Source organism: Lactuca sativa, chromosome 5, assembly GCF_002870075.4.
Source record: "Lactuca sativa cultivar Salinas chromosome 5, Lsat_Salinas_v11, whole genome shotgun sequence".
NCBI classification, from domain to species: Eukaryota; Viridiplantae; Streptophyta; class Magnoliopsida; order Asterales; family Asteraceae; genus Lactuca; species Lactuca sativa.
The window spans coordinates 98,804,231-98,876,319 of record NC_056627.2 but is presented as its reverse complement, the minus strand read 5'-3'; the positions used below and the strand labels follow the sequence as shown (position 1 = coordinate 98,876,319).

The window sequence follows — 72,089 nt, the reverse complement described above, 5'->3', positions numbered from 1 at the left end:
GTGTGTGGCTATATCAACTGCTGAGGCTGAATACATTGATGTTGCTGCTTACACTTCGCAAATTATTTGGATTCAGAGTCAACTCCGTGACTATGCAATTAACATGAAAAAGATTCCCTTGTATTGTGATTCGCAAAGTGCAATTCGCATTTGTCATAATCTAGTACAACATTCAAAGACAAAACACATTGCTCTTCGACATCATTTTATCAAAGATCATGTGGAAGATGGGAATATTGAAATTCATTTTGTTAAAACAACTGAACAACTTGTTGATATTTTTACAAAACCTCTTGATGAAAAATCATTTGTTAGAATTTTAGCAGGTTTGGGGATGATTGATGCGAATTCAATTCCAAAAACTCAAGCATGAAAGTTTCGTTCAGCAGTTATGAGTCAAAATTGTTCAGATGTTACTGTTCATCCAGAGGCTTCGCATGGCTTCGCATTCACATCTTTTCGCATTTGCGATCATAACAACTAAGGTTAGGCTTGCGATTCATTTTGTAGTTGTTAATTTTTAAAAATTCAAAATTTCAAAAAGATTTTATTTCGTTATTTTTTTAATTTTGAAAAATTAAAAATCCAAAAAGATTTTATTTCATTTTTTTTGAAAAATTCAAAAATCACAAAAATAGTTTTGTTTTCTTTGTTTTTTAAACATTGTGTGCTGTGAGTTAAGTACAGGGCTTAATGTGAAGAGGTCATGCTTATATGGTTCTACGGGAAGGTATTAATTTTTTTTAAAACTAGTTAGGATGTCCCTAGAAGCATGCTGCTGTATGTAGACTAAAAGCCTCAACAAGACTCGATGTGTGAATACTGAAAGCCTTAATAAATCTTTCATACAGAGGGTTTTTCCCAATCAGACTTAAATTCACATCAGTTAACTGAGCTACCTTACTCTTTTCATTGATGTTAAGAGTTTTCTGTTTTGTCCATTATAACAGAGATACACTTCGATTCTTAACCAATCTTTTTATACCAAACAATTCTTTCAATCTAAATTTTCGAAGAGATTTTTCCTTGAGGTCTTTGATCAAACCAATCAAAACCTAGACAAATCACAAGTCTGTGTTTATGATCTAACATCATGAGACCGTGATGGAAGTGAAACCCAAATATCATAAACCTTAAGGAATTGACGGGGAACATCGTTCTAGATTTTAACGAAACTTTTGTTTCGGTACCAAAATTTCGAAACTCCAAATCATATTCAATTCGCATGTGTGGTCTTGATCAAATATTCGCAACCCACGATGTTTGTTACCCAAAAAGATCCAGAACGAATTTTTTTTATGAATATGATTTCTGTGTGAGTTTTATTCGCAAATCCTAGTCATGATAAATATTTTCAAAAGCCAACTTGTCACTGACTAAACTGGTCAAACAAGTAATTTCATTTATAATTTCTCACCTTATGTTAAGGCTGATATGTAATGAAATTTGAAACCAATCCAAAATATCTTTTAAAAGCAGCCCTTCGATACTTATCTAAAAGTATTCGATTGTAATTCACGGGAAACTACACAAGCTGTTGATTATCTCTCTTGATGATTAACGAAGCAACCTTTGCCTGGGGTTTAACTGCCTTCATGTCAATTTGAATTTTTGACATCACATACTTCCAAAAAAAAAAATTGTTTCTCATCTTATTCTGTTGACACAATGCACAAACGAAATCCTTGAGGTTTTGAGTAAAACCAACTCAAGCTGATGATTTCGCAAATCTGGCATATGACTTCACTTTACATCCCAAAAGTGAAAGAGCCTTGCCTCCATGCGAAGGGTTTTAACGGTTCAAATTCTATAACGGGAAACTTGACAGGCTGTGTACTCAAGATGGTTGGTATTCTATCCGATTTTCAAGGAGATGTGACAGTTACTTTTTGAAGCGTGGTTATCTTTTGCAGTCATGATCCGATTTTCAAGGTGCCACATCGGATAACATTAATTGTATCCCGCTTTAATTTCAAATCAATTTGGGTAAACTATAAAAGGGGGATCAAGATCACTGTATATGGTTACGCGAACAGAACTCTCTCAAACCTCAAAAGATTCAAACTTGTTCAAACTTCATCTCTTTCAAACCCTAACAATGGCTGCCACTCAATCCAACACTGATGAAGCTCTTTCTCAATCAATGATGAAAATCCAAAGCACCAATTATCAAGTTGATCTGAATGTCTCTTCTTATCCTGAAGGATTGAAGATGCTCATCGTTGCCCTGAAACGATCATCCCTTTCCACCGCCATGTTTAGTTCCTTATCTGTTCTGATGACATGGTTATCTTTGGCAGCTTCAACGGCATCATACAACCATACTACTGATGTGATAACCTTCAACTTGATGAACAACAAACGGGTTAAACTTTCCAAGAAGATGTTTGTTGAATTCTTGCAGATTCCAAACAATCCTCCATTTTTCAAACCCGTTAATTCCCAAGTCGTCCACATGTTCAATGAAATGGGCCATCAACCCACTCTAGAGAAGATCGGTGACTTCAGAAAGTCAGGGTTACCGTGTATATGGAATTTTTTGTTTGGCGTTTTTCTCAGATGCTTAACATGACGCACAGTTGGTCTAGATAGGGGGCGTATGGAGGTTTATGCCATGGTAATGGGATTGTATTATGACATCAGTGTAGACTATGCAACTCAGTTATGGAAGGAATTTGTTAAGAGTCTGGAAAACACAAATTCGGAAAAAGGAATATCTTGTGCAAGGTATTGGAGCTTGATTCTTGAAAAGGTATATGAAAAGGAGGGAATTTCAGTACCAGAGGATACGGAGGTTGCAGAATTCTCTCTATATCAATTTCCAAAGGTGGTTGAAGATGATGAGGAAATATTTACCCATGTTGCTCGCATTCCAGATGTGATGCTTAACAAGGTTTCTCCAACTCACAAGGTGTTGGTGCGCTACATGAAGACTTTCAATCCAAATGTGGAGACTGGCATTTTGTTAAGCGTTGCAACCAAACCCTCAAAGAAGAAAAAGGCTATCAAGAATGATGCAACTGCTCAATCTTCCAAACAGGGTCAAGATGAGGAGATTCAGATAGTGGAAACCTTACCAAAATCAAAGAAGGATATAATACCCTCAAAATTAGGGGTATTGAAAAAGATTCGCAAGACTGAGGTGAGCAGTAAAGGGGTTACCGTTCGCAATATTCCAGCTGTTGTCTCTCCAGGATCTAGAGACAACGTGCTCAAGATGTTGCGAAAAAAATGCAACAAACATTGTTGAAAAACCGAAAGCTTATTATTCGCAATGAGTCCTCAGATGAAGAAGTGGTTCCTGACACCCAACTAATCTCTACACCGGTAACTATTTCTGATCCACCTATATCAAATTTTCAAGTTTCGCAAGTTTCCTCACAACCACTCGAAATAGTCACTACCAAATCAGTTTCTGAGGAGGTACCTATTTCAGATACGGTTGTCAACGTATCTGATACGGGGGCACCTATCACGAGTGTTGAAACCACTTTACCAATCACCTTACCCATTTCTTTACCACTTGTATCATTTCCATCTACAACACTATCCACAACCTCATCTATTTTTGATCATCCACTTCAAAAGCCATTTACAACCCTTTTTCCCTCACAATCACCAGAAACTCCTCAACCTTCGCAACCTTTATCTGATAATGAAACTGACGGAGGAGCCTTTGGAGGAGTACTTGAAGACATTCACTTTGATTCAGAGGAGGAGGATATACCTGATCATATGCTTATGACAGGAAAGCAATTTAAAATCCTGGATCATAAAGTGAATGCCATTATTCAGTCGCAAGTTGATTCTGGCAGGATGTCTTCTATCTCAGCAATGGAGGTTGATATTATGCTTAAGGGTGCTGAGAAGCGAATAATGGAGAAGGTGGATCAGCCTGATAAAAATAAAAAGCTTCGCATTCAAGCTCAAGGGAGGAATTTTTCTTCGGTGGTTTAGGACTTAAAAATTGTTGCAAAAGAACGCCATGTTCTCTTTGTACAGGATGTAAAGAAAGTTCGGGAGGATGTCAACTTTAAGCTTGAAGAGTTGAAAACCGAACTTACGAAGGAGCTCAGGGATATTACTTCTCAACATGTCGAAGTTCAAAAGAAGATTGATGTGGTTGCTACAGAAGTGCACAAGGTTGTTGCTGCCCCTATCCTTGAAGCTAATCATAAAGAAACCCAGGATAAGTTTGATCAGTTGATCAAGTTGGTGACTGAGCTGAAAACCGTGGTTTCGCAATCTTCATCTCATCAAATTCTCACTCCTGAGTTCTTGTCTCTAAAGGTTAATACTTTGGAACAAGCAATTCAGAAAGCTCTTGCACCAATCGCAAATTTTACCTCTTTACTACCGAAGAGTGTCCCACCTGCTTTCACAGGGGTGCAAGGGGGAGAGAAAAATCTAAGTAAAGAGGAAGATGCGAAGACAGTGGGAAAAGTTATATCTACCCAGCTTAAATCTACTCTTCCAATACTTACAATGCCAATTTTCTCAACTACAATAACCACAAGACCGATTGCCAAAGGAATTTCGATTGGGGCAAAAGAAGGAAGTTCGCGTTCAAAACCTCAAACAGATGGTGTGGGAAAAGGAAAAGGAATATTGTACGAAAAATCGATGGAGGAGAAGAAAGCTGAGGCTGAGGCATAGTTAGAAAGGATGAGGCAAGTGCAAAGCATTATGAGACAAAGGGCAAGTGATCCTCCCACGATGAACAAAGGAGATCCTGCGAAGCTGTACTCTTATGAAACCATAGAGTCAAAAGTTGTGGGGAGGGAAATGTATGAATTCGAGAAGAAGCCAAAAAGAAGTTATGATATTGCGAATTCAGACAATTGTCAGCTAGATTTTCCGATCAACGAAATGCTCTTCATTACTGCTCAATACAAGATTAGTGAGAAGTTTGATAATCCTGATGATTACATACACATGAAAATCAGATTTCATGCTGTATTGGGGAAGAATACAGATGAAGTGTGGTCTTTAATGAAGATCAAAAAGGTGTTAATAATCAAGAAAGATACGATGTTTGAAGACATGCTTCAAAATTTCCGTTACTTTGTTATTCGAGCTGACAACAAGCACTATGATTTCACTATAGCTGACTTTCCTCTGATGAACTGCAACAATTTGATTCAAGTGGCTCTCATTTTGAAGCATATGGAAGAGAATAAGCTCAAAGGATCTGAGACTGAAGTGTTCAAGATCGCACATATCAAGACATATATTGACAATTACTTTGATTGCTTAGCTCTAACTGATGAAGAATTGGCGACTACGTTGGGAAGAGAAGTGAACGTTCCTTGGGAAGAAACCCTATCCTAGTCAGCATTATCAAAATATGTTGTTGGGGAAATATGCCTGAAACCTTTTGGCATGGTGTTTTCAGGAAGAGATACGAAGGGGAAGCCCAAGAAATTCTTGTTTAAAGTCTCAGAGGTGGAAAGATATACTTCTTCGCAATATACGCACTTTATTGTTCGTATGAACAATTGCAAGAAGAATAATGAAGGAGACAAGAAGGATCTCAAGAAGGTGATTTCCTGGTATGGAGAAGTGCGAAAGACAATTCACTCTGTTGTTCAAAAGCTTAAGGACTGAATAGCTTCGACTGTTTACAAAGGGGGAGATTGTAGAAGCAAAATTGTAAAAGTCGAATAGTGTGTTTGTTTAGTTTCGCATCTTTATGTTATTTTACTAAGTCAATTTTGAGCGAAGTGTATTGTTTAGACTTAGTATATTTTTTGTACACTCAGGTTCCCTATAAATTGGGACTGAGGATAGAAGTAGAGGATAACTTTCAAAAACGCAAATATCCTTTCTGCTTATTCTGTAATCAGTCTTCATCAATATAAGATCTGATTAATATTTACTCTTCGTGTTCTTATTTTTCAATCACTCAAATCATATTTGCTTTCGTAAATCTCGATAACAATTCTCTTCAAAAGGATGATCAAAGATTGATGATGTGGTTATATTTGTATTCGGGAGAATGAATGGTGGTAATGAAGTAGATAAGTTCTCAGATGAGATGGGTAATGAAGTAGATAAAATTATTGGCATTGTAGTTTCGACACTCGTGATAGGTGCCCCCGTATTAGATACGTTAACAAACATATCAGAAGTAGGTACCTCCTCATGAACTGATTTGGTAGTGACTACTTCGAGTGGAATGGTTGTTGTAGTGGAAATTTGCGAAGTAATAGGAAGATAGATGTTTACCATTGGTGAAGTTGAAACAAGTGGAGTCTTAGGAACCACTTCATCTTCTGATGACTCATTGGGAATAATCATCTTCCTTTTCTTGTACAGCTTCTTAGTGATGTGCTTCGCAACATCTTGAGCTCTTCTTTTCTTTGACATAGGAGAAACAGGAGCCTAAATTTCTATAAACATAGCCCCCTTACTACTCACTTCAGTTTTGCGAATAGTAGGAGAGGCAGTCTTCTTATGTGACAACTTGCGAAGCTTCTTTAAGACCCCTGACTTAGTCGGTATGATCTCCTTCGCAGGTTTGGTAGAAGGCTTAACTTTCTCAACCTCTTCAGCCTTTGATACTTTTGGAGATTCGCGTTTTTCCTCCTTTTTAGTCTTCTTCTTCTTCTTGGATGACTCACCACTGACTTCAAGTAGCACTCCAGTTCGCACATTAGGATCAAATTTTTTCATGTATCGAACTAACACCTTGTGAGTAGAGGACACTTTGCGAAGCATTGCATCAGGAATTCTTAAAACACTTGTGAAGATATTCGCATCATCTTCAACAGCTTTGGTAAATTGGTACAAAGAGAACTCTGCGACATCTCCTCCTTCAGGAACTTGAATTCCTTCTTTCGCATATACTTTTTCCAAAATCAAACTCCAGTACCTTGCACAAGAAATCCCCTTATCAACACTGGTGTTTTCTAAGCTTTTGATGAACTCCTTCCAAAGCTGAGTTCCATAATTGACACTTAGATCGTAGTATACGCCCATAACCATTGCATAAACCTCCAGTCTTCCCTTGTCTAGACCAACACTCCTTCCAGTCAAGCATCGTAGAAAGATTCCAAACAAGAAGTTCCAAATGCAGGGTAAGCTTGATTTCCTGAAATCACTTATCTTTTCAAGAGTGGGTTGATGTCCCATCTCATTGAACATGAAGATAATCTGTGAGTTGGTTGGCTTAAAGAACGGTGGGTTATGAGGAATGTTCAAGAAGTCGATGAACATGTTCTCGGTAAGACGAACCCTCTTGTTATTCACCAGGTTAAAGGTTATCACATCTGTTGCATAGTTGAATGATGCAGTTGATGCCGCCATTGACAACCAAGTCATAGGAATTGGGAATGAACTGAACATAGCGGTTGACAATGCTAATTTTTTCAGTGCAACGACCAACATCTTCAATTCTTATGGGTAAGATGAGACATTGGGATCAACTTGGAAATTTGTGCTTTGAATCTTCATGAGGGACTTTGAAATAACTTCTTCTGAGTTTGATTGAGTAGCAGCCATTGTTAATCTGAGAAATTTCTTGAAAGAAAGATTAGGGCTTTTTGTTCGTCTGAGAATTTTGAATCGCGTAATGATTCTCAGAAAAGATTATCCCTTTTATATGTTAATCCCAAAGATGAACCATTTCCAAAAATAGAGTAGGCTACTTGTTCCTAGAAACGTGCAATCAATAGCCGTTGTAATGATCATGCCCCATAAAGTGCCTTGTAACTAGGGCCAACGGTTACTTGAAACTGTTCGTGAGTACAGCTGTGTGAAAGAAGAACCTTCGGTATCGAGGTTGGGCTCTTTCGTTTATGGGATTTTAAACGAAGTCATTTGACCAGTCTTGCGAAATCTTCAGCCTAAGTTGGTATTACTTAGAACCTCAAGGATTTCGTGAGTGCATGTGATTCAAAGAAATGAGATAAGAAGCAAGTTAAAAAATTTTTTTGGCATTCTGTGATGTCAAAATTTATTGACACAAAGCAGTAAAACCTCGGGAAAAGGTTACTTCATTAATTACCAAGAGAGGTAATCAACTACTTTCGCATTTTCCCGTGACATACAATCGAATACTTATAGAGACGTATCGAAGGGCTTCTTTTATAGGCTTAATATGGTGGTTTGCGAATTTCGTTACATATCATCCTAAACATAAGGTGAGTAATTGTAACCAAAATTACTTGTTTGAACATTGTGTTCAGGGACAAGATTGCTTTGGATTATTTTTGAAAAGTGACAAGGATTTCAGATATATACTCACACGGAAATTATATTCAAAAAAAAATTTAAGTGCTGGACCCTGTTGGGAAACAAACTTCGTGGGCTTCGAAAATTTGATCAGGATCACTCATAAGAATGAATAAAATTTGGAGTATATGAAATATTAGGTACAGAAACAAGTTTTTCGTTAAAAATTTGGAACATAGTTCCCCGTCAATTCCTTAATTTGCGAAGTTTGTGGGTTTCACTTATTTCACGGACTCATGAAACAAGATCATTAACACAGAATGATGACATGTCTAAATCATGATTGGTTTGATCAAGTGACCTCATGGACATGTGTCTTTGTGTGTGTATCATGTTAAGAAATTTTGTGATGAAAAAGATTGGTTATAAGATCGAATGTACCTCTGTTATTTGTGGACCAAACAGAAAACTCTTTACTCATTTGAGAAGAGTAAGGCAGCTCTTTTGACTAATGCGAATATACCTGATTGGGAAGAAATTTTCATAAGATAATTTCATTAAGGCTTTCGTTTCTCACACATAGAGTCATATGAGGCTTGGGTCAACATGTTGCAACATGCTTCTAGGGACATCCTAACTAGTGCATAGTTGAAAGAAATGATACCTTCCCATAGAAACATAAGCATGACCTCTTCGCATTTTGCTCTTGACTAATACTGAAAACACACAAAATTAAAGAACAAAGGTAAAAGAAAAATATTTTTGTGATTTTGTATTTTTCAAATATAAAAGAACAAAAACGAAATCTAATTTTAACAATCTTAAGAAAATATTTTTGAGTTTTATATTTTTCGAAAATGAAAGAAAAAATAAAAGAAAATCTTTTTGTTGTTTTTGAATTTTTCAAAAAATAGACAAACAAATGAAAATATTTTTGGTTTTTCGTGTTTATCGCAAAGCAGAAAAGAACAAAATTAAATTGAACCTCAATTACCAAATGTGCGAATGCAAAGCAATGCGAAGCCGCTTAACGCACAGTAACTTCTGAATGATTCTGATTTAGAGCTGCTGAATGGACCTTTCATTCTTGAATGATCGATTTTGGCACAGAATTCGCATCGATCATCCCTAAACCTGCTAAAATTCTCACAAATGATTTTTCATCAAGAGGTTTAGTAAAAATATCAACAAGTTGTTCAGTGGTTTTAACAAAATGTACTTCGATATTCCCATCTTCCACATGATTTTTGATAAAATGATATCGAAGAGCAATATGTTTTTTCTTTGAGTGTTGTACTGGATTATGACAAATGCGAATTGCACTTTGAGAATCACAATACAAGAGAATCTTTTTCATATTTATAGCATAATCACGAAGTTGACTCAGAATCCAAATGCTTTGTGAAGTGCAAGTAGCAGCTGAAATATATTCAGCTTTAGCAGTTGATATAGCAACACAAGTTTGCTTCTTCGACTACCAACTCACCAATTTTCCATCCAATAGTTTATATCTACCACTTGTACTTTTTCTATCCAAAGTACATCCTCCTAGATCAGCATCTAAAAAAGCTTGAATGAAGAATCCCGAATTCGAAGGATACCAAAGTCCTAACGAAATTGTCCCCTTAAGATAGCGAAAAATATTTTTCACTGCAGTTAAGTGAGGTTCTCTGGGATTAGCTTGATACCTAGCACAATTACATACTGAAAACATAATATCAGGTCTGCTTGCATTTAAGTACAATAAGACCCTATCATGCTTCGATAAAGTGTTAAATCAACAGCAAAAGTATCTAACGAAGGAGTTAGTCTTGTTCCTATTGCCATTGGTACTCTAAGCTTCGTGTTGTTTGTCATTCCAAACTTTTCGAGCAGATTCTTTGTATATTTTTCTTGGTTGATTAAAATTCCATCCCTATTATGTCTTATATTTAAACCAAGAAAATTATTAATTTTTCCCATCAGGCTCATTTCAAATTGACTCTTCATGAGATTTTCAAATTCAATAGACAATGTTGGGTCGGTTGAGCCAAATATAATATCATCAACATAAATTTGAACAAGCATAAGATGATTCCTAACTTTCTTGCGAAATAATGTGGGGTCAACTGATCCTTGTTTAAATTTAGATTGTTTCAAAAAATTTGTAAGTGTTGCGTACCAGGCTCTTGGTGCTTGTTTTAACCCATAAACTACTTTGTCTAGTATGTAAACATGATCAGGATGTTCCTCATTTATAAATCCTGGTGGTTGTTTAACATAAACTGTTTCTTCTAGTTCTCCATTTAAGAATGTAAACTTAACGTCCATTTGAAAAACATCAAAGTCTTTGTGAGCTGCATAAGCTAAAAATATGCAAACTGCTTCGAGTCTTGTGACAGGAGCAAATGTTTCTTCATAGTCTATTCCTTCTTGTTGCGAATAGCCTTTAACAACTAGTCTAGCTTTATTTCGAATAATATTTCCATCTTTGTCGGTTTTATTTTTGAAAATCCATTTTAATCCGACAATCGAAACATCAGAAGGTTTAGGAATTAATCTCCAAACCTTGTTTCGTTCAAACTCAGCCAGTTCAGATTGCATAACAACAACCCAATCTGTGTGTTCCATAGCGTTCTTTACTGTCTTTGGCTCTATTTTCGAAATAAAAACATTAAACATACATAATTCTTGGTTCGCATTCAGTACCTCATTTTTCGCACGAATTTGAGCTATTGTCAACACACCATCTTGTGGATTCCCAATCACCTGTTCTTTGGGATGATTCCTTGTCCATTTCTCAAGTGGTGGAAAATCAGGATTGAATTCCAATGGTGCATCTTCGTACATATCTTCATTTTCAGATCCTGCAACAGAAAAATTATCATTTAATTCATGAAATTCATCATTTTCATCAAGATTAATTGTCTCTGTTTCATCATGTTCCCCCTCAACATGATGTTCATCTTGATGCTCCCCCTCAAAATGATGTTCATGTTGATCATTTAAAGGTAATTGTGAATGCTCCCCCTCAACTTGATGACTCATAGTCTCACTCTCCCCCTCGAAAGTTTGCTCTCCCTGTATATTTGTGGTCGTATGCTCCCCCTCCATATGAACTTCGGGCACACTTTCGCAAGATATTGAATTCGTAGTAAGTGTTGAATCATCAGTATGTTTTGAGGATTCTGATGTTTGATTATCAGGAGCATGAACTTCCGCATCAATTGCCCTGTCAGGAATTCTGAAAATTAAGTCATAATTAAAATCATTGATATCTGAATTTTCAATTTGAGTATCAGAATCAACAAGAATTGATTTATTTTCAAATTTACTATCCGTTTGTTTAAGATAGTAATCATCGAAGGTTAAGTTGAAAGTTTCTTCAACTTTTCTTGTTCGCTTGTTTAACACCCTGTATGCAACTGAATTTTGCGAATATCCTAAGAATATGCCTTCATCAGCTTTCGCTTGGAACTTGGTCAAATTATCTTTTAGATTCATTATAAAACATCTGCAACCAAAAACATGGAAAAATTTTACATTAGGTTTTTGATTGTTGAGTATTTCATATGGAGTAATATTGAATCTTCGATGAATGAATGAACGATTCTGAGTAAAACATGCAGTCGACACAGCTTCAACCCAAAGATATTGAGGTAAGTTCGCATATGTTAGCATAGTCCTTGCCGCTTCGCATAGAGACCTATTTCTTCTTTCAACAACACCATTTTGTTGTGGAGTATAGGGTGATGAGAAATTATGCGAAATGCCTTTGGCTGTGAGAAATGAATCCAGCGTTTGATTTTTAAACTCAGAACCATTGTCACTTTTAATTCTGCGAACATTCTTCTTAAGACTCGTCTCAATATTTTTGATAAAATCAATCATCATCTGAGCAACTTCAGATTTTAACCTGAGAAAAAATACCCATGTAAATCGAGAAAAATCATCAACAATAACTAAAATATACTGCTTTTTATTGATTGTAGCAACAGTTGACGGTCCACATAAGTCAATGTGAAGAAGTTCCAACGGTTCCACAATTTTTGAATCTATCACAATTGGATGACCTTTTCTATGTTGTTTTCCTTGTTCACAAGCTGCACACAAAGTATCATTGTCAAATTTCAGTACAGGTAAACCTTGAACCAAATCTTCAGTGACAAGCTTGTTAATATTGCGAAAGTTCAAATGAGACAATCTTCTATGCCAAAGCCAGCTAACATCATTAGAGGCCTTCGACAATAGACACACCGCAGGTTTGCCCACAATTGGTTTGATGTCGAGTGCGAACATGTCTCCATATCTTTTGGATTTGAGAAGTAATTCATTTGTCTCTACTTTCGAAATAATACTTCCTTCTTCATTGAACACAACCTGATTTCCAATACCCACAACAAGTTGCCAAACACTAATCAAGTTATGTTAAAGACCTTCGACATAAGCAACCCGGTTAACTGTGAATTCTCCATTTGTAACTTTTCCATAACCTTTCACTTGACACTTGTGATTGTTTCCAAATTTGACTACTCCAACATTTTCCAAGCTTCTATAATCTCGCAAGGTTTCCTTTCTTCCAGTCATGTGACGAGAGCAACCACTATCAATATACCATTTCGCATCATATTGCTCGTCACATATCACCTGCATTTAATGAAAGAATTTAGGAACCCAAGACTTGTTGGGTCCATCATTAGTAGCACTGAACAAATTCTTTGAATTTAAAAACCACGTTTTCACTTTGTCTGTGACACTATCGATTAAATCAACATCATCAGATCTAGATATTGAAATATAGTTGTTCGATAGCTTTGGATTTCCATTGACTTTCACCTCATCCTTCACAACCTTCGCAACTTTCACAACTGGTTTCCACTTTTATACTGGAACTTGCGAATCATGAGATGATGAACTACCAGTAGAAGACTCATTCACAAATTTGCCGAATACAGTCTTTATCTATTGCTTTGAAAACTTTCCATTTTGGTATTGTTTTCCTTGCCCTTGAAGCCAATTGTTGATCGTATATACATTAGATTTTCCTTTTGTATACAAAACTTTGGTCAGTTTTGTGATCGAAGGATTTGGAAATTTTGGTTGTTTGGGTGAAAATTTTGGTTTTGTTTGAGTTTTTACATTCAAAGTTGGTGAATTATTCGTTAATTTTCTAACATTTTGAAACTTACGATCATTCACAAAATTTTGCGAAGTCACAAATTTTCTAATGTTGTCAAATTTTCGAACAGATTCATCCTTATTTTTCATTGAAATTTTGTCAACAGAATATATTGGTTTGTGAAAACTTGTATCCTTTTGTTTGTTTGTTCTCTGAAATTTTGATGGTTTTGTTCTTGGAATTTGTGTTTTCGCAACTTTAGGTTTATCATTAGACACAACTTGCCAAAATATTGCTTTTCTTGCTTTTCTTTTTGAAATATTGTTTCCTTTTGAATACTTTCCAACCATCAACTTAAATTCATGAGAATTCAATTTCACTTCCATCTTTGGTTTTTCATCTTTTTCAAAAACTTTGTTTTCTTTTTCACTTTTAACCATCCATTTTTGTGATGATTTTTGGCGTTGAAAAACATAAGAGTTTTGAGTTAAATTGTTTTCTACCATATTTTGATTTGCAAAGAAACATTCGGTAGTTGACCTTTTGTTGTCATTTTCAACCATTTTGTTGAATTCAGGCTTGATTTCCTCAACATTTCCAGTTGTGACGAATACTTGATTTGCAAAAACAGTGTTATCAGTGCATGTAAAATTCGGATATACACAGTGTTGGTTTCCAAATAATGTGCACCTTTGTCATTAAGAACTTTGTCGAATTCTTTTGTATCACCAAACACTTGATTAACAACAACACGTGGAGGTGATTCATGCGAATCTTTCACTTCTTCTTCGTCTTCATTAGTGTCATCTGTCTTACAACTTTCAACTTCCACATTGTCAAAGTCACAATTTGCGAAGTAGAGGGTTTATCATTTTCATCCTTCATTATCGAATCAACTATAATTTCTTTACCTTTGACCTTAGATGTTATATTAATGATAGACAGTTGAGAACAATCAAGCTCTTCTTCCTCATCGATCTCACTGATTTCACTCACATGATCTGAATTGTCATCGACATCAGCATAATTGTGTTGAGAATCAAGAGTTGAAGTTTCAGTTTTCTTTAAGATTTTCACTTGTTCATTCATTGTCGAACTTTCATTAACAATATTAACCAATTCATTCGCATTCAAAAATTCATCAATTTTGAGAAAACCATATGCGAATCTATCATAAGGTATTTTGTCCAATTGAGCAATAGTGTGACAACCCGAAATTTCCATTCTGAACAAACCATATCAAACCAATAGGAGTTAGAACAGTTTCGGTGAAATTCCAGACTTCGGGTATAAGTTTGGCAGTTTTTCAGGATTTACACTTAAGGAGATATCAGGAGAGTGGATGCACTAGGGTTTTGTGCAACACTGTTATTCCGATACTCTATGATATTAGAGTTCATTCCGGAAATAAAAATATTTTCTGCCAAAAATCTCAGGACTATATATAGAAAACTGAACCATATTGGTTCATTAGTTACATTTCCATTTAGAGAAAAGTCATATTCTCTCTCACGGATCTTCGGATTTTTATCCCAAATTGTGAGTACTTTGATCTAGTTATATTATATAGCTTAGATTGTGTTTAGAAACATCAAAAACGGACCAAAACCCCAAGATTTGGGAGTTTACCGCCCAAGAACACTTGGGGAGTAAACTCCATTTTAAGGGCCAAAAGTGTCCCAATGACCCTCAAAGCCTTGGAACTCGAACTAGAACCCGCCATTGCATGTTTAGGACACCAAAAACAATAAGAATCAAGGATGAAAGTGAGTTCACGGCCAAATATGTTCCAGGGCCGTGAACTCCATTTTTGGTTGCCAAAATGCCTTAAAGACCTTCCTTAAGCCAAGAGACAAATTAGGACAAGTACCCTAGTGTGTTTGGGGCTAGCAAACACCAAGAAAAGGGTGTTCACGGCCTAAGATGTTCCAGGGCCATGAACTCCATAAAATGGTGCTAATTGGTGCCATAAACTCCCCTAAAGCCAAGTACAAAAGCCTAGTTTAGTTCCTAGTTAATTTAGGGACTTGAAAACACCTTAAACATCCTCCCAAGGGAGATTACGGCCGTAATCTCCAAGGGAATATGGTCCCAGGGCCGTAAACTCCTAAAAGGAGTTATATTATGCCCTAAACTCTTCCATAGACCAAGCCATTAAGTAGAAATGCTTATTAGGGCCTTTTAGAGCATCAAACATCAAATGGACACATAAGTATGAGTTCACGGCCGTAAAATCATGATTTTACGACCGTAAAATCATTTAGTAGTGTCTTTAGGGTCGTGAACTCCCTTATGGAGTTTTCCTTGAGCCCTACACACAATAGTTTCCCCTACAAACACTTAGATGCAATCCTAGAGGCTAATAACACTTGATAAAGGTGTTTAGCATGTCCTAGGGTGTCTTGACTTGTTTATTAGTTGTTTATAGACTAATTTGTTACATATATGTGAAATTATATGTTAACTAGGATCATAGAGTGTGTTCAAGACTTCACTTGACACCTAGTTGTCCTACCTCTTCAGTTCATCCGTATCACCCACATCAGGTGAGTTCATACCCCTTAATCAATGTTTTAACTATTTTTAAATGTTTTATGGGGGGGGGGGGATACAAGTAGAATCATGCTACTTGTTATATCAATCACATGTGATTAATAAGCAGCATTCAAATGATTTACTACTCATTAGCCGTTTTACCAAACAGTTTCCTTCAAATGATTTTCATAAACACTTTATATGTTTAAAACTCCTTATTACACTGTACATTTACTCTGTATGTTTTATTTCAAACTTATTTACATCTGTGTTTCAAACAAATGTTTATTTATACTTAAACTGTTTTATCAAACCCATGCTTTCAAACCATTTTATAGATTGACATCAAGTCGATCTTTTCTTAAATAATAATTATGTTGAAAGGTTTTACAAAACTCATTTTATGCTTTTATATTATAAATTGCATGCCTCTATATGTATAGTTATATAAGTAATGTTTAAAGGACTTAGGAAGGCTATCCACCTTGTTTCCTTTTCCTCGATTTGAATGTGGTCTGATAGGATATCAGGTACTCGTCCAAAGGTCGTTTAAACATTAGTTATATATCATGTGTACATATATAGTCATAAAAGGTCTTTCCAGTTCATCCAATGCCCTTGGGTAGCAAGGGTATACATCCATGTTCATACGTACCAGTTAGATTACTAGTAAACTACCATATGGGTAGTTTAGGAAGATACTAGAACTATTATTAGAACACAATATCATACTATGAGTCAGTTCATTCATGAGTCAATACTTACTACTATGAGAACATATACAACTATACTAGAGAATAACATATACAACTATACTAGGAAGAGAGCATATACAATGATACTAGAACAAGTAACATTACATTACATATACATGAATTCGTTAACAATTGTGATCCACTGTATCGGAGCATGCCTTAAATGTCATGGACCGAGTTGTAGCCAGAATTCTCTTGGAGGGAGAGCGTGAGTTTGCGTATAGATCTATACTGGATTGACTATCCTACACCTTGCTGCTAGCTACAGCCGGACCTGCAAGTCTGGGGGTGCCAAACGTCATTCCGTTTTACGACCATTCGTATGTCGTTGTTACCAGTCAATAGTATGGTGCAATTAATCACATGATACCTTAATATAAATCCGGTTTAAGGTAGTTAGTACAGCAGTAGTTCTTATAATACAACACTACAATACTACATTAATTTCCCCTTTTCATATATTTGGTGATCATTTCACTTAAACATTTAATGTAAAAACTATATTTTGATAATGATAGTTACACTTGGGAAAATTACACACTTTTACAAGAAACGAACATTTAGAACAGTTAAGTCTTGGTAGAAGAATACATTGAGAACAGTTAGGTCTTGGTAGAAGACACATTTATATAATAGTAGGAATCATAGGGATTTCTAGGGTTTTTCAAACGTTTACAACTGTTTTACAAACATTTTTATACTTATAGTTCATCTACATTTTTCCATACTTACAGTTCATATACAAACATTTTCTTACATACAACTTAAGACACTAAAATACTTATGATCTCACCAGCTTTAAAGCTGATACTCGCTTTCAAAATTACTTGTATCATCAGGTCATCTATAGACAGGTACCGATGCAAGGTTTAAAGAAGATGGAGCTCGTTCAATACCCATCTCTCATTTTGATTTATGCTTTAGTATTTATCAAAATTTGACAGAACACACTTGTATAATAATTCTATTATTAATGCAATGGATGATGTTGTTGCTTGTTTACTACTTTACATTGTTGTGATACTATACATGACGTCCTCCGCCCCAGAACGTTTCCGCCGTTCCGGTTTTGGGGGTGTGACAAATAGTATTCTCGCAGTCATAAGAAACAACATCAACTTTTTCACGTTCAAATTCAAGAAAAGGTAGTAGTTTCCTATGTTGTTCTTTGCTTATCTTAGATGAATGATGTAAAGCTGTTAACTTCGCATATAAACGTTTAGCAGAGTTACAATAAATGTTTCGTTGTGCTAGTAACAACCTAACTTCTTTATCAAGATTGTCCCTATCACAATTTACATTTGTCATTTGTAATTCAAGTTTATCTACTCTGCTTCGTATTATTTCTAATTGTCTTCTTGTCTCAACTAGTTGCGAATTTAGATTTTGTGCTTCAGTACTAGCAGACACAATAACAACATCAAAATAAGCAACAGTATCATCAAATGAAGTTATTTCAGCATCATAAGCAGATAAAGGAATATTAAAGGATTCAAGAATAGCACGTACCTTAGTGGTCATTGGAGATTTATCGGTGGACTTGGACACAAAGCATCGTCCAGAAACATTTTCTTCGCAATTTTCTTCATAACTTGCGAACATTACACCATGAGTTGGGTGCCTCATCTCTTCATCATCAGTTCCTGAAGACCAGATCCGATAAGTTCCACTTTCTTCTTCTTCAAACTCTCCTTTCGCAACCAAAGACAATCATTTCGCCTTCGCACGCACCTCCTCAAGCTTCTCTGAGTAGTAGGCTTCGTCTTTGATTTTGCTCTTCTTCTCCTCTTTCTTCCTCATCATGCAATCAGCTGCGAAATGATTTGCACCATTGCAGTAATGACAATCAATTCCAGAGTCACCTTTTAGTTTCTTCTCTGCTTTCGCATCTTTCTGCTTTTCTTCAACCTTCTCAAATTTCTTCTTCTCCTCACCTCCAGCTTTTATGAAACCACTCTTCGCATTAGTTTGCTTTCCTTTTAGATTGAAAGGCTTTTTGAAAAATTTCTTAACTTTGTTGTTCGAATAAAATGCAACTGCTTCATCTTCTGAATTCATTAAGAAACCTTCATTGTCTAATTCTTCCTTCTCACCAGCATCAATTTCAATAACCTTCGAAACTAAAGCCAATGGACCTCCTAAACTCTGTTTCGATTCTTCAAACATTTATGTAACTTCGCTTTCATGTGTTTTTAGCTGGTTGTAGAGATCATTCAAGGTGGAAGTATCAAAACTTTGTTGGTTCTTTATCATCATACTTACACTACACCACTCTTTGCGAAGACCCATGATGAATGTCAGATTGAATTCCATGAGAGATCTTATGATTCCATACCTGCTGCAACGATAAACAAGCTCATTCAGACGATCATAGTAGTTTTCAATTGTTTCAGCATCCTTTTGTCTGAATTCCTTAAGCTCAACAAGACATTGCTTAACAGAATTGATCTTTGTCTTCTCACTGCCTTGATATTTCTCTTTCAGTGTGATTCATATCTCCTTGGCTATTTTACAACTACGAATGTAATTGTAAACCACAGGAGGCTGTGCACCTCTTAGCTCCCTCATACATCTTTTCTCATTCTTCTTCAGGCGATTCTGTTGTTCAGTAACATTGTTTGAAGAAGCAGATGCTCCAATTGATTGAACATTTATAGGAGGTAAAACTTTTCCATTGATACAATTCGAGCTCTTCATCAATTCCATTTAAGTAATCCTCCATCCTATCAGCCGGCTGATCATAGTACTCAGGGATTAACATTGGAATTTTGGTTAAAGAACCAAGCAAATGAGAGAAAGAAGTCATGGTATTCATGTTGAAGTTCGCCATTGATGAACACGAGAATTTTTCAGAAAAACTTGAAAAACTTGATGAATTTGTGAATTGATCAAATGAATTGATCACCGATTGCTAATCAATCACTCGACTAAACAATTCAAATGCAGAATCGATTCAAATCTGAAGATCAAGAGAGATTTTCAGAACCAAAATGCGCGGAAATTTTTTGAGTAAAATCACTACTCAAAAAGCAAATGATTCTAAAATGAAAATCGGATCAATGCAGTTTGAATCCTGCTCTGATACCAATTGATGAGAATTGTAATCGAGATTTAGAAAGCAATCATGATTATATGAATGAAAAGTAAGAACACAAGGAGTTAATATTAATCAGATCTTATATTGACGAAGAAACTGATTACATACTTAAGCAAAGAAACATGTGAATGACTAGTGAATCACTCGTTGAATCAATTGTTTTTCTACTTCTAACCTCAGTCCCTATTTATAGGAAACATGAGTGTACAAAAATATACTAAGTCCTTAACAATATGCTTCGCACAAATGAAGACTTAGTAAAATAATTAACATGCGAAACTAAGAACAGACACTTCGACTTTTACAATTTCTAGACTCTACACATACTCTAACTCTCTTTTATGGTTTGGTAAACACGCTTTGGATAATATTTTTTATTATTATTAAAGTGAATTTTTTGGTCTTAAATTTTGGGAATTACATTTTAGCTTTATGAATTTAGAGGAAGTAGGAATCTTGCAAGAAAATTATTTTTTGGCAATCAAGAAAATGTCAATATTTTGTTTTTATTTGAATTATAACATGAAAGGAATGCAACAATTGTTTTAGCAAGAACACACTTGATTACAATGTAAGAAATAACAACAAACTTTTCATTTTACATCATTGTATTTTAAGTATTTTCCTATTAAGTCATTAGAATGTTGTAATAGGAAGAAATGAAAGTAAGATGTTATAACAAACAAATAGATGGAAAAAACACATTGTTATTTTTTTATATTTAAACCGTTGTAAAAATGGCAGGTGGTGATAGCTGACCAGATGATCAAGCATCACTATATCTTCTTTGACTTTGACTAATGCACGAAAGTGAGATTGATTATTTCATTTTTTTCACGTGTAATTTTTATGTGTTTATTTCATTTTTTTTATTTGTGGGTGTGTTTTAATTGGGTTTCTACTAATTTGATGATTTGTGCATCCTTTATAGTCATAGATTTGGTTAGCCTATTGATTGGTTGCAACATTTTTTTTAAATAGTTGTTCGTTTGAATCCTACTTGCAATGTAGTTTGAGATTTTTTTAAATGTTTATGAAATGATTGTTTTAATAGCAATGTTCTTTTAAAAAAAGTTTTTTCGTCTTATTTTTGGATGTATATCATTTCGAGGTCAAAGTCTAAGTTTATCACATGTTTTATAAAAAAATGTTTCTATAATGGCAGTTTTAATTAAAATGTATTTTTTAATGGTGATTTTATGCATTTTATTACCATGTCAAAGTCCGATTCTGATGCAATTTTTTAAGAGTTTTGAAATGAAAGTTTAGAGACAATGTACTCTTAGAAAAAAAAAGATGTTTTTTTAAAATATTTTTGATGACTATTGTTATTACCACGTCATATCAAGGACATGTTAGAATAAGTCTAACACAAATTAAAAAAAATGGTTTTAAAAAGGAATGGAGTAGTGAACACATCGATGACATAGAGTGTTGCAGAGTGGAAAACTAACTACAATGAAGACACAAAAAGGCAACAAATCTTAAATGGTTAACAAATGGAGTTACAGTAAGTTTCACTTGATGTTTAAAAGTAACAAACATTGATATACTAATGACTTTAAAACTATTTGATGTGTTTTTCAAGGAGTTATTACTATAGTATGCAACATGTACTCTGTCATCTTTACATAATAATTGTTATTTCTAGCAATATACTTATTTTTAACCATTAATAGCAACACACCTATCTTTTTAACCAATAATATCAACATACTTATTTTATTTAACTATTAATAACAATGTACTTATCCTTTAAACTAATAATAGCAAAGTACTTATTTTTTAACCATTAATAGCAATGCTTATCTTTTTAACTAATAATAGCAACATACTATTTTTTAACCATTAATAGCAACACGCTTATCTTTTTAACCAATAAAAGCAACATACTTATCCTTTTCACCAATAATAATAACATACTTATATTTTCAATATGCCAAACCAAGAAAATACAACACCTTTAACTGAGGCTATTTGTCTCTTCCAAATACATGTTGTCGAATCAGTATTGCCTAAATCACCTACATCAATGGTAACTATTATTGGCTTTTCTATAACATATGGTTTAACTTATGTAATTTTCTTATGATTGCTGATTTTTACATTTACATTTAGTCTATTTGTGTCAATATAGAAGTCAATGCTTCTGACTTTTTATGTCATATTTTCATTTTTTGAACTTGATTTCATTTGATTGTGTTTTAATCGATTACTATTCTTTTATTTTATTGTCTTTTAATCTATTTATATTCTTTTATTTATTCATATGTGGTTTAATTGGGTAGATTTTGATGGGTTTTATAGGTTATAAAATACATTTACGAATAGAAAATCACTTAACATTTAAGGACACATGCAACCTATAAGGATCTAAGTCATATCACTTTGAATGTAACATGCAATGAATATAAAGAACCCTACTATAATCAAAATAAGTAGATTTAGGGTTATATACCTTTTAATTATTGTAGTAAACAATTCCTTGAATCCATTCCGTTGTGGATCTTGGAAAGCTAGCACCAAAAGTATGATGTCTCTAATGGTTTGTACCTAAACCCTAGAACTAGAAGACAATAAGAGAGGGGATGCAAAATTTCAGCTATCCTTTTGAAATGAATGAATAGCTGAAAATGCTAGGCTAAGGGTCTTATTTGTAGCTGCTCAGGAAACCCTATAAACCCTTATTTGAACATATAATAATAGTATTTCAAATCAGGTAATTATTTAGTTTCCTAATTATCCAAAGGAGGCTTCTAGAAACCCTAATATGGCTCTTCAAGATCGTCCCCATGGTGGAAGGTTCTGAAACTTTTATTTTGTTCAACTATTGAACAATTACATCTCAACCCTTGTACATTTAATTAATTCAAATTAATTCTAGATTAATTCTGATGAATAATTAACTAATTCTTATTGATTTCATATTAATTTATTAATCATATAAATTAACAAATCAATCATTTAACTATTGATCTCATATTAATTTATTAATCACATAATAAATTAACAAATCAACTATCTATTTTCAATTAATATATTAATCACATAATATTTATTTCAATTTATTAATCATATAATAAACCAATAAATTCATCATCTCTCTATAAAAATCATTCCAACCAAGTTCTACTTATGAGGACAATCCAAAAAAACTTTGGTTTTAATACCAAGAATATACAAATTTAATTATGAGATTATACACCTTAATCCAACACATTTGTCATCGTACAACACTAATATGAAAACAAATTATAAAATATTGATAAAGAGGAAAATAAAATCAATTTTTTTTTATTACATCAATCATCCTATCCATCTAGATGTGTATAACAATAGTTGCAAAATATGTTATTTATATTTATATAAAAATAGATCTTTTTATTTAAATATTTATTCAATATTATTTTAATTGTTATAACATGTTTAATCCTAATTTTATATTTGATATTTTAAACTAATTTATATTTGAAATTTATATGAACATATTTTAATAATACATTAAGAAGATGTTTAGTAGATTATTAATTTATATCTTATTGGCTTATTGACTTATAAGCTAATAAGTTAAAAAGATTAACTTATATGAAAGAAAAATTACTTATTAATGATTTGACACCATTATAAATCAATTTTATTCAAATAATATTTTTAGTTATAATAGTATCAAACCGCTAATAAATTGTTTTGCTAAATAACCTCTTAAATTCTAATTAATCACAAATTAATAATAAAATTAAACCGATGTGCAGAGCACAAAAGTCAAATCGGACGGACAAGAGTCGTAACCATGGCATGCCGAAAGCCTGTCCACGCCAGGTCATCTTATCTTTCCTCGTGGTCCGAATGATTCCTCCCTCTCCCCATTTACACCTCATTTTCAAATATATACACCATCCTCCCCACTAACCTTCTACTTCCTTCCCCCATATCCTTCTGCTCCGAACGTACCAAACCTCACCGGAGCCTAGTGGAGGTTGCTTTCGGCTGCTTCCTCTTCGATCTGAAAAACTAAAGGTTTGCTTCGATTATCTTCTAATTCAAATGCTTTTATCGTTTTCAGTTTCCGATCTGAGTCTCTGGACATTCATTAATTACGGATCCGTATTGAATTTTCTCTTCAAGTACAATCGAAATCGTTCCGTTAATCTGTTTTGATTTCTCATAGTTGACGATATCTGCTTTTTATTGGTATGATCTGGTCAGTTAGCTGCTATGATTGACTGATCTGATTCTGAATTATGTGAGATATAGCGAAGAACTTAGATCTGTGAAGTATTAACTCTTGTTAGATTGAATCCGTATACTTCGATTAGTGTGTTTTTTTTCACTACTGAGGGATCTGCAATCTGTTTGAACTGCATGCTTGATTTCACTGTATTTGTTGAATATGTAAAGATCCATTGATGATGGACATCGAGATCTATATGGTAGTAGTCGGTAACTTTGATGTTTTTGGTTGGTATAGTTTGAAGTTCTTTTGATTAGATAAGAGTCGTATGAAATGATATTTCTGAGATTTTTGTGCATATTTCTTGCTAAACAAGTTGAAAACGATTGAGAATAATGGACATATCAGAGAATTTGTTGTGGAAGCTTATTGTATTTTTGATATTTTCGTTGCATGTTTACAGAAATGGCAGACTCTGAGGATATTCAGCCCCTTGTTTGTGACAATGGAACTGGAATGGTGAAGGTTAGCATAACTCATCTTTGCTCTGTCTTGCTTATTTAAAGTTTTGAACTTTATTGCTTTAATTATCTTGTATTTTTGAATGTCAAAAAAAGTTAGATGGCTGTTTATGCAATGACTTATCATATTTTTCTCCATTATGCAACAATTTCGTATTTTGAAGAAAATATGCAGCCATTTTTCTTCTAACTAAAGTCCATAAATTCTTTTTATGAAAAACGGTTTAACGTGGTTGCAAAGTTTGTACGATGTTTCATCAATTGGTAACAATGTGAAACATCATTGCATCAATAGGTAAAAGAGTGAAACATTGTTCCATAAATTGGTAAAAAGGTGAAACATTTTAAAATAAATTTTTAGATAAAGTATGCAACATGTTACTCAAGTTGGAGTTGTTTTTTGTTCTATGATTAAATTTACAGGCTGGGTTTGCTGGTGATGATGCTCCTAGGGCAGTCTTTCCTAGTATTGTGGGTAGGCCACGACATACTGGTGTTATGGTGGGAATGGGCCAAAAGGATGCTTATGTGGGAGATGAAGCCCAATCGAAAAGAGGTATCTTGACTTTGAAATACCCAATTGAGCATGGTATTGTCAGCAACTGGGATGACATGGAAAAGATCTGGCATCACACTTTCTATAATGAGCTTCGTGTTGCTCCTGAAGAGCACCCTGTGCTCCTTACAGAGGCACCCCTTAATCCTAAGGCAAACAGAGAAAAGATGACTCAAATCATGTTTGAGACCTTCAATGTTCCAGCCATGTATGTTGCTATTCAGGCTGTGCTTTCTTTGTATGCAAGTGGTCGTACAACTGGTTAGTCTCCCATTACTCTATTGTTTTTCAACTGTAACTTACATTGCTCTTCTGGATTTCTATTATAATTTGCATTGCTTGCATTTTGATTTTTGGAAAATGGCTTTAAAGATTCCTGACAGCCTGAAAATCAGAGAAAAAACTATCGGCTTCCAAAGAGAAAAATTAAAAATCCACCGAATGTAAGAATTAGGATTTTACGCTACCAAATGAAAAAAGCTCTTTGTATTTTTTGATGGAATGGAATATACCATTTTCTAAATGAATGTGATTCCTTCCATTTTTGTTAGTTTTAGTTACTTTGTGAAGTTTCTTTTTTTAAAGGTTTTTATCTCATCATGGAATGGAACAAAAAATAACAATATTGCTCATTTTTCTTTGTGTAATCTTTAATGAATAAATTTCTTGATTTTAAGTAAATTATAATTTAATTTTCTTAAATTGACTAGAAAATATAGATATAGTATTACCTTGTTTGGGTTTAAAAGAACATTTATTATGTTTAAAATATATTTTTTCAAATACAAATATTATTAGTAATAATAATTAAATAATGTAGTAAAGCTAAAGTTATATACTGTATTTACTTATAATATAAAAATTCATGTACATGCTAACCAAAAACAAATCGTCGATAAACGGAATGTAATGAATAATTGAGGGGAGTGATTTGTATTCATTATTCAATACTTTTTAGCTGTACAATAAACTGTATAAAACATAAATTGTCATGTACTAACTAATTAAAGTCACACTTTCCTAAATCAGTTGAATACTTGAACTGTATTTGATTGTGGTACTTTGAAACCAAAGCCTTGGTCTTCTTTTATTTGCATGGACATGAATCTCAACAAAACTATTTTCTTACAGGTATCGTGTTGGATTCCGGAGACGGTGTGTCCCACACTGTCCCAATTTACGAAGGTTACGCGCTTCCCCACGCTATCCTCCGTCTTGATCTTGCAGGCCGTGACCTCACAGATTCCCTAATGAAGATCCTGACCGAAAGAGGTTACATGTTCACCACCACCGCCGAACGGGAAATTGTCCGTGACATGAAGGAAAAGCTCGCATACGTGGCTCTTGACTACGAGCAAGAACTCGAAACCGCAAAAAGTAGCTCCTCCGTTGAAAAGAACTATGAGTTGCCCGACGGGCAGGTTATCACGATTGGGGCAGAGAGATTCCGCTGCCCGGAGGTTCTCTTCCAGCCATCTTTGATCGGAATGGAAGCTGCTGGTATTCATGAGACTACATACAACTCCATCATGAAGTGTGATGTTGATATCAGGAAGGATCTTTATGGAAATATTGTGCTTAGTGGTGGGTCCACCATGTTCCCGGGCATTGCTGACCGGATGAGCAAGGAAATCACTGCCCTTGCCCCTAGTAGCATGAAGATTAAGGTGGTTGCACCCCCGGAGAGGAAATACAGTGTCTGGATTGGAGGATCAATCCTTGCATCTCTCAGTACCTTCCAACAGGTAAATTTACTTTAGTTACAAATAACAGCAATTTACCTTATTTTTTTTTTACTTAAACTTTTATTTTGTGTGAATCAGATGTGGATCTCCAAGGGAGAATATGACGAGTCGGGTCCATCTATTGTTCACAGGAAATGCTTCTAAGTATTATTTTGTTGCTTTTGATGATCGAGTTTGTTTTTGTTATTATATTCTTTATCTATTTTTCGTGTTATGTTTCATGTGAAGTAAGAAAGGCAGAAATGGATCGTATGTGGAGTTGTTAACAAACAGTCCATTTCTGCTATGGGGATGTTTGTAGCCGAAGATTGATTGTTATGTTTTATCCTACATTTTCTTATTTAGGTGTCTGTTTGTGGTCATTTTATTAAAACTGATAATATTTATTGCTTGGTTAGGGAGCTTTTAAACTACCATTTGTTGATAAATATATATGTTTGTTTACTGCTTTAATTATCGGTTTGTTCAGAATATATATTGCATGTGTATTTGTCTCCAGATCATTTTTGCTTAAAAGTAATCTACAGGGAACAATTGAGTTTTCACTGAAATCATTAATAGTAAATACTTAAGTTCTGATAGTTTTCATCAAAATAGTTATCATCAAAATAGAAGCATCATTTCCCGATCAGAGTGCATTTGCAACTTTAATATTCCCAGAGAACAAAATTCATATCTAAAATATGTAACTTTTCAACATCTGAGGGAGTATGGAATTTTGGAATAGATTGTGATTTTGTGCAATGTAAAGGACGCCAAAAGCATATGGGGAGAAAATGTTTTATAGTTTATTCCTACAAATATATTCCTCTGGGACATATGTCCTTATCCAAAACTCCATCCTCATAGTCCATTAATCTAAGATGAGAGTTGAGAAAAAAATAAACTGTTGTTTGTGTATAGCCTTTTTTATTCCTTGGACATATGGTTGTGTTTGGTAGTAGAGCTGCACGTTGGCGGTCCAAGAACAGTTTTGGGTCGGTTTTGTAACGGTCCTGTCTTTTTAAGGTTGGTTTCTGAACGGTTCGGTTTTTTTTCGGATCAGTCCCCGTTGGTCTTTTGGTCTGGTCTTTTCTCAGATCGGTCTTTATTCAAACCCGTCTTTTTTCGGTCAGGTTTCACGGTCTTTCCATACGCCTTTTTCGGTTCGATATACGATTTTTTTTTGTTCGGTTTTGGTATATTTCGATTCTTTTGTTTTGGTTTCGAATTTTTTCCATTAACAAATATATGATTAACACCAAAATGATAAATTAATATTTATTAAATATGATAATTTAAGTTTAATAAAAGAAACAATAAAATAAGTTAGATAATTTGTGATTAAAAATTGTATAATTAACAAAAAACTAATATATTTATAAAGTTTCGTTACCGGTCTTTTTTCCAAACCGGTCTCGTTCAATCTCGGACCTCCGGTCTTTTTTAGGACTGGTCTTGGAACGGTCCGGTCTTTTTCGGATCGGTCTCGAGCCAATCATTTTTCAGTCTGGTCTTAAAAACCGTTTTTTTCCCGGTTCGGTCTTGTTTTAGACCGGTTCGGTCTCGGTATTGTTTTGGGTCCGGTCCGAGACGGGTCTTTTTGTGCACGTCTATTTGGTGTTAATGTAATTTAAATTCTTATTTTAGTTTAGTTTTTTTTTTCAAATGTATATTGGTATGATATTTGTCTTTAAAAAAAAAATTAAAATAAGAAGACCACGATTGGAAGCAGTAGCGGATCCTTTAAGGGGTCAGGGGAGGCCATCCCCCCCCGTTTTCACTTGTTTACCAGAGATGTTGCAGAGGAACGATCTCGGAATGGTTATCATCAAGGCAACTACCCAACGAAAAAAAAGGTTGGCGAGTTATATTTGTTCGGGAATCATTTTTACTGAATAATCAAGTTGTAAAGATCCAAATAATGGAATGGAGACAAGACTGAAAGAGGATCACTTCTTCCCTTCAACCACCACCGACTCCATATTGTACTCTCTATATCTCTTTCCCTTTCTCTAACTTTCCCTTGCAACACTAGGTTCCTACATTTCTGGTTATGCATTAGTTGTTTTTTTTTAAAAATTTGTTGATTTGATATGTTTATTGCTTGAGAAAAGTGTACATTCAGTCTTTTGTACCACAATTTATTCTTGTTGGAATTGAACATATGGAGTTGCACATGAAGTGTTTGTGAAAAGTCCTCAATGAGGTTTATTTTGTGAAAATGAGTTTTTATGAACATATCAAGTTTCAAATTTTTATTTTTAAGCTCTTCATTACTTTTTTCATTTGGAATTGATCTAGTTGTCTTTTATGTCTACGGTTTATATTATGGGTCTAAATACAAAATGTGGTCTTGAAATTTTACATGCTAAGTGTTTGTTAAAAATGCTCAGTGAGGGTTTTGGAACCGATAAGAAACCTAGTAAGAGAATAACAAAATATCATAATATTTTATAGACTTATCCATAATTTGAGCTACAATTCTTCTTATGTAAGTTTAGTATTTTTATACAACCATATATGTACACATCATACACATGTATAGTTGTGTGTATATGTATGTATATGTATATCTATATACTTGTTCACAAGAATGTATATGTATATACATATAAACATGAACGGAAGGAGATGCATACAAGGTACAACTATAACCTCATTTTTACCATGAACTTATTGCTTGATGTATTTTTTCATACTTACATGATTTTATTTTAGTGGTTAGGCATTTTACAAGTAAATTACTGGTGCTGTTGTTTTATATGGAACTAGATGTAGTGTATATTATAACTATGGCTAATAAACTTACAATTTATGATCATTCGAAAAACATTTAACAAAGTTTTGGTTTTGGCCCCCCAGTTTTATTATTTGTGTTCCGCCCCTGATTGGAAGCTTATGAAGATCCAAGCAAATTGTTATTTTTCCTCAGATAATCAACATGTATGTTGGCTTATAAAAACCAAATATAGGATGAGCTTGACTATGTATATATGTTTTTTTTGTATGTATATGATTTGTTTGTTGCATGAATCTTAGGGTGTGTTTGAAATGCGTCTGAAGGTCGAGTCAGCGAATTGGGCTGACTCGTCAGACAATCTTTGTTTGATTTGTGGCTTTCTCGGTAAGATAGGCTGGCTCAAATTGCTTACCCGGTCAGATTAATACACTTTGCTGACGGGAAATAAGACACTTCTACCCTTAATAGTTCAATGCACAACAAATGAAAATAGGGGCAGTGAGAGTCGAACTAACGACCTTACATTCACAAAGCCACATCTTTTTCCACTATGCTAGAAGGTTATTTTTGTTATATTTGCTCAAATAGTTTATATAATGTGTAGTGGTTATTATTATTATTATTATATTGCATAAAAACGAATAGCGTATCAGCATCAGGATAAAATGGTCATTTTGAATCAGTCAGCACGTTCAGTCAGATGTACAATCAAACAACATGATTTCTTACTTAATCAAAATTTCTTACTCAGACAGACATTTCTCAGTTAGCAACTATCAAACAGGGCATTTCTCAGTTAGCAACTATCACAATATACCACCAAATCGTCCAATCCTTCAGGCAGTACGAGGACTGGAGCCTCGCATAACCTCTGCCTCAGAGTCTCAAAAGCCTTCTGCTGACCCTCATCCCACTGAAAAGTCACATTCTTCTTGGTCAAACGTGTCAATGGCATAGAAATCTTGGAGAAATCTTGGATGAATCTCCGATAGTAACCCGCTAAACCCAAAAAGCTAAGAATTTCCGAGGTGTTTCTCGGTACCCCCCATCGCATCACCACCTCCACCTTTGCTGGATCAACTGAAATACCTTTTTGATTGATGACATACCCCAAAAACTGCACTTTCCGTAGCCAGAAATCACATATGGAGAACTTTGCATAAAGTTTCTCCGCCCTCAAAATCTCCAGTACCTCCCTCAAATGATGTTCGTGCTGCTCTATGGTTTTGGAGTAAACCAATATATCGTCGATAAAAACGATCATTGACCGATACATCATCGGTCTGCATACCCTATTCATGAGGTCCATGAATGCTGCCGGAGCATTGGTGAGTCCGAACGGCATCACCACAAACTCATAATGCCCATACCGAGTTCTGAAAGCTGTCTTCAGTATATCCTCTTCCCTAATCCTCATCTGATGATACCCGGACCTGAGATCAATCTTGGAGAACTAAGATGCACCTTGAAGTTGATCAAACAAATCATCGATCCTTGGCAAAGGATAGCGGTTCTTCACTGTCAGCATGTTCAACACCCTATAATCAATGCACATCCGGTGCATCCCGTCTTTCTTTTTCACGAAAAGGATCGATGCTCCCTACAGTGAACTACTTGGACGAATAAACCCACGGTCTAACAGTTCTTGAAGCTGCGCAGATAAATCTTGCGTCTCGGGTGGTGCCAGCCGATATGGTGCCTTTGCTATTGGGGCGGCACCCGACACCAAGTCAATACGAAACTCCACTGCCACTTCGGAGGGACCCCCGACAGTTCTTCGGGGAAAACGTCCCGAAAGTCCTGAACAACTAGCACACTGCCCACATCCGTCGCGGCCCCTGCCCTTGTATTCGCGATATAAGCCAGAAACCCATGCAACCCTGCTGAAGAAACCTCCATGCCCTTGCAGCCGAACAGAGGGTCGGTCCCTGCGAGGTCCCTTCACCATGAATAACCAGCTCTCCCCCACCAGAGGTTCAAACCCGAACCAACTGTCGCTCGTAATCGATCATGACCCCATTGGCCCCCAGCCAGTCCATCCCAACAATCACCTTCAGCCCTCGCAACGGTATCAGAACTAGGTCGACTCGAAATCTCTCCCCAAGTACATTTAAGACACAGTCCCGATACACCCTCGCAGCACTAACGGTGCGATCAGCCGCAATCTCAACATCGAGTGGGGAGTCCAAGATCCCCGACGTATCCCGAAATTTCTTGCTAAGCGCAAGAGACACACATGATCGGGTAGCACCCGAGTCGAACAAAACAAGAGCATTCATACCATTGACTAAAAAGGTTCCTGAACATCCATGATATAAACATAAGCCATACAATTACAATAAGCAGTAAGGTAATAGATACATATCAGTCACGACGTCTGGTGCAACCCGAGCCTCCTCAGTAGTCAGCTGAAACCTCTTCACCGTCGGAATATCCGCCTTGACAGGGCGGCCATCAGTGATCCTTAGGGTGACGGGTGCGGGCGCCGCCACCGCTCCTCCTCCTCCCCGCAACCTAGGGCATTCGGCCTTTTTATGGCCTGTCTGATTGTAGTTGAAACATATCAAGCCCTTCTTGGGGCAATCCTTACTCATGTGGCCTTGTTGGCCACAAGAGTAACATCCTGTCGTCCCAGCCGTCCTACACGCCCTGCTATGGAATCTCCCACACTTGGCACACCTGCCCCGGACTTGTTAGCCCTTACCCGAAGAATCAGAGGTCTTAGGCTTCATAGCCTGACCCCCCGCCATCTGTGTCTGATCATTCTTCCGCTTCGTGCGGGTATCCAACTCGATTTCCCTCTCGTGGGCCTTCTACACCATCTCGTTTAGGGTCTTGCACCCTGTAAAGCTCACAAACTCCCGGATATCGTCCCTCAGCATGGAATGATATCGGATCCGCCTCATTTCTTCATCGGTAGCATTCTGCGGAATCAATAAGGCTTGCTCCCGAAACTTGGCGGTGATTTCCGCCACAGTCTCGGTGGTCTGCTGCAAATCATGAAACTCCCTTACTAACCGTTGTATATCAATAGGCGGTGCAAACTCCAAATCAAACCGTCGATCGAACTCGGCCCATGACATCTCAGCCACTCCAGCTGGCCCCACCTGGCTGGTAACCTCGCCCCACCAGTCGCGAGCCCTGTCTCTCAACATACACGAAGCAAACCCAACCTTTGCCACTTCCGGGAAGGAACTCGTGTGCTGGGTGTTCTCAATATCTGCCACCCAGCGACGGCTAACAATGGGGTCCCTGACCCCGAAGAATTCCAGCGCTCCACACGCCTTGAACTCCCGGAAGGAGGGAGTTCGGGTCCCAATCTGTCCCGCTGCCAACTCCGTCCTGAAAGATCTGAGTCCCTCCTCCATAATCTCCATAATACCCTCCTTGACCGTCCCAAAAATGACTGGGGTTGCGTCAAGGATGCCCCTGGTAACCTCAGCTGCAATGAGTTCTCGCAGCCTCTCATCAATGACATCAGTAATGTCTCCCGATCCCGCCCCGGATCCCGATCCCGATCCTGACCCTTCTGCTCCAAATTGTGTCACCACCATGATAACTGAAATTTCATAAATAACAAAGATTAGGGTTTCCGTGTAAGGGATAATCCCACATCGGTCCTCTTTGGGGTTGTCGGATCCATCAGTGCTTTGGCACAGATCCTGTGCTTCCAATAGTACGGGCCCAATACTACCTTCCACACTTACCTACACCTTTCTCCACTTCTCAATCCGAAAACTCCAAATTTTTCTGATGACTGAACCATACCCTGCATTTACCATCTTTGACCATCCTAAAGGTTCCTCTACTCATAGCAGTCACATCATCATAACAGGTTGCTCTTATACATGCAAATTATACACAGATAAGGGATCAAATAGACTTTCGAATAAAAGATTCTACCCTAAGACCACAACCAAACAAGGAACAGGAAATAAGGCCAAATCAATCAGTCTGAGGCTATAAGCACCTAACCGTATACAATTTTAAAACCACACACGTAGCAAATTCCACATAAGCAATCATGGTTCAAATTTAGTATAACATGGAAAGCATATAGGGGAACTACTTACTTGGCTCGACTGATCACGTGCGTTGCACTCTCATCTTTTCGTTTTTATGTTATTATTTTGAAAACATTTCTACAATTCCTTAGTTTGAGTCCCGACACACTCGAGAGTGTGCCTGAATCCCTCAAACCAAGGCTCTGATACCAACTTGTAACAGCCCGAATTTTACCACAAAATTTTTTATTTAATTTAAATAACACATTGACATAAAACCCTAAATCTCAAATGTAGTTTTAAAACACCATCCATTACATTATATAGATTATCAGAGTGTGTCCATAAACATATTAATGAAAAAGAGATAGATAGAGTGCACGCCGCGCCATCACGCCTTTCCCTTGCCTTTTGGTTCCGATGTACCTGAAACAATTCAACAACCTGTAAGCGAAATGCTTAGTGAGTTCCCCAGAGCATACCACACACCACACATACACATATCCAAGTAACATATCAAACATGCCATGCATACATAGAACCAGCAAGAATGCCATGGGCTACCCTGTTGGAATAGTGTCTAAGGCTACAACTATATTAGGCAAGTATTTGACCCGATTGTGCATGGTCCTTTTGGGTTGCCTTCACCATAGCAACTTGTCAGGATGATTTATTATGAAAGAAGAAATATTATTAGTATATTATGAGAATAATATAAGGAATAATAATATTGTTATTTGATTAATATAAGTCATAAATTAATTAGGAATTAATTTTGTGACTTAAAGAGATTAATTGAATAAAGGGGCATAAATTGTCAATTGTATGATAGTTGTAATTTGGGCTATAATCCTTTATGGATGAGGAGTGGATGGTTTTGAGGCTTAGGATAGGCCTAGAATTCGTCCAAGGCTTATCGTTAGGGTATTGGATTGCTTAGGGCCTAAGTTATCCAATTAGGGTTTAAGGGTGAAACCCTAGGAGCCTCACTAGTATAAATAGACCCTAGGGGTCAAGGAAAATCGGTACTCTTGTCTTGAAAGAAACCCTGGCCGATTTCTTCCTTCTCTCCCCTCTCTCTATAATCATCCTCTTGCTAGTTGGTGTTTGTAAGCCATTAGAGGAGTGACAATTGTGACTCTAAAGCTCCAAGGACAAGAAGATCAAGCAAGTGATTCAAGGTAAACTTCTAACTCTGATTTCTAATTGTTATTATGCTAGAATTACCATTAGAAGTCTTGGATTCAATGCATGTTCAATTAGAGAAACCTAGATCCAAGCATTAGGGTTTGTATGTGCACATAGGAATGTTCATATGGCTAAAACCCATCAGTGGTATCAGAGCCTAGATTGGTTTATATTGAATTAATGCATTGATTGCTTGTTTGTTGCTTGGAAAATTCGATTTTTGTCCTCTGCCTGATGAACTCGGCGAGTCCCATGGTGGTACTCGGCGAGTAGGCTCAACTCGGCGAGTCCATTGTGGTACTCGGCGAGTTCGAGCGTCAGAAAGAGCTAATTTCGGGATTTCTTGTTGTCTATCTTTTGGATACTTACCTTAATCATGTTAGGTCAATATAAATCCGATTTTAAGATATATTTGAGTATATTCTTGACCTATTTGAAGATATTTATCAATTAATTAAATATTAATTTCCTTATGTGATAATTGATTAATTATTTTAATTAAATTGGTAAATTGTTGTGCAAGAAATAATTAAATAAATCAAATATGGATAATTATGTTATTAAATGTTAATTTGGATTATTTGTTATTTGATCCCTTATGTTTTAAAAGGTTTAAAACTTGTCCTCAAGTTTTGAAATTTATGTTTTGTAATTAAAAGTTTAATTTAGACAATTTATATTTCAAACCCTAGAATTTTACAAGTTTAAAATTCAACCCTATACTAATATAATATTACAAGATTAATATATATATATATATATATATATGTATGTATGTATGTATAATTAAAATGCTAGTCTTACCGTTAGTAGGCCTCATTCACGAAGCCGGTCTATAAGGTGGGTATAAGGTTGCTGCCTATAAAATGCCGCTTAATGGGTGAACACTCTCACCCACCGCTTGCTTGATCGGTGGAGGATCGTTAGCCGAACGGGTAAGATAGGGCAACTCTCTCTTCTCATTAATAAGTATAATGAACCTATAAAGTAACTACATGTTTTTCCAAAAATTCCCAATCCTAGTTACTTTAGGAAGAGTGAATTGATGCAATCCCATGAAATTACACTTTGCACCCTTGCTAAGAAATTAGTGGAGCGTGTGTGGTTTACCGACACACTAATTGGTTCTAAGCATAGGTGGCAAAGGGTGATTCATTGTTTTTCATAGTTCGATGGAGCATGTGTGGTTTACCAGCACATCGAATAGGTGATTGTTACAATGAAGGCACCATGTAGATTTGCATGGTTATTCACACCCACTTTGTGATCCTCGGTATCCCAGTCACAAACGAGAGGGGCATATCGAGATTTAAATATGCCATTGAAAAGTTCAATGAATCTCATTGAAACCTAAGAATTCTCAATACATTAAGAACTTAAAGTTAGGTTTTCATGGTGGAGAATTAGTGAATCGTCATTCACTTACCCTCAAATTGTTTGCATGTTGGATTACGGCATCCCTTTTCTAATATGTAAATAATGTTGTTGGATCCTAGCCCTAATTTTTATTATTGGGTAATTATTAGGGATTCAAATTCTAATCAATCTTTGTCCTTTCTATTTGTAGATGTCAAACGCGAACAACGCTGCTGATAGTTCATTCACATTGATGAGCCTTTGCCAAAAGGTGACTTTCGATGGGACGAACTTTAGCGAATGGATAAGATACATTCGCACAATTGCTCGCTACGAGGACAAGGAGTATGTCCTCGACGAAAAGCTCGAGAAGATCAATCCAGAAATCGCTACTCCGGCTGAAATGGCTGCTTTTGAAACTCACGAACATGATGCGACGAAGGTACATTGCATCATGATAGCCACGATGAATGCCGAATTCCAAAAGTCCTATGAGGACATGTACCTGTACGAGATACATCAAGACTTGTTGGAGAGATACCATGAAAACGCGAGGCAAGAGTGTTACGAGATTTTCACTAACATGATCTCCGCTAAAATGGGACATGGAGAATCTCTAACCGTACACTTGCAAAAGATGCAAAGGTATGTCGATCGTCTTCGCAAGTTGAATGTTGACTTTGGGGAAGACTTGGCAATCGACATGGTCCTTCACTCTTTGCCTCTGTGTTACAACCAATTTAGGATGACCTACCACATGAACAAGGAAGAGGTCACCTTAAGTAAACTCCAAGGTCTCCTTAGGGTTGCTGAGAGCAACCTCAAGGACAAGTTTGTTGCACCACCTCCCAATCCACCCGCTGCTCCTGTTTTGGCTATTGGGCAGGGAAGGGGTAAGAAGAGGAAGACTCCGTCTAAGAGCCACCGCAAGGGAAAGTCTCGAGATGGTTCCTCTTCTAGTGGGACCAAAGTTGATCCCGCTAAGCCTAACCCTAACCCAAAGGAGGCAGAGTGCCACCACTGCCACAAAATAGGGCATTGGAAGAAAAGCTGCCCAGAGTACCTGCAAGTTATAAGGGAAGGAAAGATCAAGCCGTCTTTCGCAGGTATTTATACAATTAAATCTAACGATTCAACTCATGCTATTTCTTGGGTCCTTGATACCGGTTGTGGTTACCATATTTGTTCTGAATTGTAGGGACTAAGAAGAAATAGGGATGTGGAGCATGGAAGAATAAATCTAATCATGGGGAACAGAAGGTCGTCGCCTGTGACCAAGATTGGAGTGTATTCTTTAGTGCTTAGGAATGGTTTATGTTTAGATTTGAACAATTGATCCATAAGAAACATCATTTCATTTCATGGTTTGTTTAAACAAGGTTTTAGATTTTCTTTTAATAATGAGAATGGTTCTATCTTTGCTTATCTAAATGGTGTCTTATATTTTGAAGCAATACCATGTAATGGAATTTATGAAACTATTATGATGGTAGATAACTTAGGAAATGATGTTTTATGCATGGATTCTTCCAATAGTATGGATAGAGCATCCTTGTGGCATTGTCGTCTTGGACATGTCAACAAGAAGCGCATAGCCCAACTCCAAAAGGATGGAGTGTTGGAGTCATTCGACCTTAGGGAAGATGACACATACGAATCTTGTTTACTTGGAAAGATGACCAAGTCACCCTTCACTAGCACATGTGAAAGGGGTGAGGGTTTATTGGACCTAATACATACCGATGTATGTGGACCCTTTAGATCAACCACAAAGGATGGAAACCGCTTCTATGTGACTTTTACCGATGACTATAGTAGATATGGGTATATCTATTTAATCAAGCAAAAGTCAGAAACGTTTGAAAAGTTCAAAGAGTTCAAAAATGAAGTGGAGAATCAATTGGGCAGGAAAATCAAGATGCTTCGATCCGATCGAGGAGGAGAGTACCTAAGTCTTGAATTCCACGACTGTCTCAAGGAGTGTGGAATAGTTTCACAATTGACGCCACCTAGGACACCACAGTTGAATGGTGTGGCAGAAAGGCGTAATCGAACCGTGTTAGACATGGTTTGCTCTATGATGAGTCGTGCTTCACTATCTATCTCATTTTGGGGGTATGCCTTAGAGACTGCCGCCCATATCCTTAACCGAGTCCCTACTAAGAAGGTTGCCAAAACACCTCATGAGATGTGGACAGGGAAGGCTCCCTCGTTAGCACACATCAAGGTTTGGGGCTGTGAGGCTTTCGTAAGATGAGATACTCACGACAAGCTCGAACCCCATAGTGAGCGATGTATTTTCATCGGCTACCCGCAGAAATCCTTTGGATATCTCTTCTATAGACCGAAGGACAATGTTGTCTTCGTTGCGAGGAGAGGAGTTTTCCAAGAGCGAGAACTCATAAGCCAAGGAGACAGTGGGAGGCAAATCAAGCTTGAAGAGATTCAAGAGTCGATAGATGAAGGGACCTCTACCGCTGGCACTCAACCTGAGGAGGAAACTCCGGTTGAACCCATTGAACAATACTTACCTCTTAGACGTTCCGAAAGAGTTAGAGTTCAACCCCAGTTTTATGGTTTTCATATTACTACCGAAGGGGACACGTATATTAGTGATGGTACACTATTAAATCTAGATGAACCTAATAGCTTTAATGAAGCCATGGCAGGCCCGGAGTCTGCAAAATGGAAAGAGGTAATGGACAGCGAGATCCAGTCCATGTATGACAACCAATTTTGGAATTTGGTTGATAATGTGCCCGGACGTAAGACCGTTGGGTGCAAATGGATCTTCAAGAAGAAGACCGACGTGGATGGAAATGTACACACATATAAGGCGCGATTGGTTGCGAAGGGCTTTACTCAAACTCCCGGAGTTGACTATGATGAGACCTTCTCACCAGTTGCGAAGATAAAATCTATTAGAGTGATGCTAGCTATTGCCGCATTTCATAATTATGAGATTTGGCAAATGGATGTCAAAACCGCTTTCCTTAATGGGAAGTTGGATGAGGATGTTTATATGGCTCAGCCAGAGGGTTTTGTTGATTCGAAGCATCCGAATAGAGTGTGTAAGCTTGAGAAGTCCATCTATGGACTTAAGCAAGTGTCTCGCAGATGGAATCTTTGCTTCGATGAGAAAGTCAAAGAGTTTGGATTTGTACGAAGCGAAGATGAATCGTGTGAATATGTCAAAGCCAGTGGGAGCATAGTTAGCTTTCTTGTTTTGTATGTCGATGACATACTACTCATAGGAAACGACATCCCAACTCTGCAGGAGGTCAAGTCCTGGCTCAGGAAGTGCTTCGCTATGAAGGACCTCGGAGAAGCTTCCTATATCTTGGGAATAAGGATAGTGAGAGAACGAAGTAAAAGACTAATATGACTTAGTCAGAACACTTACTTAGATAAAGTACTAAAACGTTTTAGTATGGAAAACTCGAAGAAGGGAGAATTACCGATACAGAGTAATGCCAAGTTGAGTAAGACTCAAAGTCCGAGTACCGAAGTCGAGATAGCAGAAATGAGCCGAGTACCATACGCTTCCGCAGTTGGCTCAATCATGTATGCTATGACTTGTACTCGACCTGATGTAGCCTTTGCTTTGAGCATGGTTAGTAGATATCAAGGGAACCCTGGCAGAGCCCATTAGATTGCGGTCAAGAATATCCTTAAGTACTTTCGAAGGACGAAGGAATGGTTTTTAGTCCTCGGAGGGAGTGATGACTTGAAGGTGCGAGGGTATAGTGACGCCAACTTTCAGACTGACAGGGACAACTACCGTTCGCAGTCGGGCTGGGTCTTTACCCTTAATGGAGGAGCAGTAACTTGGAAAAGTTCCAAGCAGGAAACCGTAGCTGATTCAACGTGCGAATCAGAGTACATTGCAGCAAGCGAAGCGTCGAAGGAGGCAATATGGTTAAAGAACTTCATTGATGATCTTGGAGTTGTGCCTACCATCAAAGAGCCCATGGAGATTTTCTATGATAATGAAAGAGCAGTTGCTTTGACCAAGGAACCGAGGGATCATGGTAGATCTCGTCATATCGACATAAAATATCACTTTATTAGACATTGAGTAGAAGAAGGACACCTCGTGGTGAGGAGGATATCATCAGAAGATAACCCAACATATCCGCTTACGAAGGGACTGAGTAGGGTTAAGCATTTGCAGCATGCTAAGAGTATTGGGCTGAGAGATGATATTAGATTAGATTAGATGGTTTTAGAAACTTGTAATAGATAAATGTAATTTAACATTTGATGAATAAATAAAGGAGTATTATTTATAAGTAAAGTTACTGTCTTATGTTAAATATTTAACTATTGTTTCATTTTGCATGTTTTGACTTCCCGAATAATTGAATTTATAAACGAATTATTCAAACAATCCACAATCGTTCATATTTTGGAAGTAGGTATGAATAAAGATTGTCATGAATTGGTATGTAGATTGTCTAAATGGTATTAGACATAGCAACGTTTGTTGCAACGTTCATGAGTGCTTATGAACTAGTTTTGAGCATTGGAACAAACCCGCGCTTGCTGGAATCACTTTATGGAATCTGTCAAAAAGGTTGATCGCAAGACGATAATATCATATGGTCTTAAAACCTAGATATATGGTTTGTTATTTGTTAATTGGTTGTACATTGATAATGCGAAACCGCATCAGTAAATTGATGTTATAAAATGCATTGTTGTGTATGATTGATTAATGAATAAGTAAATGCATATAAGTCGAAGTTTATCTGTTACTTTTATCCTAAGAGGGTAAAAGCGATATCTCGGACGCTCGATGATTTGATTTGACTTATGTGCCGGGCCCGATCAAAACTGAATTGATGTATTCGATTAAGTTCTATGTCAAATAAATCTGAGATCGAGAAACCAAATGCTAGACAATTGGTTCCATATAGAAATGTCTGCATGATATCTAAACAGAGGACTATACGATCCCTTATCTAAAGGACAAGATTAATAAGATTAGAGTTTGACAGCGTCTTTGAGAGCTACGATTGCTAATCGGATTATACTTGTATATATAGTTATTAGACTTATCCAAGTGGGAGACTATTGGAATAGTATCTAAGGCTACAACTACATTAGGCAAGTATTTGACCCGATTGTGCATGGTCCTTTTAGGTTGCCTTCACCATAGCAACTTGAAAGGATGATTTATTATGAGAGAAGAAATATTATTAGTATATTATGAGAATAATATAAGGAATAATAATAATGTTATTTGATTAATATAAGTCATAAATTAATTAGGAATTAATTTGGTGACTTAAAGAGATTAATTGAATAAAGGGGCATAAATTGTCAATTGTATGATAGTTGTAATTTGGGCTATAATCCTTTATGGATGAGGAGTGGATGGTTTTGAGGCTTAGGATAGGCCTAGAATTCGTCCAATGCTTATCGTTAGGGTATTGGATTGCTTAGGGCCTAAGTTATCCAATAAAGGTTTAAGGGTGAAACCCTAGGAGCCTCACTAGTATAAATAGACCCTCGGGGTCAAGGAAAATCGGCACTCTTGTCTTGAAAGAAACCCTGGCCGATTTCTTCCTTCTCTCCCCTCTCTCTATAATCATCCTCTTGCTAGTTGGTGTTTGTAAGCCATTAGAGGAGTGACAATTGTGACTCTAAAGCTCCAAGGACAAGAAGATCAAGCAAGTGATTCAAGGTAAACTTCTAACTCTGATTTCTTATTATTATTATGCTAGAATTACCATTAGAAGTCTTGGATTCAATGCATGTTCAATTAGAGAAACCTAGATCCAAGCATTAGGGTTTGTATGTGCACATAGGAATGTTCATATGGCTAAAACCCATCATACCCCACATGGACTTTACCTAGGTCTGCCATGGGCTACCCCACATGGTCTTACATCCAATACCATGGGCTACCCCACATGGTCTTTACCTAGGACTGCCATGGGCTACCCTACATGGTCTTACATCCAATGCCACGGGCTCCCCCTGGGGTCTTCATGCAAAACATACGATCACATTACATATCAAACACAAAACGATTGCACAAATATCATAAACACATAATGGGTCGGCCTTAGTGCCGTAGACCCATGGGTATGGTGAGAAGACTCACCTTCGCCCGAAGAATACAAATACTGGACTCTTAATGACCCCCAACCTCCCGAACTGGATAATAACAATAATAATATCATCAATGATTGGTCCAGAAATTATCCCACGGGAGGGCCCAACCTTTAAACCCTACCCCCAAAGGCCCAATCACCCTTGCATTGCAAATGGGCCCAAGATCTAAGTCCAATATCCTTAATGGGCCCCTTTGGTCCAAAAAGGCCCACCCAATATGTCCATGATCCAACTGATAAAAGGCCTTTACTCTCAGAATCCAATCAGGCCCAATAACCCAAAAGAGGCCCAAATGTTCGACAGCCCAAAACAAGATCGGCCCAAACTGTCTCGCGTATGCCCAGCGTACGCTTCAGGTACACGCAGCGTACCGGGTTTTCAAAGGTTACGCGTAGCGTACTCAGAGTACGCCCGGCGTAAGTCTCAGTTAAGCACTTTCCCTATTAAGTGCTTAGTATGTCATTCTTTTACGTCTATAATCTAGATCTGAGTCCATTAACACCTCCTAGGGCATAAAGTTGCTAACTTTATGCCTTTGCATATCCATTAAACCTCCAAAGTCATCATTTAGACCTTTCCCAAGTCTATAATTCATGCACAAGGTTAAGACCTCCACCAAGCTCTCATTTTTATGCTCTTAAATGGCTTAAGGACCTTACATCTGACCTTATTATCTAATGGGGACGATCTAGCCAATAAATGAGGCCTAAAATCCATCAAAAGGACCAACTACAAAAACCCTAGCTAGATCTAAAGAGCAAAGAGGAAAGGTGCAAGCTTTTTACCTCTAAAAGCTCTGAAATATGATTATGATGCAAGATCTTGAAGCTCCCTCCTGATCCAAGCTTGCTTGACCAACCCTTCTCTTTGAAATGAACACTAAAGATCACAAAAGCACACTTTAAGAGCTCACAAATGATTCCTCAAGGCTTCCAACAGTGAAATGACGTTCAAGGGTAGTGGAGGCTCTCCAGGGTTTAGTTCCAAGGGCTTAAAGTCGTTTATATAGGCCTCAAGTCCGCAATTAGGGTTTTCTATTCCCTGGTGCGTACGCCCCGCGTAAACCCTGGTACGCCCAACGTACCTCCAAACACCTGCGACCATAAAAGGTCCTAGTACGCTAAGCGTACTCCTAAGTACGCCCAGCGTACTAAGGGACTAATAATGTAACAACTCTAATTTAAAGGGGGTTTCATGACATACTTTTTATTTATGGATGTTACAACTCTCCCCTACTTGAACTAGACTTCGCCCTCGAAGTCCGTGGATGAAAACAAATCAGGGTAATGCTCCCGCATCTCCTCCTCGGGCTCCCAAGTCCACTCGGAGCCCTTTCGATGTTGCCATTGCACCTTTACCATCTTTACTTCCTTATTCCGAAGCGTCTTCGTCATCCTGTCTGGTATGGAAATTGGCCTTTCGACATAATTTAATCCCCCATCCACCTGAATGTCATCCAAAGGTATAACCGTGGACTCGTCAGCAATACACTTCCGAAGCTGAGATACATGGAAGGTGTTGTGAATCTGACTAAGCTCCTCGAGGAGCTCTAATTGAGAGGCCACCTTGCCTACTCGGGCTAGGATCCTGAACGGACCTATAAATCGAGGACCCAACTTGCCTTTCTTACGAAACCTGATAATCCCCTTCCAGGGTGACACCTTCAATAAGACTAAATCCCCCACTTGAAACTCAAGATCCGATCGCCGTCAATCGACATAACTCTTCTGTCGACTCTGCGCGACCCGCAGCCGGTCGTGTACCTGCTGGATCAACTCGGTGGTCTCGAGCACCACCTCCGTGCTCCCCATGACCCGATGACCGACCTCGTCCCAACATACGGGGGTCCTGCACCTCCGACCATATAACATCTCAAATGGAGCTTGATCGATACTGGCATGATAATTGTTATTGTATGAGAACTCTACCAGTGGGAGATATGTATCCCAACTTCCTCCAAAATCTAGCACGCATGCTTGCATCATGTCTTCTAATGTCTGGATCGTCCTCTCACTCTGTCCAGTAGTTTGAGGGTGATATGCTGTACTGAAATGTAGCTGAGTACCCAGTTCTTCGTGAACCTTTTTCAAAATCTGGATGTAAACCGAACATCCCTAACCGAAACCAACGACACCGGCACCCCGTGCCTGGCCACCACTTCTCGAACATAGATGTTTGCTAACTTTTCTGCGGATATGATCTCGGTTATTGGAAGGAAGTGGGCACTCTTTGTCAGTCTGTCTACAATGACCCATATGGCATCGACTCCCCTCGTCGTCCTCGATAGCTTTGTAATGAAGTCCATAGTGATTTCTTTCCACTTCCACATGGGAATGGGTAACGGCTGAACCTTTCCATGAGGCCGCTGGTGCTCGGCTTTGACCTTCCTACATGTCAAGCATCGCTCCACAAACCAAGCGATTTCTCGCTTCATGCAGGGCCACCAGTAACTAAGCCTCAAATCTCTATACATCTTTGTTTCCCCTGGGTGTATAGAGAACTTAGACTTATGAGCCTCCTCCAACAACCTTTGCCTCACTCCCCCTGCCAAAGGTACCCACACTCGTCCACATTGAGTCAAAAGGCCGTGGCTATCCTTAACAAACAATGGATACTGACCCTGTATTTTCTCTGATTTCAAGTTTTCCTTCTTTACCCCATAAACCTGAGCCGCTCTGATCATATCCAATAAAGGTGACATCATCGTCATCCTCATACAAATGTCCCTAACCGGGGACCCTGCTGCTTTGCGACTCAAGGCATCAGCCACCACGTTGGCCTTCCCTGGGTGATACAGGATTTCACAATCATAATCTTTAAGTACATCCAACCATCTCCTCCGTTGCATATTAAGGTTCTGCTGATCCATCAAATACTTTAGACTCTTGTGATCGGTATAGATGGTAAACCACACCCCATATAGATAGTGCCTCCAAATCCTAAGGGCGAACACCACCGCCCCCAGTTCCAGGTCATGTGTGGGGTAATTTGCCTCGTGAGGCTTTAATTGCCTCGAGGCATAAGCAATCACATGCCCTCGCTGCATCAATACTGCACCCAATCCTGAAATCGATGCATCACAATATACCACCAAATCGTCCAATCCTTCAGGCAGTATGAGGACTGGAGCCTCGCATAATATCTGCTTCAGAGTCTCAAAAGCCTTCTGCTGACCCTCATCCCAACGAAAAGTCACATTCTTCTTGGTCAAACACGTCAATGGCATAGCAATCTTGGAGAAATCTTGGATGAATCTCTGATAGTAACCCGCTAAACCCAAAAAGCTACGAATTTCCAAGGCGTTTCTCGGTACCCCCCATCGCATCACCGCCTCCACCTTTACCGGATCAACCGAAATACCTTTTTGATTGATGACATGCCCCCAAAAAATGCACTTCCCGTCGCCAGAAATCACATTCGAAGAACTTTGCATAAAGTTTCTCCGCCCTCAAAATCTCCAGTACCTCCCTCAAATGTTGTTCGTGCTGCTCTCTGGTTTTGGAGTAAACCAGAATATCATTGATAAAAACGATCACTGACCGATCCAGCATCAGTCTGCATACCCTATTCATGAGGTCCATGAATGCTGCTGGAGCATTGGTGAGTCCGAACGGCATCACCACAAACTCATAATGCCCATACCAAGTTCTGAAAGCTGTCTTCAGTATATCCTCTTCCTTAATCCTCATCTGATGATACCCGAACCTAAGATCAATCTTGGAGAACCAAGATGCACCTTGAAGTTCATCAAACAAATCATCGATCCTTGGCAAAGGATAGCGATTCTTCACTGTCATCTTGTACAGCTCCCTATAATCAATGCACATCTGGTGCGTCCCGTCTTTCTTTTTCACGAAAAGGATCGGTGCGCCCCACGGTGAACTACTTGGATGAAAGAACCCACGGTCTAACAGTTCTTGAAGCTGTGCAAATAACTCTTGCATCTCAGGTGGTGCCAACCGATATGGTGCCTTTGCTATTGGGGCAGCACCCGAAACCAAGTCAATATGAAACTCCACCTGCCTCTCCGGAGGGACCCCTGACAGTTCTTCGGGGAAAACGTCCCAAAAGTCCTGAACAACTGGCACACTGCCCACATCCGTCGCGGCCCCTACCCTTGTATCCGCGATATAAGCCAGAAACCCATGAAACCATGCTGAAGAAACCTCCATGCCCTCGCAGCCGAACAGAGGGTCAGTACCTGCGAGGTCCCCTCACCATGAATAATCAGCTCTCCCCCACCAGAGGTTCAAACCCGAACCAACTATCGCTCGCAATCGATCATGTCCCCATTGGCCCCCAGCCAGTCCATCCCGACAATCACCTTCAGCCCTCGCAACGGTATCGGAACTAGGTCGACTCGAAATCTCTCCCCAAGTACATTCAGGACACAGTCCCGATACACCCTCGCAACACTAAGGGTGCGATCAGCCACAATCTCAACCTCGAGTGGGGAGTCCAAGATCCCCGGCGTATCCCGAAATTTCTTGCTAAGCGCAAGAGACACAAATGATCGGGTAGCACCCGAGTCGAACAAAACAAGAGCAGTCATACCATTGACTAAAAAGGTTCCTGAACATCCATGATATAAACATAAGCCATACAATTACAATATGTAGTAAGGTAATAGATACATACCAGTCACGACGTCTGGTGCAACCCGAGCCTACTCAGTAGTCAGCTGGAACGCGTGCCTCTTCACCGTCGGAATATCCGCAGTGACAGGGCAGCCATCAGTGATCCTCAGGGTGACGGGTGCGGGCGCCGCCACCGCTCCTCCTCCTCCCTGCAACCTAGGGCATTCAGCCTTTTTATGGTCTGTCTGATTGCAGTTGAAACATATCAAGCCCTTCTTAGGGCAATCCTTACTCATGTGGGCCTGTTGGCCACAAGAGTAACATCCTGTCGTGCCATCCATCCTACACGCCCCGCTATGGAATCTCCCACACTTGGCATACCGGCCCCGGCCTTGCTGGCCCTTACCCGAAGAATCAGAGGTCTTAGGCTTCATAGCCTGACCCCCGCCATCTGTGCCTGATCATTCTTCCACTTCGTGCGGGTATCCAACTCTATTTCCCTCTCGTGGGCCTTCTACACCATCTCGTTTAGGGTCTTGCACCCTGTAAAGCTCACAAACTCCCGGATATCGTCCCTCAGCATGGAATGATATCAGGTCCGCCTCATTTCTTCATCGGTAGCATACTGCGGAATCAATAAGGCTCGCTCCCGAAACTTGGCGGTGATTTCCGCCAAAGTCTCGGTGGTCTGCTGCAAATCCTGAAACTCCCTTACTAACCATTGCACCTCAATAGGCGGTGCAAACTCCAAATCAAACCGTCGATCGAACTCGGCCCATGACATCTCAGCCACTCCAGCTGGCCCCACCTGGCTAATAACCTCGCCCCACCAGTCGTGAGCCCTGTCTCTCAACATACACGAAGGAAACCCAACCTTTGCCACTTTCAGGCAGGAACTCGTGTGCTGGGTGTTCTCAATATCTGCCACCCAGCGACGACTGACAATGGGGTCCCTGACCCCGAAGAATTCCAGTGCTCCACACGCCTTGAACTCCCGGAAGGAGGGAGTTCGGGTCCCAATCTGTCCCGCTGCCAACTCCGTCCTAAAAGATATGAGTCTCTCCTCCATAATCTCCATAAGACCCTCCTTGACCGTCCTAAAAATCACTAGGGTTGCGTCAAGGATGACCCTGGTAACCTCAGCTACAATGAGTTCTCGCAGCCTCTCATCAATGACGTCAGTAGTGTCTCCCGATCCTGCCCCAGATCCCGATCCTGATCCAGACCCTCCTGCTCCAAATTGTGTCACCACCATGATAACTGAAATTTCATAAATAACAAAGATTAGGGTTTCCGTGTAAGGGATAATCCCACACCGGTCCTCCTTGGGGTTGTCGGATCCATCAGTGCTTTGGCACAGATCCTGTGCCTCCAGTAGTACGGGCCCAATATTACCTTCCACACTTACCTGTACCTTTCTCCACTGCTCAATCCGAAAACTCCAAATTTTTCTGGTGACTGAACCATACCCCGCATTTACCACACATTACCATGTCTGACCATCCTAAAGGTTCCTCTACTCATAGCAATCACACCATCATAACAGGTTGCTCTTATGCATGCAAATTATACACAGATAAGGGATCAAATAGACTTTCGAATAAAATATTCTACCCTAATACCACAACCCAAAAAGGAACAGGAAATAAGGCCAAATCAATCATTCTGAGGCTATAAGCTCCTACCGTATACAATTTTAAAAGCATACACGTAGCAAATTCCACATAAGCAATCATGGTTTAAAATTAGTATAACATGGCAAGCATATAGGGGAACTACTTACTTGGCTCGGCTGATCACGCACGTTGCATTCTCATCTTTTCGTTTTTATGTTATTATTTTGAAAACATTTCTACAATTCCTTAGTTTGAGTCCCGAAACACTAGAGAGTGTGTCTGAATCCCTCAAACCAAGGCTCTGATACCAACTTGTAACAGCCCGAATTTTACCACGAAAATTTTTATTTAATTTAAATAACACATTGACATAAAACCCTGAATCTCATATTTAGTTTTAAAACACCATCCATTACATTATATAGATTATCAGAGTGTGTCCATAAACATATTAATGAAAAAGAGATAGATAGAGTGCACACCGTGCCATCACGCCTTGTCCTTGCCTTTTGGTTCCGATTTACCTAAAACAATTCAACAACCTGTAAGCGAAATGCTTAGTGAGTTCCCCAGAGCATACCACACACCACACATACACATATCCAAGTAACATATCACACAGACCATGCATACATAGAACCAGCAAGAATGCCATGGGCTACCCCACATGGACTTTAGCTAGGACTCCCATGGGGTACCCCACATGGTCTTACATCCAATGCCATGTGTAACATCCCGAGTTCAGGGGTGAAAAGTTAAGGGTTCAAAGTGAAAATGTGGATGGTCAACTCGGCGAGTCCATGGGGAGACTCGGCGAGTAGGTTCGCGATTCTGGTCGCGTGTCTAGTGGCCAACTCGGCGATTCGGTGGCTGGACTCGGTGAGTTGGTGCTGTGTGGAGAAAACCCTAATCCCAGGGATTTGGCCCTATATAAAGAACATAATACCCTCTCCCCAGCCTCTATGCTCTCCCTTGAAGTCCAGAAACCCTAATATTCGTTGTGAGAGAATTAGAGAACATTTGGATCTTGAAGGGGTGTTTGTTGAAGAGATCTTTGAAGATTAAGAGGCTTGGAGTAAGGGGCTTATCAAGGTGTTGACTTATTCTTCTATTGGAGCCTTCTTTTGCAGTAATGATTCGTTGCTTGAGCTGTTATCCATCTAGATCTATCATTTGTGGGATTTTTGGGTGTATATCTAGTGCTATCTTGAGTTTGGAGGTTAGATTTGACGTTGCTACCTCAGATCTAGAGTATTGATGATCCAAAAGAGCATAAAGTCCCTGTTCAAGAGCTGTTGATGAAGTGTTTTAGCCCAAAACCTTAGCCCAAGAGTGTATTATGCTTAGATCTCCTTGGATTCACGTAAAGTTTGCCACTTTTCGTGATGGATGGCTTGTATAAGAGTAGATCTATGGATTGGAGACCCTGCATGGCTTAGAAAGCCCCTGTATGGGTTAAGAGCTAGTGGTACTCAGCGAGTCACATGGGTGCACTCGACGAGTTGCATGAAGATAGGCAGAAACTCGACGAGTTGGTTGAAGATAGCCTTGGACTCGACGAGTATGTTCTTGGACTCGGCGAGTCTAGTCTTGAGGTCCTAACCTTTTCTGGTTAAGCTGAGAATCAGTGAGTCAGGGGATGACTCAGTGAGTTGAGTACGGTTTGACTCAGAGTTGTGGGACTCGGTGAGTCTTGGGGCGACTCGGCGAGTTGAGTCGTGTTATGGGAGTTTCAGAGCATGGGGACTCGATGAGTCAGCGGGTTGACTCGGCGAGTAGAGTCAGTCAGGAGGGTTGGATTTGACCAAGAGTTGAACAGTTGACTTCCAGGGGTATTTTGGTTGTTATTGGTATTTATTGGTTTCGGTGATTCAGTGGTGGAGTTCGTGCCGGTGGTCGGAGCAGCGTGATCTTGTTCTTCAGTCGGCAGTAGCAGGTGAGTCTTCTCATTATACTTTACCTAGAGTGGTAGTAGAGTTATGTGACAGAGTTATTGTATGCTATCTATGGGATGTGTGGCACTGCATTATTTCTATGTGATTTATGCTGCGTGTATATCAGAGTTAGGACTAGAAGGTCCACAGAGCTAGGACCAGAGGGTCCACAGAGTTAGGTTTAGAGTTATGTGCCAGTGTAATTGTATGCTACTTATTTTCTGAGATTTATTGTGATATGTGATATGCATGATTCCGAGTTATCAGAGTTAGGACCAGAGGGTCCACAGAGAGTTGGTACTGGAGGGTCCCACTGAGACACACAGAGTTAGGGCCCAAGGGCCCGCAGAGTTATAGCCTTGAGTGCTAATATGTGTTAGAGTGGTGTTTTGGGGAACTCACTAAGCTTCGTGCTTACAGTGTTTTGTGTTATGTGTTTCAGGTTTCTCAGGTTCACGGGACAACACCGGCTCGATTGTACACACCAGGGGAAGCGTTTGTTTTGAAGATCCTGGTTTATTAATTGATTGAACAAAAGAGTTATGTATTGCAACCTAAACAAATGGTATTTTTTTGAAAAGTGTTAAAGAGATAAACTATTTTAATTTTCAAAAATTTGTTTGAAAAATTACGGTGTTACACATGGGCTGCTCCACATGGTCTTTACCTAGGACTGCTATGGGCTACCCCACATGGTCTTACATCCAACGACACGGGCTCCCCCCGGGGTCTTCATGCAAAACATACGATCACATTACATATCAAACACAAAACGATTGCACATATATCATAAACACATAATGGGCCGGCCTTGGTGCCGTAGACCCATGGGTATGGTGAGAAGACCCACCTTCGCCCAAAAAATACGAATACTGCACTCTTAATGACCCGCAACCTCCCAAACTGGATAATAACAATAATAATATCATCAATGATTGGTCCATAAATTATCCCAAGGGAGGGCCCAACCTTTAAACCCTACCCCCAAAGGCCAATCACCCTTGCATTGCAAATGGGCCCAAGATCTAGTCCAATATCCTTAATGGGCCCCCTTGGCCCAAAAGGCCCACCAAATATGTCCATGATCCAACTGATAAAAGGCCTTTACTCTTAGAATCCAATCAGGCCCAATAACCCAAAAGAGGCCCAAAAGTTCAACAACCCAAAACAAGATCGGCCCAAACTGTCCCGCGTACGCTTCAGGTACACGCAGCGTACCAGGTTTTCAAAGGTTACACATAGCGTAGTCGTAGTACACCCGACGTAAGTCTCAGTTAAGAACTTTCCCTATTAAGTGCTTATTATGTCATTCTTTTACGTCTAGAATCTAGATCTGAGTCCATTAACACCTCCTAGGGCATAAAGTTGTTAACTTTAGGCCTTTGCATGTCCATTAAACCTCCAAAGTCATCATTAAGACCTTTCCCAAGTCTATAATTCATGCACAAGGTTAAGACCTCCACCAAGCTCTTATTTTTATGCTCTTAAATGGCTTAAGGACCTTAGATCTGACCTTATTATCGAATGGGGACGATCTAGCCAACAAATAAGGCCCAAAATCCATCAAAAGGACCAACTACAAAAACCCTAGCTAGATCTAAAGAGAAAGGAGGAAAGGTACAAGCTTTTTACCTCTAAAAGCTCTGAAATAAGATTATAATGCAAGATCTTGGAGCTCCCTCCTGATCCAAGCTTGCTTGACCAACCATTCTCTTTGAAATGAACACTAAAGATCACAAAAGCACACTTTAAGAGCTCACAAATGACTCCTCATGGCTTTCAGCAGTGAAATGACGTTCAAGGGTAGTGGAGGCTCTCTAGGGTTTAGTCCCAAGGGCTTAAAGTCATTTATATAGGCCTCAAGTCCGCAATTAGGGTTTTCTGGTCCCTTGCGCGTACGCCCCGCGTAAACCCTGGTACGCTCAGCGTACCTCCAAACACCCACGACCATAAAAGGTCCTAGTACGCTAAGCGTACTCCTAAGTCCACCCAGCGTACTAAGGGACTAATAATGTAACAACTCTAATTTAAAGGGGGTTTCATGACATACTTTTTATTTATGGATGTTACAACTCTCCCCCACTTGAACTAGACTTCGCCCTCGAAGTCCGTGGATGAAAACAGATCAGGGTAATGCTCCCGCATCTCCTCCTCGGGCTCCCAAGTCCACTCGGAGCCCTTTCGATGTTGCCATTGCACCTTTACCATCTTTACTTCCTTATTCCGAAGCGTCTTCGTCATCCTGTATAGTATGGAAATTGGCCTTTCGACATAATTCAATCCCCCATCTACCTGAATGTCATCCAAAGGTATAACCGTGGACTCGTCAGCAATACACTTCCGAAGCTGAGATACGTGGAAGGTGTTGTGAATCTGACTAAGCTCCTCGGGGAGCTCTAATTGATATGCCACCTTGCCTAGTCGGGCCAGGATCCTGAACGGACCTATAAATCGAGGACCCAACTTGCCTTTCTTACGAAACCTGATAATCCCCTTCCAGGGTGACACCTTCAATAAGACTAAATCCCCCACTTGAAACTCAAGATCCGATCGCCGTCAATCGACATAACTCTTCTGTCGACTCTGCGCGACCCGCAGCCGGTCGCATACTTGCTGGATCAACTCGGTGGTCTTGAGCACCACCTCCGTGCTCCCCATGACCCGATGACCGACCTCGTCCCAACATACGGGGGTCCTGCACCTCCGACCATATAACATCTCGAATGGAGCTTGATCGATACTGGCATGATAATTGTTATTGTATGAGAACTCTACCAGTGGGAGATATGTATCCCAACTTCCTCCAAAATCTAGCATGCATGCCTGCAACATGTCTTCTAATGTCTGGATCGTCCTCTCACTCTGTCGATCAGTTTGAGGGTGATATGTTGTACTGAAATGTAGCTGAGTACCTAGTTCTTCGTGAAACTTTTTCTATAATCTGGATGTAAACCGAACATCCCTATTTGAAACCACCGACACGACACCCTGTGCCTGGCCACCACTTCTCGAACATAGATGTCTGCTAACTTTTCTACGGATATTCTCTCGGTGATTGGAATGAAGTGGGCACTCTTTGTCAGTCTGTCCACAATGACCCATATGGCATCAACTCCCCTCGTCGTCCTCGGTAGCTTCGTAATGAAATCCATAGTGATCTCTTCCCACTTCCACATGGGAATGGGTAACGGCTGAACCTTTCCATGAGGCCGTTGGTGCTCGGCTTCGACCTTCCTTCAGGTCAAGCATCGCTCCACAAACCAAGCGATTTCTCGCTTCATGCAGGGCCACCAATAACTAAGCCTCAAGTCTCTATACATCTTTGGTGCTCGCGGGTGTATAGAGAACTTAGACTTATGAGCCTCCTCCAACAGCCTTTGCCTCACTCCCCCTGCCAAAGGTACCCACACTCGTCCACATTGAGTCAAAAGTCCACGTCTATCCTTAACAAACAATGGACACTGACCCCGTATTTTCTCTGATTTCCAGTTTTCCTTCTTTACCCCATCAACCTGAGCCCCTCTGATCATATCCAACAAAGGTGACATCACCATCATCCTCATACAAATGTCCCTAACTTACAGAGTTTAATTTTTTTTTTCCGCTGATAAAATTCTACTCATCTAGTCTGGGGGTCCAACTCGTCGAGTAGAGATGCGTTTTCATGATATATCACAGATTTTTAGATGGACTCGTCGAGTTCAGGTATGGACTCGGCGAGTTGCTGACTCTGTTCGAAATATTTTGAATTTTTTTTGCTTTTCTTTAACTTAATTCCACCACACCCCACACTCAATCTTTGCTTGTCCTCAAGCAATCATTTTAAGCTAATAAGAAAATTTATATTGAAAAATCCCAATAAAACACACAAACAAAAATAAAAGACTAAAAGTAAAAACGAAAATGAAAGGGTAAAAGAAAGCGAACTCAAACAACGGGTTGCTTCCCGTAAGCACTTCTTTTTAGGAGTCTTTAGCTGGACTCCTTCTCGCTCTACATTGCAACATCTTTCTCTAAGTCTAACCGTTCTTCTCGTCTTTCTTCGGTTGGTATGCCCTCTTCATATCTCTTAACTCTATGCCCATTTACTTTAAAGCTCGACCCATCCTTGCTCCATAAATCAATCACCCCGTACGGATAAACATGCTTGATTGTAAAAGGCCTGGACCAACGAGTGCACTTTTTCCTGAAAATAGCTTTAGTCTTGAATTGTACAAGAGAACTTTTTGATTAGATTCAAATTCCTTATTACCCTTCAACCTTGCATCATGCCACCTTTTGGTCTTATCTTTATAAATCAATGAGTTAGTGTAAGACTCGTTCCTCAATTCTTCCAAAGCGTTCATTTGCGAAAGTTGATTGGCACGCAACTCACTTGGCTCAAAATTGCATCTTTTCAAAGCCCAATAAGCTTTATGCTCAAGCTACACCGGTAGATGACAATTTTTACCATATACTAATCTATTGGGTGTGGTTCTAATGGGTGTCTTGAATGCAGTCCGGAATGCCCAAAGCGCATCATCCAATTTATCCGCCCAATCTTTCCTATTGCTCCCACCAATCTTTCCAAAATTCTCTTGAGTGCTCTATTAGTATTCTCAGTTTTCCCATTTGTTTAAGGATGGCATGGTGTTGAAAATCTATGGTGTACACCATATTTTTGCAACAATTTTGCTAGTTGATCATTAGCAAAATGGGTTCCCCTATCACTTATCAATGTCTTGGGTACTCCAAACCTAGAAAATAGTCTTTTAAGAAACTTCATCACGACCCTCGCATCATTGGTTGGTAGTGCTTGCACTTCTGCTCACTTTTACACATAATCTACTGCCACAAGTATGTATTTATTTCCTTTAGATGAAGGAAATGGTCCCATGAAATCCACACCCCACACATCAAATATTTCACACACTTGGATGTTCTTTTGAGGCATTTCATTCTTTGCAGAAATATTACCCATCCTCTGGCAAGCATCACACTCTCTAACATAGGTGGCAACATCTTTGAAGATTGTGGGCCTATAAAACCCCGCATCAAACACCTTCTTGGCTATGTATTGCACCCCATGAAGTCCTCCTGCCGACCCATTGTGGCAATGCTCTAGAATGTCACAGATTTCATTGCCAAAAACACATCTTTTAATATTCCCATCAATACAACTGCTAAAAAGATAAGGCTTATCCCATAAAAAATATTTAATTTCTGAAAAGAGCTTCTTTTTCTGCTGGTGAGTGAGCCCTTTTGGATGAAAGTCGTCAGCCAAGAAATTTGCAATGTCTACATACCATGGTTCTTCCCCCATAATCACCATCAAGTATTCTTCCGGGAAGCCATCACCAACACCCTTGTCGTCCATCTTGTCCCTTTCTGGATTTTCCAGTCTAGATAGATGGTCGGCAACTACATTATCCATCCCTTTCTTGTCCTTGATCTCTATGTCAAATTCTTGAAGTAAAATTAAGCACCCATCGGATCAATCTTGGTTTCGCATCCTGTTTGGCAAACAAATACTTGATAGCAGAATGGTCAGTAAAAGAGCAGTTTTACACAAAATAAGATATGGACGAAATTTGTCAAAGGCATAGACCACGACTAACAATTCATTCTCGGTTGTGGTGTAGTTTTCTTGGGCCGCATGTCTTGCTTGCATAATAAATGGGTTGAAAGTGCTTATCAACCCTTTGGCCAAGTACAACTCCTAAAGTAAAGTCACTCGCGTCGCACATTATTTCAAATGGTAAGTTCCAATTCGGGGTGATAATGATCAGGGCATTAGTTAATTTTTCTTTCAAAATTTCAAAAGCAGCTAAACATTGTTTAGAAAAATTAAAAGGTGCATCTTTCAAAAGCAATTGAGTTAAATGTCTAGTTATTTTGGAAAAATCTTTTATGAAACGGTGGTAAAAACCCGCATGACCCAAAAAATTCCTAATGCCCTTTACATTGGTTAGTGGGGGTAATTTAGCAATGGTATCAATTTTTTCCTGATCCACCTCTATCCCCGCTTTGGATACTTTATGGCCTAAAACAATTCCTCCTTTCACCATAAAATGACACTTTTCCCAATTCAAGACCAAATTGGTCTTTTCACACCTAGCAAACATCAAGTCAAGGTTAGTATGACAATCATTAAAAGAAGAGCCAAAAATAGAAAAGTCATCCATAAATACTTCCATAAACGTTTCCACCATGTCGTGGAATATTACCTTCATGCAACGTTGAAAGTGATGGGTTTGAGCCATAAGAACTTTCCTATGTGCACATGCAAACCCTAATGCTGGGATCTAGGTTTCTCTAATTGAACATGCAATGTATCCAAGACTGTCATTTATAGATCTAGTGTAAACAAACAATTCATAACATATGAAATCAGATCCAGAAGAATACCTTGAGTTGCTTGCTTGAAACTTCTTGTTCTTGGAGCTTAGAGTCACAATTGTCACTCCTCTAATGGCTTACAAACACCTACTAGCAAGAGGATGATTTGAGAGGGGGAGAGAGGTGAGAAATCGGCCCTAGGGTTTCCTCAATCATAGAGTGGCCAATTTCCCTCACCCAAGGGATCTATTTATACTATGAGCTCCTAGGGTTTCACCCTAAACCCTAATTGGATAACTTAGCCTCAAAGCAATCCAAAGATCCTTCTAGATGATAACCTTGGACGATTTTAAGATATCCTTATCTTACAAATGGTCCACCCTTATTATCTATAAGGATTCATAGCCCAAAACACAACTATCACACATTTGACAATTTATGCCCGTTTATTCAATTAATTTCTTTAAGTCACCAAATTAATTCCTAATTAATTTATGACCTATATCAATCAAATAATATTATTATTCCTTTAACATATTATTCTTATAATACTTTAATAATAATATCTCTTCTCTCTATATAAATCACCCTGTCAAGTTGCTATGGTGAAGGCAACCCAAAAGGACCATGCACAACCGGGTCAAGTACTTACCAAATATAGTTACAACCTTAGTCACGAATCCAACAATCTCCCACTTGGATAAGTCTAGTAACTATAAATTGTAAACACAATCCAGTTAGCAATCGTAGCTCTCAAAGACGCTATCAACTCTGATCTTATCAGTATCCTGTCCTTTAGATAAGGGATCGTACAGTCCTCTGTTTTGATATCGTGCAGACAATCTCATGAAACATTGTCATACTTATTGTCTAGCAATTAGTTTCTCGATCTTAGATTTACTTGACATAGAACTTAATTGAACACATCAATTCAGTCCTGATCGGGCCCAACACATAAGTTAAATCAAATCATCTAGCGGCCGTGATATCGCTTTTACCCTCTTAGGATAAAAGTAACAGATAAACTTCGACTTATATGCATTTACTTATTCACTAATCAACTATACACAACAATGCGTTTAATGACATCAAATTACTATTGCGGTTTCGCATTATCAACGCACAACCAATTAGTAAACAATAAACCATATATCTTGGTTTCAAGACCATATGATATTATCGTCTTGCGATCACTTGCGGTACATTCCATGAAGTGATTCCAGCAAGCGCGGGTTTATTCCAATGTTCAAAACTTGTTCGTAAGCACTCATGAACGTCGTAGCAAGCCTTTGCTATGTCTAATACCATTTAGACAATCTACACACCAATTCATGACAATCTTCATTCATACCTACTTCCAACATATGAACGATTGTGGATCGTTTGAATAATTTGATTATTCTTAATAAACTCAATTATTCTGGAAGTCAAAACATGCAAAGTGAAACAATAGTTAAACAATTAACATAAGAAAAAACTTTTAAATTATACTCCTTTATTTAATCATCAAATGTCAACTACATTTATCTATTACGAGTTTCCAAACTATCTAATCTAAACTAATATCATCCTTCAACCCAATGCTCCTAGCGTGCTACAAGTGCTTAACCATACTCAGTCCCTTCGTAAGCGGATCTGCTGGGTTATCTTCTGATGATATCCTCTTAACCACGAGGTGTCCTTCTTCTACTCAATGTCTAATAAAGTGACACTTCCTGTCGATATGCCAGGATCTACCATGATACCTCGGTTCCTTGGTCAAGGCAACCGCTCCTTCATTATCACATAAAATTTTCATAGGCTCCTATATGGAAGACACAACTCCAAGGTCACCAATGAATTTCTTTAACCATATCGCCTCATTTGATGCTTCGCTCGATGCAATGTACTCTGATTCGCACGTTAAATCAGCTACAATTTCCTGCTTGCAACTTTTCCAGGTCACTGCTCCTCCATTAAGGGTAAAGACCCAGCCCGACTGCGAACGGTAGTTGTCTCTGTTGGTCTGGAAGCTGGCGTCACTATACCCTCGCACCTTTAAGTCATCACTCCCTCCAAGGACTAAAAACCATTCCTTGGTCTTCCGAAGGTACTTAAGGATATTCTTGACCGCAATCCAATGAGCTCTGTCAGGGTTCCCTTGATATCTACTGACCATGCTCAAAGCAAAGGCCACATCAGGGCGAGTACAAGTTATAGCATACATGATCGAGCCAACTGCGGAAGCGTAAGGTACTCGACTCATCTCAGCTATCCCGGCTTTGGTACTCGGACTTTGAGTCTTACTCAACTTGGCATTACTTTGTATCGGTAGTTCTCCCTTCTTCGAGTTTTCCATACTAAAACGTTTTAGTACCTTATCTAAGTAAGTATTTTGACTAAATCCTATTAGTCTCTTACTTCGTACTCTCACTATCCTTATTCCCAAAATATAGGAAGCCTCTCCGAGGTCCTTCATAGCGAAGCACTTCCCGAGCCAGGACTTAACTTCCTGAAGAGTCGGAATGTCGTTTCCCATGAGTAGTATGTCATCGACATACAAAACGAGGAAGCTAACTATACTCCCACTGGCTTTGACATATACACATGATTCATCTTCACTTCGTACAAATCCAAACTCTTTGACTTTCTCATCGAAGCAAAGATTCCATCTGCGAGATGCTTGCTTAAGTCCATAAATGGAATTCTCAAGCTTGCACACTCTATTGGGTTGTTTCGTATCGACAAAACCTTCTGGCTGAGCCATGTAAACATCCTCAGCCAACTTCCCATTAAGGAAAGCGGTCTTGACATCCATCTGCCATATCTCATAATCATGAAATGCAGCAATGGCTAGCATCACCCTAATAGATTTTATCTTGGCAACTGGTGAGAATGTCTCATCATAGTCAACTTTGGGAGATTGAGTAATGCCCTTCTCCACTGATCGTGCCTTATACGTGTGCACATTCCCATCCTTGTCGGTCTTCTTCTTGAAGATCCATTTGCACCCAACCGTCTTACCTCCGGGCACATTGTCAAGCAAATTCCAAACTTGGTTGTCATACATGGACTGAATATCGCTGTCCATCGCCTCTTTCCATTTAGCAGACTCCGGGCCTGCCATGGCTTCCTTATAGCTGTTAGGTTCATCTAGATTTACTAGTGTACTGTCACTAATATATGTGTCCCCTTCGGTAGTAATATGAAAACCATACAACTGAGGTTGAACTCTAACTCTTTCGGAACGTCTAAGAGGTAAGGATTGTTCAATCGGTTCAACCGAAGTTTCCTCCTCGGGTTGAGCACTAGCGGTCGAGGTTCCTTCATCACTCGACTCTTGAATCTCATCAAGATCGATTTGCCTCCCACTATCTCCTTGGCTTATGAGTTCTCACTCTCGGAAAACCCCTCTCCTCACAACGAAGACAACATTGTCACTCGGTCTATAGAAGAGATATCCAAAGGATCTTTGCGGGTAGCCAATGAAAATACATCGCTCACTACGAGGTTCGAGCTTGTCGTGAGTCTCTCATCTTACGAAAACCTCACAACCCCAAACCTTGATATGTGCCAACGAGGGAGCTTTCCCTGTCCACATTTCGTGAGGTGTTTTGACAACCTTCTTTGCAGGGACTCGGTTAAGGATATGGGCGGCAGTATCTAAGGCATACCCGCAGAATGAGATAGGTAGTGAAGCACGACTCATCATAGAACGGACCATGTCTAACAAGGTTCGATTACGCCTTTCTGCCACACCATTAAACTGCGGTGTCCTAGGTGGCGTCAATTACGAAACTTGATGTGCACAAAAGTACCCATTAATTTTCATATTTATAACTTAACAAACTTAAACTAACTATGCACTTATAGGCAGTGTACTTAGTCGGATTACAGTATAGCTTGGGTAAGTCGGGTGTCGATTACAGGGAACGGTGTTACTAATTAATCTATTTGCTATCAAATTAACCTAATTATTAACAAGTTTAAAATGGTTTTATCTGATTTTACAAGATCATACGAACTTAACTCAAGTTCAATAAGTAAAAACACACTCTTGTCTAGTTTGAATCCACTTCTTCCTTATGGCTAGCTAATGATTATGGATTATCAAGTTGGTTTTAATTGTATTAGTAATTTAGTTCTAACTTTACCAATAATTAACTAATTCATGTCAAACTATGTATGGTCACACACAATTAAACACATAATCAATTATGAATATAAATATGCTATGTAAGATTTATTATGTAAACGCAATTATAGTCACAATCCACGTTCTCTAGCACAACTAAGTTTATTTATTCTAATTACTAACTAAGATTGGTCAATCCTAGCTCTAACAATTCAATGTTCACTAAATCATTAGGTAAACAAGTTCATGCAGTTAATGGTCACTAAGCTACACAGAACATGACATTAAGCAACTAGAGAAACAAACACAAGCATGCTAGGTAATACAAATCAAACACAAGAAATTTTACCAACTAAATAAATCCATAAAAATTGAGCTATTCATAAGTTGGAAGCTTCATCTAGCTAAACAAGAGTAGCTGGATTCAACTGTTCATAATAGCAACTAACACACTAACACAAATCAAAGTGTAATAAAACATGTTCCTAATTAACTAAAATATGGACCTTCACTCTTTTTGGTGTTGAAAACCCTTTTCCAGAATTCTCATGCCACGTCGTGGCTAGCCAGGCCACGTCGTGGGTTTAGTAACTTTCGTGGATTTATTCATCTCTTGTGTTCCAAGTCTCCCATGTTCTACATATTGTCACTTTTGGTCCCTCTCTTCGAAAATACTTTTAATTGACTGAAAATAACAATTTAAAGTCATAAGTACCATTATTCTAAACATATTATCAACTTATTAATAAAAATATACTTAAATATTGCCTAAAAATAGGTATAAATATGGCAATATCAAAATACCCCACATTTAGGCTTTGCTTGCCCTCAAGCAAATTTAAACATAACCCTTGATTACTAACATCACATAGAACAATCCGACTCCAGCTCAACCATTATGCCAAGACCTCAACGCATGCATTTGTGTCTAAAATTTTCCTAAAGTACCCCCATACTTTAAATACTCACAATCTTCATAAACACTCGCCCACTTTTTCCGAACAATGCTTATTTTATGCAACCCTCCGAATCCATCCGCAGAAAACCTCCTATCCTCAAGGTATTTTTAGTTTGAGCAACCTAAGCATACATAATCTAGAATTACAATCTATGATACCACTATGGAGCTCTTTTGGAATTCTTTACTTCCTTGATAATTTGATCTTTGATCTCTTTGAATTCACCACCTTGTTGTTTGATTTTTGGTATCTTCAACTTTTTTTGAATTTCTTGGAATTTTGATCTTTTGATCTTCACTTTAATTGCTCCAAAATTCTTCAAACTTTTCTTGCAATTGTCTCTCTTTTTTTTTATTTTTATTATTACATGTACCTCACTTTTTTCTCATTCAAAACCTACATGCTTAAGCAGAGGCGCTCAACCTCAACCTTTATTGGTTATGGATAATAATTTTCCTGGATACATTTCAGGTTTAGGCTGCTAAACATATTGCATCCCTCAAACCAAGCGGGGTTGTGTTTTTGTTCCATGATTTCACTAAAATAAGGGAGGCCACAAATGCACTATAACGTGTATTGGCTCAACTAAACATTTGAACTTTTATCGGATCATCCCACATAACACTAGCAACTACAGTTCAAATTATTATTACTAGATTCAATTATTAAAAATTTCAAATTTCAAATTTCAAATTTCTACTATCAAATTCTATCATTATCTAGCAATTTACTTTTTCTACCCCTACCCCACACTTATTTCATACAATGCCTTCATTGTATGCATAAAATAAATCAAAATTAAAGAAAAGGGAGAAAAGGAAAAGACTCCCCTGGGATAGCGGTGTAAGCATCTCCAAAAGTGTGGAAAACTTGCATCCTGAATATGGACCTCTCAAAAATAGAAAGTTGATGTAGAACTGGATGAATATGTAAATAAACTGTAACACCCGGGTTTCAGGGCTAAGCATTTTCGTCAATGTAATAGTCTAGGTCAACTATTGTAACTCTTTTTGAAGTAATAAAGATGAAATATTTGAGTATTATGTGAATTATGTGTGTTTATGTGCTTATTATTTAATTACAAATGTATAATTAATAAAGAATAAAAATAAGCGTCAAAATTAAAGTGTGAGATAATCCCGATATATCTACATAAACCTGTAGAATATGTCTCAAGGTTTCCATACATATAAAGAACGCCGAAATCCGAGTTATAACGAAGAAGTTATGACCCGTTGAAGTTTCGCGACGGAACTGGCACGGTACCGGAAAGCGTAAATAGTGAATTTACGATAGAGCGAGATTTAGCCTTGGCGATCTAAACGAAATTCTTAGAATATGTTAAACTAAGAACATCGATAAAAAGAACGCCCAAATCTGACTTCGTATGAAGAAGTTATGATTTTTCGAAGTTTCGGAATAGCAGTGTACAACCCGAAATTCGAATATTAGATCGAGTGATTTTTAGCCGACACGACCTAAACGAGAATCGAAGATCTCGTTGAGAGTAGCGTAACGAGAAAAAGATGGGCGAAAACGGATGTCGGATGAAAAAGTTATGAGGATTTAACGAACCAATCCTGTCCCTGCCTGTTAATAATATAAAATTTAAAATCGAGCCAAAACTAGCCAACGGATTCTAAACGAAAGTTGTAGATTACGTTCCCACCTTCGCGTGGATATAAAGAACGTCGAAAACGGAGATCGTACGCGAAAGTTACGAATTTTTGAAGTTGTAACTCGAAATTGCGAAATCTGATGCTAGAACGATGACGTGGCAAGATCCTGACAATCGCTTGCAGATCACGGCTCGCTTCGGATGGCCAACACGTGGTCCTCGCTTACGCCCCGCGTCCGAAGTCAGTACGCCCCGCGTACCCTCGCCCTTATAGCTTCCGGAGTGCAAGACAGCTGGTCCGAGGTGGCGCCCTTATCTGAGCCATTACGCCCAGCGTAGGTCCGAGGTACGCCCAGCGTACCGAGGCCTCGCAGGCTATAAAAGGCAGCGAAGGCAGCTCCATTTTTCACACCAAAATCACTTCTCTCTCTAACTTCTTTCTCTCTCTACAATCCCAAACCACCCCTAAGCCCTAGATAAAACCCCTAGCACCCTAGGGAAGCCCCGAGGCTCCCGGAGTCCCGAGAAAAAAGAGTCTTTCGGTTTCGAAACGCTGCTCCAATTAAGTTCCGGTTTTCGATAAAATTCGCTGTAAGTGTGCTACGCTTACGCAATTTTTAATATAACTTTCAAATAATTATAGGAATGTTATTAGGTCTTTAAAATAATTATTTGGACTATTATTATGAGTTATATTGAGTGTTATTAACGCTTATATAATAATAATAATAGTCAGACAATTAATTTGTTGCGGTTATCGTTAGACTAAACCCTAGTGGTATCGATACTAGGTTTTATCGAAGGAAAATCGTTTTGAGAGTATCGAAGCGCTGTCTGAGTGCTGAGTCACCACCTTTCAGGTGAGTGCATAGTTACTTTCAGCTTACACATAGATATGAAGTATTTATATAAATTACGTGCTATGTGTGCATATTATCTGAATACTTGCTATCTATGCTGGATGTACATTGTTATACATGTTTTCAATGATTTAAACTGCATATGTAATTTATATCTACGAAAATGTTGGGGTAAAACATGGGTAGATGTAATAGGTGATGTGTGATAAAATGATGAGAGGCCTCGATGTTGATGTTGTTGATTCTGTCATCTAGCGGAGTATGGATGACGACCACAGACTCTTCTAGACAGTCCAGTGGAACACTAGAAGGCTCGCAACCTGTAGGTGTTTGTGAACGATGTGTTCACCGATGTACTCGATCCCCCACATGGTTGCCTTTAGGACATTTATTGCTGGGGAATCCCCTTAGCAGTAGTGTCCGTCCCGATGATGATCCTTAGGCTAGGTCCCTTATGATAGGTGTTTAGGGACATAAAGTGAGGATAACGGGAACGGGTAATCGGGTTATTGTTGATTGGTGAAATTAATAAACTTATTTATTGTGGGTTGAAAACCCTATGTGCTCACCAGGCTCCCAAGCCTGACCCACTCAGTTTTATGTATTACAGGTAGTGGCGCTTGAGCATAGATATGATGTTGGACGAGGGATTACGGATATAGGCCTGTAGATATGAAATAATGTAGTAAGGCTTATATTGTACTGTTTATGCTTTTGATCTGCACGAACATGACATCCCAAGTCTTTTAATGAAATACACTTCTATGGAAATGCTTTTGATAAATCTTTATCATATTTTGTTTTGAGACAAATTCCGCAACACTTTCATTTAAAATGTTACTCTGATTTTTAAACAAAGCATAAACAAACCGGTCTTTTCTGGCTGTGATTTTGGGGATGTCACATAGACCACGAACATGACTCGAAACTTCAATTCTTCAAAGTGGGTGCTAGTAAGTAGAAAAATGTGGGAAGGGATAAACTGATACACGTCGTGGCACAGAGTACCACGTCTATTAGATGAAAACGCAAACAGAAGGCTGCTTTAATTCTTCAAGTTGTATGAGAGCCACGACGTGGCGTAAGGAGCCCACGTCGTGGAAACTAAACATCAACTAGAATGCCTTATTGCTTAATTCATCCTAGCAGCTTGACCAGTGTCTAAATGGGTTAGAATCTTCTATGTAAATATACTTCCCAACTATAACCTCTCTCCTACTAACGTACCCCACACTTATCTTGAATTGTGGGTTCCAACTCACAACTTTAAGCTTCCTTGACTTGACTAGACAAACACGACTCTTGACTTAACCTTATATGCTCCTGAGAATTCCAATGCTAATCTGAAAAACGGAACAACCCAAAAGAAATAAAAGAGTAACATCATAGTTCAACAAAGTATTACATTACAAACCAAATTCAAACATAAAAGAACACTACTTAAAACAAAACAAAAGAAAATAAATAGAAAAGAAAAATCAATCATCATCTCCTTGTCCCTGCGCTCCACTTGGTCCTGCCCCGTCATTCTGCGGATGCCAAAGCTCCTCCTATGTTGGAAAATAAGGATAATGTGGTGGCATAGAAGGTGGCCGGGTCACACCCAAATGCGAATAAATACCCACAGTAAGCTGAGTATGATGAATAGCATACCCCCGGAGGTTATCCAAATAAGTTCCCACCCGACTCTGAAAAGGGTCGGTGGGCACTCCCTGTACATGCTGTGAAGCAGCACGCTCTCTCTCCGTCTCTCCTCTAGCTCGCACATTTCGACCCCGCGGTCTGGCTGGTGGTTGCTGCCCTGGCTGCGCCTCCTCCTGCTCCTCATCTATCGGCGGTATAACAAAACGACCCCCGACATTCACCACTATCCGCATAACTGCCAAGACTTGAATGGTTAAATCAGTGTCCGAGAATCGGGTAAGTTTCCTCACAAAGTCTTGGGTCAAAATATGATACGACCTAGCAAGGCGAGTAACCAAATGTCCCCCCCGTAATCGGACTCCCGGGCCTAGAATTAGCCGCTTTCTTCCCCATGAACCTCGCCAACATATACGGTAAATCACAGCAAACCCCAGGGGTAATAAGAGTCCACAGATAAAACAAATTCTGAATAGGGACTTTATTGCCATGGTGCTTGTGATTTATAGAACAAGTGATAAGGCGATGTAGAAATTGGAAAACAGGATTCCGAATTTATGACTCACTCGAGTCACGAGTATTATACTCATGGTTGGAAATACTCCGCCAGAACTGGACATCCATAATACCGAGATTAAAATCCCGAACACATCCAAGTAGGAATGGTATGAAAAACCGAGATTGAGTCTCCACTTTGGTATAAAGTCCCATCCGCCAAGCGAATTCCCGAAGAGTACATTCCCTATAAACAGCACCCAAGCAGAACACAAGTGCCCGGTTGTAAGTAAAGTCAATGGTGCGTTCCTCGAAGCATACGGTAAAGAAAAACTCCATCGATAACTCCCGGTACACGGGTTCTTGAATTGCATACAAATTCCTCCACCCGTGACAAGTGAAAGAAAAATGATCCCTTTCGTATGTTTTCGTCCAATAGCATTCTAATTCAGCAACCATTCCTACACCACCGAGCCATCCCCAATCGATAAGCAGAGCTATCGCAAATTCCCTGTTGTACAACCATCCCAACCGATTTTCATATGTAGTCGACAATGGTCGGGGAATGTTTTGTGGAAACTGATATAAAGGATGTATAGTCGCCACATCAATCGGATTTTCCTCCTGTGGAACAGCCCTTCGAGGTGCCATTTCTGCATATAAAATTAAACCAAAGCAGCAAACACCCAAAACATTAAAAAAAAAATTGTTTGCCAGAAATCACGACTTGCCAAGCTCGCCACGTCGTGGACCGCAGTCGGGACATGGGTATAGATCGGTTACTTTATATGCGATTTCAACCAAAAACAATGCTTGGGTTTTTTCCTATGGATATTCAAAGGACATGCAACCTAGAATCAACAACTAATTTCAACCAATTTCGTGAATCTCATTATTCACATAAACCCTAACCATGAAAATGTAAAATTGTAAGAAATAACTATAATTAATGGGTAGAATACATACCAAATGGAATTTAGACGACAAGAAATTCGAAGGATTTGGAATACAAATTAAGAAATCGGCTGTGGGGACCCTCTTGTTTCCATTCGTGAGGCAACATGCAAATGGGGAATGGGGAATGTGCGGTCAAAGGGTTTTAAGAAATGCCCCCCCCCCCCCCCCCCATGACTTTTTAAAGGCCACATCGTGGCTAGCTTTGCCACGTCCTGGACTTTGAAAGATTATGAGCTGTTTTTTTTTTTTTAAATTTCATCTGATCCCGTAATTACTCTTTAACCATGACATGGCTTTATCAGACCACGACGTGGCATATGTCTGATCGCAAAAATTGTGTAAAATCACACATTTGTAACTAACTACTTTGCATTTTATTTATTAATTAAAGCTCCCCACAGCTAATTCTTTACTAAGTATCAGTTATTAGACGATGAGTTGATATCTTTCCTAATTAAAAACTCAAAAATTAAAAGAAAAGAAAATGCAAACAAAGCTCGGGTTGCCTCCCGAGAAGCGCTTCTTTTTCTTGGAGTCTTGAGCTGGACTCCGTGCCTCCTACGTTGAGTCTTCGGAAGAATCCACCACTAGGATCTTTTGTTCTTTGAATCGCCTCTTGTAAGCTTGAACTCGCCTTTTGTACGCCTTCTTTGAATTCTCTTTTTTAGCTTTGACCTCTTCTTCAAGCTTGCGTTTGGTCCCTTTAGTTTCCTCCCTGCATTCCATAGCACCCTTCTCTTCTTTCACCACTGGCTTTGTTACCCTTAAAGTGACCTCCTCTTCATCACTTGTCATCTCCTCCTCCTTGCTTACCCAAGAAGGTGGACTCTTGTAAGCAATGACTTCAACCAAAAATGGAACAGATGCTCTTGGTTTTGTTCTTTTGACTTGATGAACTGTCTTGATCTCTTCTTCCATAAGCTTTTCTAGTTCTTATAGTTCATTATCTTCATTGATTGTGAGCACCTCTTCTTGAACATGAGTCCTTTGGAAGCCATCTTCTATCCCAAAAACTTCTTTTTCATCACCCACCCTCAAGGTGAGCTTGGACTCGCGAATATCAACAAGAGCTCCATCAGTGTTAAGCAATGGACGACCAAGGATAATTGGAACATCGGGGTCTTCCTTCATATCCAACACTACAAAATCTATTGGAAAAACAAATTTTCCAATTTTTACCAAAATATTCTCCACAATGCCCCGTGGTTGTGTCACTGAACGGTTCGCCATGTGAATCGTCATTTTTATAGCCTTCATCTTCTGAATTTCCAATTTTTGATAAAATGAAAAAGGCATCAAATTAATGCTAGCCCCAGAATCGGCTAAAACATTAACCTTCATTTTATTACCAAACTCACACGGAAGAGTGAGGCGTCCAGGATCTCCCATCTTCTTCAGTGTCTCTCCCAACACAGCTTTTGAGCTTTGTTCACTTAGAATCACCTTAGAATGCTTCTTTAATTGCTTGCGAGTGTCTATCAATTCTTGCAGCAATTTCTGATGCTCGGGAATTATGGATAAGGACTCGAAAAAGGGAGTATTAATCGGGATCCCCTTCACATGCTTGACAAACTCTCTTTGCTCTCTTTCCAGTGGACTAAGGGTGGCTTGGGAAGGAAAAGGCAAAGGCGAATGATAAACCGGAACGGGCTCAGAAACTTTTTGTTCAGACAAGAGCCACGTCGTGGCCAGAGAAGTGCCACGTCGTGGCGAAGCTGTTTCAGCAACCCCTTCAACTTCAAACTTTGGCTTCTTTGGTTTTGGATCGGGCTGCTGTGGTTCTTCTTCCAATGCCTCCAGGAACCGAGAGATTGCTTGTTCTTCAGTATCGATGGCCATTACATGAGATTGGGTCTTCACTTCGGGATTCTTCGAGGACAACTTTTCATGAACCAGAGTAGCTAGTTGACAAAATTGTACTTCAAGGTTATGGATGGAGGCTTGCTGATTCTTTATTAAATTTTTGTTGTTCAATAATAGCGGAATCAGTGGCATCGTGTCACTTTTCCGAAGCTTCCATAAACTTCATCAATATGGTCTCTAGATCAGGTTTCTTTTCAGTTGGTGGCTTCTCCTTTTGATAGAAGCCTCGACCTGTCTGCCTATACATCTCTTCTTTTTGCTTCTTATACTCTTTATATGGCAGCCACTCCTTCTTTGGTTTCCTCCAGTCCTCATCAAACTTATCCCCACTCGAGTAGCACACTTGCACTTTTCTGTTCTTAAACTCATCTAAATTGCAGTCCTTGGTCAAGTGTGGACCACTACATCTCTCGCAACCCACTCTTATGGCATGAATTGACTTGTCCATTTGTGTCATCCTTCCATCCAAATTATTCAGTATGGCCATTACAGCTGCTATTTCTTCAGTTTGGGCCCCTCCACCAACTTTGATTCCATCTTGCCTAGGGTTGTGGTATTCGCGAGCGTGCTTTGCGAATTCTTCAATCAGCTCCTTGACCTCCCTTGGATTTTTCTTTGTCAAAGGTCCTTGAGAGTCAAGGAGTTGTCTCGTCATAACGTTAACCCCATCATAGAAAATTGACATCTCTTGTTGCACATTTAGATCATGTTGAGGGCAATTTCTGAGCAAGCCCTTGTACCGCTCCCATGCTTCGTATAATGACTCCCCAAGTCGTGATTGTACCCGGTGGAAGTGATTTTAACCATTCTTTAGCAGCTCCCTTAAAAGTAATGGGAAGCATCCTAAGCAAGACGATTTTTCTGTTGACATTTGGGACATTGAAGAAATCCGCAATGTCATTGACTTCATCTAGATGCTTAAAAGCATCCTCATGATCTTTCCCAAAAAATGGGATATCCTTCAGTGCAGTCAAGATGTGCCCGTTCAGCTCGAATGTGGCAGTGGCAGGTATTGCGGGTTGGACTAAACCGGGACCCACATCTTCTCGGATCCGCTTCTTGTAAGCTCCCATGGACATCTCTTCAAGTGCTGCCGTCTCGTTCCTTGGCTCGTTCTCGGGTTCGCTCGTATGTTCTTCAAATTCGGGCTCTGTATCGTATTCAGATTCGGTTTGGACGGGTATTTGATCCAAGTGCTCAAAATTGCTCTTGTGATTTGAGGATGAACTTGACTCTCCTGTCTTCTTTCCCGACTTTCTTGAAAAAGCTGACTTGAATTCTTGTAAGGGCGTCTTTTTCTTGTGGATTGCAGACTCGGGATCTTCAAGTGGTGACACCAAGGGTGTGTTTGAGCCTCTAGTCATGAACTCCTGCATATAAACTAAATAAACGAGGTAAAACTGAACTAAAATAGAAAAACTAACTAACAAATAAAATCTAGAGTTCTAGGTGTCCACGTCGTGGCATGTATCTGGCCACGTCGTGGACTCTGTGACTAAAATAAAAAAAAATTAAACTTTGCTGAAAAATTAACTTTTTGTGGGTTTTATTCCACAAGAAGGATCGATTAATTTAATGCAAATAAACAAGCTAAAAAAAACTAAGTCGTTCCTCGGCAACGGCGCCAAAAACTTGATGTGCACAAAAGTACCCACTAATTTTAATATTTATAACCTAACAAACTTAAACTAACTATGCACTTATAGGCAGTGTACCTAGTCGGATTACAGTATAGCATGGGTAAGTCGGGTGTCGATCACAGGGAACGGTGTTACTAATTAATCTATTTGCTATCAAATTAACATAATTATTAACAAGTTTAATAGGGTTTTATCTAATTTTACAAGATCAGACGAACTTAACTCAAATTTAATAAGTAAAAACACACTCTTATCTAGCTTGAATCCACTTCTTCCTTATGGCTAGCTAATGATTATGGATTATCAAGTTGGTTTTAATTGTATTAGTAATTTAGTTCTAACTTTACCAATAATTAACTAATTCATGCCAAACTATGTATGGTCACACACAATTAAACACATAATCAATTATGAATATAAATATGCTATGTAAGATTTATTATGTAAACGCAACTATAGTCACAATCCACGTTCTCTAGCACAGCAAAGTTTATTTATTCTAATTACTAACTAAGATTGGTCAATCCTAGCTCTAACAATTCAATGTTCACTAAATCATTAGGTAAACAAGTTCATGTAGTTAATGGTCACTAAGCTACATAGAACATGACATTAAGCAACTAGAGAAACAAACACAAGCATGCTAGGTAATACAAATCAAACACAAGCAATTTTACCAACTAAATAAATCCATTAAAATTGAGCTATTCATAAGTTGGAAGTTTCATCTAGCTAAACAAGAGTAGCTAGATTCAGCTGCTCATAATAGTAAGTAACACACTAACACAAATCAAAGTGTAATAAAACATGTTCCTAATTAACTAAAATATGGACCTTCACTCTTTTTGGTGTTGAAAACCCATTTCCAGAACCTTTCTCTGCTCAAAATCGCCTTCTAGAACTCCTCTCTCCAGCCAAAATTCCTCTTCTTCGTAATGATTAAGGGTGCTTAAATAACCTTACAAATCCCACGCCACGTCATGGCCTCCAAGTTATCCTTACCGGGCAAGGATTCCTCCATAACGCGATCTTTATCTTCTAGAATTCTCATGCCACGTCGTGGCTAGCCAGGCCACGTCGTGGGTTTAGTAATTTTCGTGGATTTATTCATCTCTTGTGTTCCAAGTCTCCCATGTTCTACATATTGTCACTTTTGGTCCCTCTCTTCGAAAATACTTTTAATTGACTGAAAATAACAATCTAAAGTCATAAGTACCATTATTCTAAACATATTATCAACTTATTAATAAAAATGTACTTAAATATTGCCTAAAAATAGGTATAAATATGGCAATATTAAAATACCCCACATTTAGGCTTTGCTTGCCCTCAAGCAAATTTAAACTTAACCCTTGATTACTAACATCACATAGAACAATCCGACTCCAGCTCACCCATTATGCCAAGACCTCAACGCATGCATTTGTGTCTAAAATTTTCCTAAAGTAGCC

General features: G+C 38.8%; 2 protein-coding genes across 3 annotated transcripts; one reads left to right on the top strand and one right to left on the bottom strand.

Annotated features, from left to right (window-relative positions):
- Positions 1 to 23,516: 23,516 nt before the first annotated feature.
- LOC111897580 (actin-7) lies at positions 23,517 to 27,106 on the top strand. 2 transcript variants are annotated; one of them, XM_023893535.3, is made up of 5 exons: positions 23,517 to 23,677; positions 24,295 to 24,356; positions 24,776 to 25,169; positions 26,040 to 26,653; positions 26,732 to 27,106. In XM_023893535.3, exons 2-5 carry the CDS (start codon positions 24,297 to 24,299, stop codon positions 26,795 to 26,797), a joined length of 1,134 nt encoding a protein of 377 aa, XP_023749303.1. In that variant the 5' UTR covers positions 23,517 to 23,677; positions 24,295 to 24,296; the 3' UTR covers positions 26,798 to 27,106. The 2 variants fall into 2 exon arrangements, with proteins under 2 accessions (XP_023749303.1, XP_023749302.1); XM_023893534.3 differs by lacking the exon at positions 23,517 to 23,677 and having other exon boundaries at positions 24,285 to 24,356.
- Positions 27,107 to 30,171: 3,065 nt separating this feature from the next.
- LOC111897573 (uncharacterized mitochondrial protein AtMg00860-like) lies at positions 30,172 to 30,651 on the bottom strand. The gene has a single exon (XM_023893528.1). The coding sequence runs from the start codon at positions 30,649 to 30,651 to the stop codon at positions 30,172 to 30,174; it is 480 nt and encodes a 159-aa protein (XP_023749296.1).
- Between the last annotated feature and the right edge of the window lie 41,438 nt (positions 30,652 to 72,089).

Bases quoted from the DNA above. Each gene is read 5' to 3' on its own strand.
- LOC111897580 (XM_023893534.3), top strand. From the start codon at position 24,285: ATGTTTACAGAAATGGCAGACTCTGAGGATATTCAGCCCCTTGTTTGT. The intron at 24,357-24,775 runs GTTAGCATAACT...TTAAATTTACAG, and splicing joins ATGGAACTGGAATGGTGAAG to GCTGGGTTTGCTGGTGATGA. The intron at 25,170-26,039 runs GTTAGTCTCCCA...ATTTTCTTACAG, and splicing joins TGCAAGTGGTCGTACAACTG to GTATCGTGTTGGATTCCGGA.
- LOC111897573 (XM_023893528.1), bottom strand. From the start codon at position 30,651: ATGTATCGGTCAATGATCGTTTTTATCGACGATATATTGGTTTACTCC.